This window comes from Carex rostrata, chromosome 3 (genome assembly GCF_964058835.1).
Source record: "Carex rostrata chromosome 3, lpCarRost1.2, whole genome shotgun sequence".
Lineage (NCBI taxonomy): Eukaryota > Viridiplantae > Streptophyta > Magnoliopsida > Poales > Cyperaceae > Carex > Carex rostrata.
In genome coordinates, this window is record NC_135920.1 from 8,292,673 (window position 1) to 8,364,761 (window position 72,089).

The window sequence follows — 72,089 nt, forward strand, 5'->3', positions numbered from 1 at the left end:
TATCCGCTCCGTTTTCACCCCTATACAAGAGTCATCATCTGATACACTTTAAATTTTGTATGCACATATTTCAGAATAGAACCGTACGAATGTTAAAATGCAACAGACGACTATGTTGCCAGATTGAACCTACACTTTTTTCATTATTAATTGCTATTCTCGTAAAAGTAGGTTTTAATAATCTACGTATGTATCAAACCAATTATATTTTTTTTGTTTCAATAAAAGAATGTCCAGAGAAACAAAAAAGAAAAAAAAAACTTTACAATTTATTTCAGATGCAAGTAAAATAAACAATTACAATAAAAGGCGGGCCCATATAGCTCTGGGATGAACAATTGCCATATCCTTGATTCTGAAGATTAATTTTTGAGTATTGGTTATTGGGCTCTTGCTCTATTCTGGAAAAACATCGCTTTAATTCATCCCATTTTCTCGACACAACACAGATTCATTCAAATATTTTTTTTTTTGCACAACCTATTAAACTTTGTCCTGATTTCTATTTTTTGGTGCAACCCAATGAAAAAAAATTGCACATCTCAAGAAGCTTTGTCTAATTCATTGTTCATGTGATTTCTCTGCATTTGTTGAAGAACACAACTCAGATTTCTCTGTCCAAAGAGCTCAAGGCCGCGCGCACGCTCTCGACGCCCCCTCCCCGCTGTGACGCATGCACTCCTCGACAATGCTATGGGTGCTTGCTCCTCTTTTCGACTGGTGCTCTTGGACCAGTTAGAACTTAAAAAATTTAATTGTTTTCTTGTATGTGAAAGTTTGATTTTTTTTTTTTTTTTGAATAAGTACTTGTGATTGGTTAACTTGGTGCTTAACATTGAAATTAATTATGATTATATTAGCTAATGAGTTTAAATCTGATTACTCTTTTTCTAACCTAATCAAAATGATGAATCCACTCCTCACCACAATTCCGTTCAACGCTAACAACATTTTCAGCGGAAGAGGTTTTGTAAATTCCCTACCTTTTAAAATTTTTAATAAAAATATTCAACTTCTAAAATTATTATAAAAAATATTCCTAAGATTTGTGAGACCTTTATTTCTCTCTCCTTATCTCTTTTTTTTCTAAAGTCTAGCTTCTTGCTTCATTTACAACTCAAATAATTTTTTTTTTCAAATTTGCAATAATTATATTTCAATTTTTTCTTAGTTAATGAAAAAAATAAAGCAGAAGAAGATAAAACGAGCTTGAAATAGCGGTAATATTTAAATAAGCGTGCCAAGTATTTAATATTTGAATAATAGCGTGCCTATCTCCTGTGATTTATAATGGAGAGTAACTAACTCTACAGTCGCAACAGTGGATTTTTTTTTTCTGAGGAAAAGCCCGTACTACAACAGTGGTTACAGTAGACCCACCCACGAGGCCAACGCCGACCTTTGTCGTCAAGCGCAAGCCCTTTTTCGTAATTCCATCTCTCTCTTTCCCAGTCTAACAACCTCTCAATTCTTTCTTCTTCACACCACTTACCAGTTACCTCCCCTGTCTCTTCCTCCTTCCTCTCAAACCCAGCCATGGTTTCCCTCTCCAACTCTCCGATTCCATCTTCCCACAGCCCCTGCACCTCCTCCATTCCAATCAACCACTCGCTCGTTCGGTCCGTGCGAACCGTCCGTTCTAACATACCCCATCCCGAACCCGATCACCCCTCATCCGAACCCGAATGCGATTTGGGTACGAGCCTGACCGACTCCTTTATTGACACATGCCTCTGTGAGCTGGCCGCGACAGTTGCTCCCTCCGCCAGCAAATCTCATGGACTTGACAACTCCATTACCTCGGGGATTCTGGAATTATCTCGCGATTTCTCCGATTATTCCAGCTTTAATTCTGATATTTCAGGGGAGCTTGAACGGCTAGCTTCGGTGACCCGCTCGGAGTCACCTAACAGCCCCTCCCCAGATCTGCCTGATCTAGACTTAACCTCGTCGGAACTACTGGAGACGATGCCACTGGAGAGCTTGGAGCCAGTCGTTAAATTATGCATTGAGAAACTTTCGACTTCTCTGGAAGAAGAGAAAAGAAGAGCAGCAGCGCGAATCAGATTACTCGCAAAACACCGCTCAGACCTTCGCGAATTGATAGGCGCCTCCGGAGCAATCCCAGTACTGATCCCATTGCTAAAGAGCACCGACCCGGCTACCCAGGAGAGTGCCGTGACTGCTCTCCTCAATCTTTCCTTAGAAGAGACCAACAAGGCAGCTATAACCACTGCCGGGGCAATCAAACCTCTTGTCTATGCCTTACGTACCGGTACAGGGATTGCAAAGCAGAATGCTGCTTGCGCGCTGTTAAGCCTTTCCATGATCGAAGATAACCGTGCAACAATTGGGGCATGCGGGGCGATCCCTCCATTGGTTTCTCTTCTAGTTCACGGCTCGACACGCGGCAAGAAGGATGCTTTGACGACACTGTACAAGTTGTGTTCGATCAAACGCAACAAAGAGAGAGCAGTGGATGCTGGGGCTGTTGGATGGCTTGTCAGATTAGTTGCGGAAGGGGGGTTATCAGAGAAGGCAATGGTGGTATTGGGAAGTCTGGCAGGGGTGCCTGAGGGGAAGGAGGCGATTGTCGAGGAAGGTGGTATACAGGCATTCGTTGAGGCAATAGAAGATGGGCCCGCAAAAGGAAAGGAATTTGCCGTGGCAGTATTGCTGCAGCTTTGTGCTGATAGTGGGCTTAACCGGGCCCTGCTTGTCAGAGAAGGAGCGATACCGCCACTTGTCGCATTATCACAGGCCGGGTCAGCACGTGCCAAGCAGAAGGTTTTCTATTTGTTTTGATCTTGTTATTCAGGAGTAAAAATTGTGAAACAACCTTCAAATAACCGAGCTTTTGAACCCTTTTTTCAGGCTGAGACACTTCTTGGGTATTTACGGGAGCAGCGGCAAGACGGTGGCGGGGCCGCTCAGACAAGCTTGGCCAGGTAAAAGGAAAAAATTACTTGGCAAATTATGGTAAAATGGTGCTGGTGTACTATACAAGTTTTTGCTGGTAGTATAGGAGAGGTGTGGCTGTGTAAATAAGAGGTGTTCAGATTGTATGCTTGGTTTTTTTTTTTTTTTGCCTTTCTAATTTTCGGTGTGAATAGTCGTTTTTGTGATGGATTATGCGTGTTACTGACATGAGAGGAGGTTTTTTGTTTCTCTGTTTGTCGATTTAGTCGATGTGTTGTATAGAGTTAGATTATATCTCTTGCTATATTATGTTATGAGTTGTTTGTTTGAAACCAGGAACTGCGATGTATTCGTTCTGTACATTTCACGTGTCTAATCTCATTTGTATGTCACTTGTCTTTTGGATCAGATTTACATAAAATTACTTCCTTAAAAATGCAAATCGGATCATTAGTCCGTTCGATTTAAATTGTTCAGCTTGAATTGGATTAGTACAACCCTACTTTGTCATAAAAACAAGAGAAAATTATGTATGAGGTCAATAAACTATGGAGTAATGTTGAATAATTAAGAGGTATCATTTAATGTTTTCCCAAGACACTTATCTTACACAGTTACATGAAAAGAACAGAGTGACATAGACAGGGGCCGAGGTAAGAAGGGACAATCGGTGAATTGCTCTCTATTTTAAAAAAAATGTATTTATGTATGGTTTTTTTATATAAATTAGATTAAAATACTATAGTACTATAAAATTTATTTCATTTTCCGCAAAAAAGAGTTCATACAATTAACTCTTAATAGTTTGGAAGTCCGTCTCCGGACATAAACAGCATTACAAGTCGAAATGTGACCTACTGAGTAAAAGAATGACGCTATTTTTATATATTTTCCTTGATTAGATTTTAATTTCAAGTATTGGGATTGAAAAGTAATCTTTAGCCCTTCAGTAGAGATTCAATATATTGAGGTAAATATTTTAACAAAACAGTTTTGGCTTCATACATCACAAATACTATAGAATCAAAACAGCACCCCATATGATTCGAGCGCTAGATGAATCTAAAACTGTTCCGTTAAAATCGTTCGTTACCCTATATTTGCTACCTAATTTCTCATATAAATAGATTCACTTTTTTTTTTTTTGAGGTGAATAATTAGATTCACTCAATGCACCTGAATGCGCATAATATAAACTAGATGTTTCGTTGCTTAAATCTTTCTCTGTGTAGATGACCTAAAGTACACGCTTGAACAGAAAGAAAGAAAGAAAGAAAGAAAGAAAAAGATGTTTCAGTCATTGATTATGTGCATCAGTACATGCTATTATATCAATGATTAATCAAACATTGATATTATGTCAAGACTGGGCATATTGGAAGGCAAGCATTACACCAGCCACATGCATTGGCAAATTGGTCCCGAAATTTTTTTGCAAAATGAAATGGTAGTGCAAGACATAAGTGCACTGACAAACATCCGCCTGGAGACCGAATTAGATAGGATTCATTTCAAGTTAGAAAATAGTACTTTGTTTTTCCAATTTAGGGATGTAGCTTTCAGTTTCAAGTTATTTTTTAATTCCAGGTTAAAGGAGTAATTTCTATTTTTCAATTTATATTCCAAATGTAACAGTAGGAACTAGCAACCAGGTGGATGTGATGTTAGGTGAAGATGTAAAACGCTTTCAGATCAATGAAATTTGCCTATGGGCTTCTAACTAAAAAAAATGATTAACCAAACAAATGATGCTTTAAGCAATAAGCATAGTTTGTCTGTTGAACTGCTCGCTTTAAGGATTTCAAACTGCTCACGCAACCTGACAGCCTGTATCCTCATCATTTGCTTTTCAACATATTTTGCTTATGCGCTATTAATATATGCATGGAAAAAGAATAGATACGTGTACGTACAGATTAGAAATTAGCCATGCTCCAAAGTTGAGGACCCATTATTCAATCATTGATCAATTGCACAGATAATAGGACTTACATCTTGTAAATGTTAAAATATTCCTTAAGTGTAATTTGTTCGGATTATATTTTTTCATTAAAACTTCGATTTTGACTATCGTCGATTCCAAGATAACAAGATTTCACAATTTCTTCGCATATAAATAGTTCCTGAAATGAAATGCCCAAAAATTAAGTAATTTTTCTACACAACATTTATTTTTCTTTTAGAAATTAAACAATTAAATAATCAGAAAAGGGATTGATTGGTTTTTTCTTTGAAAAATAGATGGAACTGTTCATAAGTGCGGTTTCGATATTTTCATGGGCATAGATCATATATTTTCCATATGAACTCCAAATTTTATGATATTAGGCTCCCATAAAACAATACTTCATAAAATATATTTTCATATATAAGTAGTTGAGTTTTGCTAACAACCGTTATCATGCCATCTAATGCTAACAATCTAGATCTTACTTTCTCATGCTCGAACAGGGGATATCTGACTCTCTCAACAAGATCAACATATTAAATTCTTACAAAATACCAAAAGTTACTAAATTTTGAATTTGTTGACATCTTTTGTCGGATATTTGAAAAAAAACCATAAATACTAAAACAATGCAAATATTTGCATATCAAGTAGGACCATCTTTAAATATCCGTAACATATTTAAATCATTCTAAAAATGGAAAAAATGATTTTTACAAGATTTTTCATACGTAGGTTATAGTGAGCAGCTTTGATCAACCGTTTGAATGTGAAAAAAGAAATAAGATCTTACCCAATAGGATATTATTCGAAATACTAACTTTAGTTCATTAGCCTAACTTTAATTAGTTTTGTAATTAAGTTACAAAAAAATTATTATTTTGGGAGTTGATTGATAATGGAATACTTTTGCAAAATATAGGTCAATTTAAAAAAAAAATCATAGAAACTTCACTGTAAATGTATTACAAAATCTAGTCAAATGGAAACGAAAACTTGCCATGTGTTTAGCTTTTTTGGCAACCTGAGATTATAAATAGAGGAGGGATCAAGTTACAACATTTTTTGAGTTACAACAAGTTACAACAAGCATTATTTACATTTTCAAACTCCAAATCGTCGATCCAAACCGTTAGATGTGATCTCTACAATAAAATGTGTTTGGAGACCAAATTTTACATTTTTTGAAATTTTTTTACTATTTATTAAGATGGGTACAAAATTCAATGGTATGAATTTGACTAGTTTTTGTACCCACCTTAATAAATAGTAAAAAAATTGCAAAAAATGTAAAATTTGGTCTCCAAGCATATTTTATTGTAGAGATCACATCTAACGGTTTGGATCGACGATTTGGAGTTTGAAAATGTAAATAATGCTTGTTGTAACTTGTTGTAACTCAAAAAATGTTGTAACTTGATCCCCCCTCTTATAAATATTGTAGTTCAGTTGAACAAAAATATGAACGAGCAATACCGTGAAATAAAAAAACATATTAGATTGTCGGTGTAAAAAATTTAGTAATTTTAAATAAAATTCATTTTTTTTATTAAAGAGCTTGAGCATCTAAAAATATGTTATTTTCGAAAATTAAATTTGCGTTTCTCTACTAGTGCCGCTGCACTATGCTTACGGTTTGAAAGAAAAAAAGAAAGAAAGAGAAAATCATAAAAAAGATGTTTGTAAATTCATTATAGAATATTAGTTAAAATAAAAGCTATCTTTTTTAGAGACATAAATCATCCAAATCACATCCTGATGGAAAATATATGATCCAATCATAGTATCATACACATTGTAAAAAGGATATTGGAATGTTGGGACGTTGAAAATGCCTATATTTTGAAAATCAGCTTACTTTTTCGTACATATATTTTTTCGTTACAACTTTGCCTATTTAAAAAATGGATGGTGAAATGTTCTTATCTATTTAAAAAAATGAATTACAAGTTATATGATTGAGTCTTAAATCAGAAAGCCGGAATCAATGCATATTAAAAACACATGAATGCACTGGTTGAAGCTTTGTGTTAATTTTTCTATTTCATTTTTTTTTCCTATGGTTGAACACAATTCCATTCAAAAAGAATTAATAATAATAAATGGAGTTTTCCTTTGTGATGAGGAGGGTTCCAATGCCTCATTTTTTTTCATACCTCATATTTTATATTTTCGTTTTCAAAGTCCAAATTGTCGATCCGAACCGTTCAACAAAATATTTATACTAAAATATGCATGGAGATGAAATTTTATATTTTTTAGAATTTGTTTGCTATTTTTTAAGATAGGTACAAAATCACTGTTTTTGAACCGTTCAAAAAATAATGATTTTCTACCCATCTTAAAAAATAGTAAAAAAATTTCAAAAATTATAAAATTTCATCCCTAACCATATTTTAGTATGGATATTATGTTGAACGGTTCGGATCGACAATTTAGACTTTGAATATGAAGAAAATGAAGATATAAAATATGAGATATGATTAGATATAAAAAAAAAATGAGGCATTGGAACCCTCATTTAATAAAATGTAAGCAGTATTATTCTAGAATGCTAGCTGTATTCCTTTATTAATTCCCTGACAGCGAGATAATTCCTGTTTTTGGTGCCGGCCCCTTCTATTCTTCCTCTTCATCTCCTTATCCTTTTGCATTTAATACATCAGATCAGAGATCTTATCTCTTTCTTTAATTCCGACAAGGTGATTACCCCGGATATGTATTTCAAAATTTTTTTTTTTTTTCTTATAGTTTCACTGACGCTATATATCATAACCGGTGCAATCAAATAAAAAGTAAATTTATGTCTGTACAAGCTTTGGCGAATTGGTTTGCATCTAAGATTCTAATTACTGGAAGAATATATTTGATGGTTCTAGGCAGGTAGTATCACTGAGTTTATTCAGAATTGTATCATCCCTTGTTTTAACAAAATAGACAATTGGATCGCTGGAAAAAGAAATTTGAACTTTATCATGGTCTAATTTACGAGTGATACACTCCTGTACGGATTTTACGCATGTACGAGTTGGTTTTGTTTTTAGATGGTAAAAAAAAGTTGGAAATTTTTGAGGAATAAATGCATACAAATAAACTTTAATTACAAGGTGAGTTTTCAAAACTCCTAATGATATATGAAACAAACTTCAAAATACAAACATCAAGCGCTTTTTTTTTTTTTTTAAGGTTGGCAGTGCCAACAATATATTGATAAGAAAATCAAAGGTTTATTTACAATACTATGCATATAAGTAAGCTAAAAATGAAAAAGAATAACATGAAAAAAGAAAATATAAGCTCTATACATACATATTTCTATTTCTAGCTCTAGCATGATTATTTTTTCAAATGGTAGATAGAATTGTGAGTTGCATAACGTATGCTCCCGCGTGTTCGATATCATCGCCCCTTCGCTCCACCTTAAATAGTGCACAGCCAATGCATGATAGTGATAGTCGTTTCATTAATTAAGATGTCCACTGGTTTACTTTTGTATGAAAAAAATCTTCTATTCCTTTCTCCTCATGTGTGGTCATAATCAATTGTAATATTAATCAAGAGTGGCACACAGATTACAAATATTGCAACAAAAATAAATGAAAATCCTATAATTTATTTGAAAACCCTCATTTTTCATTCCGAAATGGGTGAAATAGTAATTAATAATTGGTTTAATTAAACTTCCTCCTCATGTGTGGTCCCTAAAATTTTAAATTCTGAAGTGAAGACTGAAGAGAAACAAAACAAGAAAAATTAATTAAATTGTATATTACAAGTACAGACTACCTGGAATTGCACCTTCAAATGAAACATCATTATTGCAAGCAATTAAATATCATTAATAAAAAGCAATAAAACCTAGATCAGTGACATTTTTTTAATATATCGACAGACTTTGTAACTGTTTCCTATTTTCAGACTCAAATTTCTTAAGATAGTTTCAGAGATTTGATACAAAGTCCAGCAATTTTTAATGTGAAATGTGATAATTTCAAAATTTCAGATAAAATAAATATTTAAAATTGGGACTTCCATCTTTATCTAAAAATAAATAAAAGTCAGACGCAAGTATTATAAGATCATAAATTCTAACCTATTGCAACTAAAATTTTGAGAAGAGATGGAGGAAAGAGGTGGAGAAAGACTCAAGGACTAAATGATAAAATCACAAAAGAGGATTTAGATATTGAAAATTTGCAATAAGTTCTCTGGTGAGATGTAGAGGACTTATTGCAAAATCAGAAAATTGAGATTAAAAACGATGTTGAAATGTAGTTCTATTTTATAAACGCTGAAAAGAATTTGCAAAAATTATGAAGTATAAAGAATAAAATTTATAATTTTAATTTGTAGAGGAGGTATTACAAAACATAGAGAAATACAAATGGAATGGTACTGTATTTCCTTAATCTGTTGATTACAACTGGTGCTCTATATAGAGTTTTGTCTAATTATAATTATGTCACTAACAGATTGCACAATGTTTCTGACAGTCTAACAAACTAATTAATAGAATGTTTGTTAACCTAAAGATTAATTTTGATACAACGAATTCTACTGCCTACTGGACATGTCCAGTGTTTGTCTATCAGGAGGTTTAGCTATTCCTATCAATCCTTAAATCCGCCTTGCGGCAAACGTATTATTAACAACTATGAAAAATCGACAATAAACAAAATGTAATATTACATAAAGAAATATTTCATTACAAACGAGAAATAATACTTGTAGTTTCGAGAGCAAGTTTAACAAAATGAAATCTGCTCCTATTCTCAAAGAATATAAGAACTTTTCTCTTTTTATTTTGTGTCTGAGATAGACAAAAATTGAGAAAGGGACCCTCTTCTCAATATGTGTCTATCTCTTTGAAAATAAATAGACATAAATTGAGAAGAGAGGGTCCTCCTATTCTTAAAAATAGGAGCAGACATTGATCCAAGTTTACTGGAGTATATGCATTATACTATAAAATAATAAAAGATGTTGCAAGCTTGCAATAAATAATCATGGGCTGATAGCAGACGCATGAGCAATAAAATAATAAAAGCTGGCCGGTTCATGAGATATGCTTTTGCAGCAGCAAGATCTCTGTTAAAAGGAAGCGTATAAAATCTTCATGAGAAGAGGAAAAAACACCTGGTTATGATCCCATATCCTAGCACCATGCGTCAAAAGCCGAAAGACAACCGTACTGAACATGGGCTAGAGCGTGAACTATCGCTGCTTTACCTATTTTCTGGTTTTTCTTTAGGAAAAAATCATAAAAAAAAATTACAATTTTAATGGTATTTTCATTTAAAATGTTAACAAAAAAAATTAAAGAATGAGTGAAGAAAAATGCAAGACCATGTGCGTAGTCAGGATTTTTATCTGAGATAGACAATATCAATTATTGGTAAAAGTAGCGGATTGTGAAGTGTTGTGAATTAATTAATAGAATAGCTACTATTTGAGAATAGTAGATGAGAATAGTGATTTTTGAAAGAGTGTGAGAATAGTGTTGATATGGTGCTATTCGGAATAGCGAAAATGTTGTTTGGATTAAACATTTAGAATAATGATGGAGGGATTGAACATTTAAGAGAGCACCAATTGTTATTCTAATTTTTTGTAGGAATAGTAGAACAACGCTATTCTCGTTGTTCCGAATAACAATTGAGTATGTTTGGATGGAATGGAACAGCGTTATTCTCGCTATTCTCAGTACATCCAAACATAGTCTTATTGTATAGGTTATTCAGTAGGGATAGACAAAATTTTATATAGAGGTAGATTTCAACCTACTTATATATAGATCTATATTCAGTTGTATATAATCTGTATTTTGCAGTTTAGGCGGCTCACTATAAGTATTCGATGTAAACACCTATTGTGCAAGCGTAAGGCACTCGATTATTCGAATAAATTGTGTTTATAACATAAATAAACAAGAGAGTTGTGAAATAGTTTAAATAAAACGTACAAGTTGTTGATATAATATTGTTTAACTGACATAATGTAAGGCGTTTTGTGAGAGAATATTGATGGCCATGTCAATCTTAAGAGCATTGGAAATTTTCATTTTATTTTTATTTTTATAGATGGTATAAACACTTTTTGCATTTTATATGAACACGTTATACAATATGTAAAAACGTTTTTATTTTCTGAAAATTATGTCTGAGTTGGTTGTCACGAGGTGTTGACTGTCTGGATATTTTACAATTGTATGAAAAAATCTACATTCATCCAATTGGTGACAGAGCCACATTGAATCAGGAATAAGCATATTTTGAATACCGAATATAGGTATATGTATAATCAAGGGTAGATAGATTTTGGCTATCTCTGAACAGCCCACATTATAAAGTAGTTAATTTACGGTAGTCTACAACCGCTAGTCGTACTAATATATATTTTTTATTCGCCTACCCCTGCTAAAACTTCTAACTATAGTCATGCATCCAACCAAATATATTATGAGATGCATCATGCATGCATAGAGTGCATGATTTGAGATGCTATTATCACACCACAAAATTAATCCTAACTTTTCTTTGTTGACAAGGTTGCTTTTTAGTTCTCCTCAACGTGGTTAATCAAAAAAGGAAGAGGGTTCAATAAAAAAAAAAAATCAATAAAGAAACAAAAAGAAAAAGGGCTCGTCTCGTGTCAGAGTTCACACTTTTTGTGCGTGTTGACTGACTGCTCAAATTTTAGTTTGTCTTGGGCTGAATATTTTGTGGGCCCTTTTAAAATATTTGGGCCTAGGGAATTGCTAACAAGTAATAATCGCTTTATAGAAAGGAAACCCAAACACTGCCAAAGCTTCAATCAAGATAGGAAAAAAGGTGTAATGGACCAGAAAAAGAGATATCACAGTATGATATTTCAAGTAAAAGTATCCTCAATAGAAAGGGTGCCTTTTAAAAAGAATTTACATGAGGGCGTATTTGCAGTCTTTTCAAGTCCATTTGGTTTTAAGTGCACTCTGGGGCCCACCTCTCTAATTGAACTTAAATTTGGGTTTAAATAAATATCAGCACCTGAAACATCATTTTCAAGCCCAGCCCAAAACATAACAGCAGCGAGTTTGGGAATTGGGACAAAAATGTAAAATCGGGTAAAGAATTTGACAGAGCAAGTTTGGCTTCATGTAGAGCATAAATTATAGAACTAAAAAAACACTGTATATGATTCGTGCGTTGTATGAAGCTAAAACTGCTATGTTGCAATCTTTGGTCGTAAACCAACCCTACTTGATTTAACTCAAAAAATCTTGTGTGACTCGAACTTAAAACTAATTCGATTACGATCTGATTTGATTCAACACGAAACCTGAGCATAACTTAGTTTGACGACTCTCATGTCATCGAAGCTAGACTGATTCGAACCGACTCAATCTGATTCAACTCATTTGATATCAGTTTGAAAGTGTGCGTGGGGCTTAAATAGTGTACAGAGGACCTTAGAAGGATTAGGACTTTGTAAATATATTTTTTAATCAATATATTTGTTGTCGGCTTTTGCCGTCAACTATAAAAAAAATAAAAGATATCAGTTTCAAAGTAGCAAATCTAACTCGACACAAAAAATCTGCTTGACCCTATCAAATTTAATTGAAATCTACTCGGTTTGTTTTTCTACAAAAGCCTTTAACTTCTTAAAGTTTTCAAATATTCCTTATTTTATTTTGCAAAAGTAAACCTAACTCACTCTACTAAAATCATCTGTAAAAAGGAGAAAATACCCGTCATGGATTGCTGATCTATCGCGATAACTTTATAAGAAATCAAACTGACTTGAACCAACACCGTGATTTTATAATTTCTGAAATTAAACTAACTCGTTCCAATTTGGTCTTGATCCGAATCCGACCCATCAAGTTATCATCTCTAGACCAAGCAAGTATAAGAAAGCTTGACAAGATATATATCAAGAAACTTGTATTCCTTATTTTATTTTTTTTTAATTTAAACAGATAGGTCTTAATCAGGTTATACAAATTATTGCTAACATAGACAAATTATACAAAGCTCTAGGTACTAGCGTTGTGGAAATTACGAAATCATCTGGAAGAAAATTATATTATTTTATTCTTCCTTTCACAAATCAACAAATGATGTCAGTGCTTGCCTCGTTTACAGAAACAATTTGATGGAAGATTGGAAGCTAGCGACTAGCGTCTTCTTTAATCGACAGTTTATTTCACAATCACAATTAGACAGTTGACTTTAAATCCTTCCAAGTAATTTTTCTACGGGTCTTATCTCATCTTAGTCGCAGGTGACATTTGACTATGTGATCCGAATGACAACGCTATGTATAATTACAAAATTCTTTTTTGCGAAAAAAAAAAAGCACTTACCAATACAAGCGATCCAATAGACATTAGAGTCATCCGATTACATATGGATTCACGCAGAAAAATTAAAAATTCGTGCAGATCAAATTTATAAGAATCTTATTCCAGATCGGATAGCTCTCACCGATCCATCTAACAGCCCCCTTCCAAGCTTCTCTTTTTTGCAACGCATCGCTCAATGCGTTACAACGGTGTCACACCGTTGCAAGTTTTGTTGCAGTCATGTTACAGCAATTCATTACTGAGCATCAAATAGTTGTACAACAGATTGATTGCTTGATTGCACGATAACCTCTGCTATCGATCCAATTCAATTCAAGACAGTATAAGCTTATTTGAATTCGATATAAAATATTTGGTATAAATTATTAATTTATATATGGTTAAAGGCTTGGTTGTTGGTAGGTGACTACTACAGTTGTTAGGTTTCATATCTAGCTTATTCTAATTTGTTTGAAACTAAAGCTTTAATTGTTGTTGTTGTTGTTTGTATGTATGGTTATTTAAGTAATGAAATTTGTTGGTAGGTAACTACTAATTTATGAAGATTTTTTTTCTTCTGAGGAATTAATTATTTTATTGTTAAACAACTTAAACATTATCCCTAGACTACTTCTCAATTGCCGAATGGAGGCGGTTCGATGTGCATGGTCAAGTCGTAGCTATTTGATTCGATTTGTATTAAAACTTACATGAACAATTTTGAGATTCATGATGTGCTTACCGATCTTATCATCCATTAAACATATATAGCTGACTAGACATCAGACCAAATCCATCAAACTGTTCCCACTTCCTTTTTTTATTATGCATTTTACAATCTGATTACTATCAAATCTTAGTTAATTAGCAATAGACGACCTAACAAGGAAGGAAAATGTCATTATCTTGAGTCAATTTGAGCGTGTCCAGGTTACCTTAATTTGATGTGAAACTTGAAATTAAGTCAAACTCAAATGTGTGGTGTGTTATAGGCTGTCTAATCAATGCCAGCAGCAATATCAAAGGCAAGGTTTAAATGAGTTAAATGAAATGGCACCATATATTTTGTCAAACATAAAATATACAAAGGGACACCCCAAACACACAAGATGTCAACAAATTTAAACAATCAGAGACAGATGAGCTTTCATAGAGGTTCATTGCATCTTGATGAGTAGCGAAGCAAGAAACTAATTTAATTGGCGGGATTATATTGTCTGGATGCTAGTGTGTATTTATTTAAAATTGTTGGCACGTATTATATTGTTATCTCCGTACATACTATTTTAAAGTGAAATCAGAATTTAATATATCATCATATATAGACAGTGCAACTCTAGCACGCATTCAAACTTGTATAAGACAGAATAATAATTTTCTTCTTCTTCTTTTTTTTTTTTTTGAAAGAACTGACAGCTGCTGTCAGTTATAATATTATAAAAGAAAATTATGGAGGTTAGATCACAGCGATACAGTACTCACTACAAGCAAGAACCATAAAGGTATCCACAGAATAATAATTTTCAATAGTAATAATAATATCAAATTGACCATCTTTATATAAGAAAATACACATCGTATTACAATATTCTTTAATTTTTCTGACGTCCTAAATCCTAATAAATAAATGAACCAAAAATATCCAATGGAATCTATTAAATCTATGTTTTCAATAGATTCCATTGGATATTTTTGGTTCATTTATTAAATCTAATAAATAGGCGCTGAAAATACAGATGGATATATTAATAGAACAGACAAATTTCTTTGGTCACCCAAAGTTCAATTAATTTCGTGTACTGAGCCAAGTTTGACCTGTGCTGCTCTCGTACTTTGACCTGGCAGTGGTTAGGAGAAGCATTATCATTTATTGAAAGCACCTTTCTATTGCACTAGTCATGTATAGTGTTATGTACTTATGGTAAATAATTCCTGAATTATACTCTGAAAATTGTAATATCTTTATTTTACCACCATAAAAGAATTTCTAGAATGCTGCCACTATATATATATTTTTTTTGGTAAACATAACACATTTTTTTTTTTTTTTTGCTTTTTTGCACATCATTGCAACAGCATGGGGTGCACAAAGAACCTGTGTTGGATTTGATTAGATATTATTTGAGGTGTTGGCCTGTTTCATAAATTGTTAGATTCTTCTTTTGACCTTTAAACAGGATAGGAATCCAATGTAACAGCATTTCCTCCTTTTTCAACTAAGTACTTGTGCTTTGAAATAAAGCAAATAAACAAAATTTAGTAGGGATCCAGACCTAAAAGCTAGCAGATATTTTTGTGCATCTACCCTTTCAAATATAATAATCAAGTTCAACCAGGTAAAAGAAAACAATGCAAAAATTCTATCTGGGTGCAATTGTAATTTGAAAGTTAAAAGCGGGCTTGATAGTTACGTCTGCGGGAATTTTTTTTATAAACTATAATTAGAATTTTTTTTAATGAAACCAACTAATTTTTTTTTTTTTAAATCATAAGAACGGAAATGTTATTTTGGTCTTTTTTTTTGGGGGACCGAAATGACATTTCGGTTCCAGCCGTTTTTACAGATTTCAAGAAAAAAAAAAACCTTAAAAAATTGTAAAAATATCCGAGACCGAATTGTCATTTCGGTCCAAAAAAAATAATAATTCTGGACCGAATTGGCATTTTGGTTCTTATGATTTTTGTAAAAAAAAAAGGAGTAATTATGTTGGTTTCATAAGAATCTTTTTTTTAATTATGGTTTATAAAAAAAATTCCATCTGCGGTGCTTTATTGGAAATTCATTGGCAATAATTAGTTTGATATTTTAACAATTATTAAAATCATTTGTATTTTTTAAATTCAACAGGTAAAATATTAGCTATACTTTGTACATATCATATTCATGACAAATAATAAAAATTTATGCAAGTATTACTGTTCATAAACTAAAGTAAAATTTGCCGCGGTTTATGTTTAACAATATTTGATGAAACATTAAATAATATTTAAATTGTACAAATTATACAAACACAGCATCTCATATTTCGTTCACCATCACTGACGGTGGGTCCCATCCAACCTTGGTGTTGGATATTACAACGAGAGCAAGCACAGGTAGGGGTGGCAATGAGAACCGAGCTAGGCTCTAGCTCAGCTTGTTAATTTTTGACCGAGCTATAATCGAGCGAGCTAGATCTAGGACATCCGAGCTAAAATCTCAGCTTGAAATCGTGATAAATCAGTTCGAGCTGATTTGCTGGGTCTGACTATATCTTGTTTTAAGAAGAAAATGAATTCTACAAATTTATTGGATCTAGCTGGACCGAGTTAGACAGTATAAAATGCACACAAATTCATATAAATTCACAAATTGATACATAGTCCAGCTGACGAGCAAGCTATGCCCCAGCTTGAACTCGTTACTGAACTGAGCTAGTGGAGAATTGGCCCGTTAACAACTCGATCCAGTAACGAATGAGCGAATCACGAGCTACGGGCTTTTTTGCCACCCCTTTCCATCACACAGGTATTGTTTCTAGATTTATTAATTTTAGGATATAAAAATGAAGAAATTATTAATGAGAAACTCGTGACCGTGGGACCGACGGACAATTTTTCAGAAAAAAGAGATACTTATAAAATAATAAGTTATGACATTCAAAGTAAAATATACTTTTAAAAAAGAAAAGACACTCAAGTAATATAAGCAATTATGCAAAGAAATAAAACATAAAGAAACTAATCATTATCTTTTGCTAGTAGGATCAAGAATATCCGAAACGAATTGAGAGAAAACCATGTTAAACTGCCGTTTCCTTTTTTTTTCAGATTTAAAAATTGTTCGTTCACGCAGAGATTTTACGAGTGAGATAACATTTGCGCCCTGTGTCTCTATGCACGGTACGTAATTTATCCACGTCAGTCGTAAGCCATATACAGTAAAATTTGTTAGTGCCAATGTTTTTCTTCAAGGACAAAAATTATATTTTAATCACAAAAGTGCCTTTTATTTTCTGGATCTTTAGATGGCCGAATGTGATTGGATACATAGAGTCACGCGCTGCTTCTTGGAGATTCCAGATCTCCTGTGACCTTTAGCTGTGGTCTCAAGCATAATGGGTTTGTTTATGGGTGGTGGCACTATCACACTATTCAAGAATGATGTTATTAATTATGTAATTTTATAATAAAATAGATCTGTATTGACTTTTTTTTATCAAAATAAAGTGTATTCGGTGATATTCCGTGACATTAGTAATGGACCATCTAATTATAATTAGTTTATTATATATAACACACATAATCAATGGCAGAATCAGGAATGATCGGTAGGGACGTCTAATCAGAAATCCACGACGCGGAGAGAGACAGAGTCGGGGGTACCAAGGGGGGCAATACAACAGAATAAATAGGAAAAGGCCAAGGAGGCTCTCTATATTTTTCTGGACCGAGGGGGGGGGGGGGGGGGGGGGGGGGGGGGGGCAAGGGCTCAGGCCTTGGTTCCGCCCCTGCACATAATATTCTTATTACTTTACACTTTTATAAGATTCACCATTTGAATAATATTGAAGTCAACTTTGGCATTTTAATGTTTTACCTCATTTTATTTTTTTCAGTTGTAATTTGCACAATGCTTTTATAACATTAAATTCATGAGCATTACTAAACTAGTGAACTATATAAAACATGAGGAGGGTTCAAATGCCTCCATCATGCCTCCATCTCTCTCTATCATTTTCAAAGTTCAAAGAGTCGATCCGAACCCCTCAACCTAACCTCCATACTAAAATATGTTTGGAGACCAAATTTTATATTTTTAGGAATTTTTTTAGATAGTTACAAAATCAGTAAATCTGAACCATCTAAAAACAATATTTTTGTACCTATCTAAAAAAATAGTAAAACAATTCCTAAAAATATAAAATTTGGTCTCCAAACATATTTTAGTATGGAGGTTAGGTTGAGCGGTTCGGATCGACTGTTTGAACTTTGAAAATAATGGAGAGAGATGGAGGCACAAAAACATGGAGGCATTTGAACCCTCCTCATAGAACATTCTTGTACGTACCTCATCGATAAAATTCACTACACCGACAATTACACAGGAATAGTTGCCAATGATCCGAATAAGCTTGTCGATAGCGCCAAATTTTCAAGTTTTACAGCCAATAGAGGCAGAATCAAAGCTTGACTTTTTGGTTCAAAAAGTGAAGTGACCGAGTTCAGCCTTTCAGCGACCCACTCAACTGTTCTTCTCCCCTCTTTACTAAATTGCTTTCACAACTGCCTTTCTTATATGCCCCTGAAATACCTGCTATTTTATAACCAGTCCCCATGAAACACTGTTCTGCATATGATATGAATTGACTAAAATCATTGTTAATAATTGTCACCAAATTAGACTTAACGTAACATTGCTCAGTGCCAGAAAAGATTTTTAAACTTGCAATGTTATATTCATTTTTCTTTCGCCTTGAATACCTGCAAAGTTCTTGAAAAGTCACTAAAATTCCCATTGCTTTAAGCTATCTCAAGTTCACAATACAAGATATAATTGATAATTTTCAAGAAGGAATTTAATAGAAAAAGTTAATTAAAATTCCCACTATTTTAAGTTATTTCTTACTCTACTCCCTGTAGATATATTACAAAACCACAATTGGAGACCGTTATCAATTGGAGCTTATAACACTAATTTATTTATTATTTTAATCACCAAATTATTTTTCTGTCTTCTAAGAATCAATATATGTCAAGCTATCTCAAATTAGAAAGACAGGGATCTAATTGAAAACTTTCAAGAAGGAATTTAATGAAATAAGTTAATTAAAATTCTCAACATTTTAAGTTCTTCAACAGTTGATATTTAATAAAATAATTTCTTAAGAATACCTCTGTAATATGATTAATTATTTTTTACTCTATCAAATACCCTTGTAATCCGTCTCCCTGGAGATATATTGCAAAACCACAATTGGTGACTGTTATCAATTGTAAGTTCCTTTAATTTATTTATTTACACTGATCTTAATCCTTTTTGGGGACTTTCTCGGGTCGTCCAATTTATGCTCCCCTTTTCTCTGCCCTTTCTGCGTATCATGTTTCCAGTAGTAATGAATTCTCTTCTCTCCATTCGATAAAGAAAGGTGAAATCTTTATTGGCCTTTTCCCCTGTTTTTTGATTGAATCCTTGTCGATTCTTATAATTACCTTCTAGATTTGTTCACTCTCACTCTCTCTCTCTCAACCGCCGTCTTCTTTCTACAAACACACCCCCCGCTATCCCTAAATATCTCTTCCGATCAAAGAATCGAATCGGTAGAAGAAATCAAATCTGAAGAAGAACAAGTCGGTCTCAAACAAACTAGAAACAAGGTGCGTCTCTTCTCTTTCGCCCAAATTCGAAACCCTTTTTGCACAGTAAGTAAGGTTCGGAAAATCGCTCAATAATTGGATCGCGGGCTGCTGATAGGTAGATTTTTTTTATTTTTTTTCAAATTATGGTAGCAACGAAACAATGAACTGTCTATTGCTTGCTGTAGTAGACGGTTGTAAGTTTACGTAAGGTACTTTACGAACAATTGAATAGGTTGTTATAGGTCTTTCTCTGCTTGGTTAGTAGATCAATTGAAGTACTTCCAGGTGCTTTGAAAATTACCCATAAATTATTTTCGTATCAATTTCAGTTTTTCTTTACAAAATTTACGGCAGTTTTTTTAGGTTTCGCTAGCGTCAACATATTTGAGTCTCTTACCTACTCTTAAGATTTTGACTTAGTATCAACTGGGTTGCTAAAAGTTCACACTTTAAGCATACATACTGAAATAGCACATTAACTATTTTTTCTGATCTCTCTTTTATTTTTCTTTTTCTTTTTGAGTTGAATGCCCTTAAGCTGATCTCTCTTTTCTAACTACTACACTGCTGTTTACATGCAGAACCACTTCCTTGAAAACATGGACTCTACCTACGAACAACCCAATTCGCAACCCATTAAACCAAAACCTGCAACCAGTACCACCAATCAAGGAGGAACTGCCATGGATGAAGAAGGCACGCCATTTATCGGCTATTTAGATGTGGTGATCCATCAGGCCAGAGATATACACAATATATGCATCTACCACAAACAAGATGTGTATGCGAAGGTTTCTCTTACTGCTGTAGGTAACAATTCGGACAGTACCACTGTACCTGACTCAGTCTCAACCCGTACTATTAACGGGGGTGGGCGCAACCCAGTGTTCAATGAGTCACTACGTGTTGGGGTCCGTGAGCTGGAATCATCGGTACGTTGTGAGATCTATATGCTCAGCAGAGTGAAGAACTACTTACAGGATCAGCTACTTGGCCTAACCCTGATCCCCTTATCGGATCTCCTAGTTGCACCTGATAATAAACTAAACGGAGAGTTTGCTCTCTCCGCAAACGACCTTTTTGAATCTCCTGCTGGATTTGTGCAGCTGTCTCTCTCATATTCTGGTTCTTCTCCTGAGGTTATTGCAATTCCCTCTCCAGTTAACAAAAAGAGTGTCAAAACAAAGGAAGCTAACGGGTCGTCAGCATCTCCCTCGGAGTCGGTGCCATCTGAGATGGAGAAGATTGAATTTCCTGATCTGGAGTTGGTGAAAGAGAACCAAATCATGGTGTCAGAGTATTTTGGCATACCATGTACTGAAGTGGAGAATGCTCCTTTACCAAGCTCGGAGAGCCTGATAACCACTGAGGGGAGTGAAAACCCTAATTCGCATGAGGTGGGTGTGCGTGTGGTTGAGAGCTTCTCAACGACTCCAGAGAACAGTGTGGACTCAGTCCATGGCGAGCCACTGAGCAGCGTGGCGACAACTGACTCGCCGGCCACTTACACAACCTCAGATAAGGATAACAGCTCCTCAGAGGTAACAGAAACCGAGGCAGATTCATCAGAAACGATAATTAAGCCAATGATTAACATCAAAATCGAGCAGGATCAGACGGTGAATGAGAAAGAGATTGTTGACATGTATATGAAGAGCATGCAACAGTTCACCGATTCTCTGGCGAAGATGAATTTGCCTAATGTGGACTTTGAAAACGGGAGCGCAAGCCCAAGCCCAAGCCCGACCACAAACTCAAATTCCAGTGAGAATGGCAGTTCAACTTCCGGGAGAAGGGATGGAAATGCGAAGGACAAAAATTCTAGGGTTTTCTATGGAAGCCGAGCTTTCTTTTAAAAGAGAGCCAGAGAAAGAAGAAATTATATTTTGTGTGTTGTGAGGTAGAAAGACCGACTTTGAACTTGCTAAATGGTTTTGAGTTTGTGTCTGATAGGTAAAAATTAGGGTCTGTAATCGTAATCGAAGACTTCTTTATGTTGTTGTTTCATCTGGTTTTAAATTTCTGATGATGTACCTGATGCTACTGTTGTGGTCTAGACTCTAATCTACATTTGTCAAATATCTATTTACTTTGAATTATTGATAATTTTGGTTATCAGGAGATAACAGCACCTACTATGTACCTCCAGTGATTTTTGGTACCAGCTAATTAATGATCTTGGTTGTGCACACTATTGATGCTAACCAGTGAGTATTCAGTGGTACAATGCTGCTCTTTAATGTGTATTTATCAGTGAATAGGGTTTTCATAATACTGAAAAGCTGATCTGGGATTCATTTAATTTATGCAAAAACGACAGTTTGCTCATTTCGTTTATATTGTTACAAACTTTTGACACCTTGAAACACGCCAGTTTTAGTACCAGAAAAAAAGTAATTATAAGATCTCAGAATTTATGATTACTGGCCATGAGCTGTTACTGTTGCTTTTATACAGAAAATACGCCGCAATTATAGAATCTAGCAACTACCGTTACATCGGTGGTATTTGCTACTAATTCCAAAATTATCGGATTGACTACAAATGACGGATTTAAACTGTTCAAACCAGTGTTGTAAATAACGATATGCGGTTGTCGGATGGACAGGGTATCGTCAAGTGATTAATCGGAAATAATAAAAAATAATCAGCCATAATTAGAAATAATCGGATGATTAGTCGGAAAAATTTGTAACGGTTTGGTCACCGCCAACGACTAATCGGCCGATTAATCAGTCTAAACAGACGTTTTTACAACACTGGTTCAAACTGATGATGAGTAATGCATTTACGTGTAAAATTTATAATTTTTCAAATTATTTTTGTACCAAGTCAATTTGTAAAAAATAATGAAAAATATATGTATTTAAATTAACTTAAAAAACTTTCACATTTGATGGTTCGATTTGATACTAAATAAATTTTGTGCGTAAATGCACCAATTATAAATTATATGAGTTCAAACGATTTAAATTCGTTATTTAAAATTGATCCGATAGATTTTAAAATTAGTGATATTTAGATTGAAATACCAACAATACAATGTCATCAGCAGCAAAACGCGCAATTATATATAATTAATGGAGTGAGTCTATGGTACTATGCATATCACGGGTTGTTACCGTGCTACGGCTCTATATTCGAGTTTTCAAATCCTAACGGTCGATCTGAACCGTTCATCTTGTTCTCCATATTAATATGTGTTTGGAGACCAAATTTTACATTTTTTGAAATGTTTTTCCTATTTTTTTAGATATTTAGAAAATCACTTGATCTGAAAATTCTGGACCATCCAAAAACAGTGATTTTCAATAAATCTAAAAAAATAGTAAAAAAATTTCAAAAAATGTAAAATTTGGTCTCCAAACACATATTAATATGGAGAACAATATGAACGGTTCAGATCGACCGTTAGAATTTGAAAACTCAAATATAAAGCCGTAGCACAGTAACAAATCGTAATATGCATAGTACCATAGACTCACTCTAATTAATGATATACACCGTAACATCAAAATAGTCCAAGATACAGAAAAGGAATAATGTTAGAAAGTTAGACTTGACTGAAAATTTTGTCTACTAGCGAGGCAGCGAGCGATACATTTGTCTCCTATTTTGGTGGGAAGCTGGAATTGAACGTTTGTAGAAACAATACATCGCATTCTTATCCAGATAACACCTGTACTGATGTACATGCTGAAGCCTTTTTTATGACCTCAAATTATACTACGGAGACTCTATCTACTTTATTGAAAATACCAATTGTACACATATTACATATACCACACGCGTTTCTTTTATTATCCAGAGACGGTGTCAGGTCGGACTCAGTTCCAAATTTGGATTCAATGTGCAGTTATACCTAATCAAGTTTGAAAATAGAAATTCTCATTTCAATTCCAGAGATTAGTTTTGTTAAAAAAAAATTCCACTTTAACATCAAATTTGTATCAAAATTGCGGGATAAAAAACATGACTGGTTCGCGATTCAAGGGCGAAACTGGTGGTCAGATTAAAATCGAACAGCTCGGATTAAATGAACAATTTTTTTTTTAAAAAAAAAACGATCAAAACGATCCATCTGGATGCAATTTAATATTTTTAGTTCTATGGTATTTACTATTTATTGATTCAAATTTGAGTGAATGACTTGCTAATAAACACAAGTGCAAAATAATCAAATGGTTTGCTAGTTCAAACCGTAAGTTATTGCAATATTTTAGAAATGAGTTTATATTTGGATTGAGATCCATTGACAATTGGGTTACGATAATCGCAGAAGTAACTCGCAATTTTTAAAATACGAACTTGAAGATTATTTATTTATTTTTTGATAAAAATGAACTTGAAGATATACAACTTGCATTTAACAGTCTTTGATGACATGGTCAAATTAAACTCAAATTGCACGAAATCTGTTACATAACCAATCCATATAACCAACACACACACACACACACACGTGAATTTGCTTCTATTTTTCAAATTTTATTTAGTTTAATTCTAACAAATTATTATTAAGATTGTCAAGGTAGCCAAATCTCAACTTGTTTAATATTTATGACACAAAATATTAGTTAAGAAATTTATGAGAATTCTTCATTTATTCACAAATATAAAAAGGAGTATCTAACAAAATTTTTTTTTTTCTATAAAGGGGGTTATTTAAACTTTAAAGCGTTCTCAATCTGTTAAATGTATGACACAAAATATTGATGCGGGCCTTGTGAAATTTTTTTTTTTGTTAAAAATGGGGATTATTTAATAGAAAAAGAGGAGATAAAGTAATTTATAAAAGTATACTGTTGAGGCAAAAGTGGAAACCGTATCGTATGGGCAAAGAGATGTCATGATTGAAAAGGAATGTACAAGTTGCAAATTTGCAATTTGCTTGTTTTGTTTTGGGCTAACAATGCTCACCTTTCTCAGTGATATACATATTATATATGCTCAAAAGCCTGATTTTTCTAGGTTAGATACTACGCATGGCTACAAAGTATGGCAATTGGCAACACACCACCGACTTTTGAATTTTGTCCCCCCTCTACGCTGTCATTTTAGTAGGTGTGCTTTCATTTCCTATTTTGTTGTGTGTAGAACTACACTCTCCCATACTGACAAATAAATTATTTGGATTCGGTTTGGCGAGATAAAAAATTTGTGATTTAGGTATAATTCGGGAATGATTCGGAATTATTTGGATCAGAAATCTCACTCCTGCAAGAAAAAAAAATTGTTCTTAGAAAAATTTGAGAAAAATTCGTGAATAATTCATAAAATTCACGAATTATTCGGGTTTAATTCGGTCAAAGTTCGATCAAACGAATAATTCGGCGTTCGGTTTGGCATCACCTCAAAAAAGAATTATTCGGTATCGTGTCACTATGCTGTCTCCTACAAAGACTCGCTACACTGTTTGATACATTCATTGAGGCCACAGAGAAACAAGATTCTAAATTTTTGGTCTAGGATGTCCTTTTGTGCTGTCAATTACTCAATTCTCAGTGCTCCCACTGGTAACTGGTACTTAGGAGGTGAGATTTGATGGGCCGTTGGTGGGCTTATTGATTAGTATTCTTATTTCAAATTTCTTCTCAACGGATCGTTCAAGCATGAAGCCATTTAAAGCTTTTTTGGGCTAAATCTACTTCTATGGGACAGTCATTTGGTAATCTTTCAAGGTATTGTGCAAAGAGTGAGTCTACGGTACTATGCATAGCACAGCTTGTCAAACTGTAATGCGGATTAATGTTTTCGTTTTTAAAATTCTAACGGTTAATTTGAACTGTTTAACATGATTTCCGTATGAATATGTACTTGGGTATCTTTTCAAATTTAAAATTCTAACGGTCGATTTAAAAAAGATTTACTATTTTTTAAGAAAGGTAGAAACTCACTTGATCTGAAAATTCTAGACCGTCCAAAAATTGTGATTTTCTACCTATCTTAAACAATAGTAAAAAAATTCTAAAAATATAAAATGCAGTCTGCAAGTACATATTCATATGAAAATCATGTTGAACGGTTCGGATTGACCGTTAGGTTTTTGAAAACAAAAATATTGATCCGTATTACGGACAAATATGTGGTATGCATAGTACCATAGACCCACTCTTGTGCAAATAACAAGAAAAAAAAATAGATGTGTTTATATGCATAAATTAAATCATATGTCGATTATCCACGCATTGCACTAATTGAAAATTTGTTAATAGTATAGTTTGAATGATTATTTCTTTAGACGATCCAATAAATTTTAATTTGCACCAAAGTTGACGCCAACATAATATTTCATGATTTTAATATAGTTATAATGGTATATAATTATAAATGTGTTCTATTATATAAGATATTTTTAATAAATTTAGTTGGACGTACTTTATCCACACATCAAACTACTTGATAATTTAATGATGTAGTTTAAATGATTTTTGATGGATGGTCGATTACATTTTAATTTGCTCCAGAGTTGATATAAAAATCATATTTAATTCTAATAAGGAGTATATTCCGAAAAGGTGAACAAAAGTATGAAACCTTACAAATGCGTGCATGTATATTTTAAAATCTGAGATTGGAGATTACTCGTGCTTGCACTGTTTTATTTACAAAAGAGATAGAAGTTGTTCGGCGATGGAAAATGAACAATAAATTCCTATTTCGTACTATTTTATCTATTTTTCGACAAGTATGAGCTAAAAAAAGGTGAAATTTATTATATTTTAATTCATAAAAGATAGTAGAGAGCTAAAATGTAAAAGAGAAAAACTCGACTACATATTGGTATTCAATTTCACCCCTATTCGGTTCCTAATATAGCACAATTTTACATTCTTCCACTATTGCAGCTACTGCAAAATGACAATGTTGTGTAGCTCTGTCCGATTTTGTTTCGGAGTGAGATTAAAATCAGAAATAAGATGATAACAATTTAGGTGTGAAATAAAGTGGAAAGATAAAGAAATAACTCATTCTTTAAGTGGACACGATCACACGAGTGCTCTCTCCTTATCTTTACACTTTATTCACCAACCAAATATAGCTTGAGGTAATCAAAATTATCTTCTTATTTCAAATTTTTGTTCCATTATCAATCAATAGGTAGTGGTATTCAACCGGTCGGTTCGATTGAAACCAAAGTAAAATAATCAAACTAAACAAAATTTTAATTTTCAAAAATAGAACCGAACCAAATTGATTAAACCTATTAACCGATTAAGAACCAAATCGAACAAACCGAAGTAATGCTCTTGAACAAGATAAAACTCCTGAATAAAATCAGAACAACTACCAGTAAAGCAAAGTAAGGCAGCAAGCCTTGGTTGCACTAAAAGGTTCCATATCAAAATTGTTTTGCCACACGAATTCAAATCAAGAACGATTAATATCAAATCAAAATTTCTAGAAAAAGGGAAGAAGAGTTGACATTGGATTGGATCTCCTTAGTCCATCTCTCTGTTCGTCTCTACTCTCTCGTTTGTGTAGTAGTATGAAACCAAGAACTATATTCGTCTTAAACTAGTATGGATAAAATATAATCTGTATTAACTAGTAAACTCCTTAACATAATTGTCATCTGCTTAAAAAATAAAAGAAAAAAAAAACTAATTATCATATATAAAATAAGCGTCCGATACATATTGGCTTCCTACATCTTTTTTATATATCGGATGCTATTTTTTATATATATATGATAATTAACTACTTTTCTTTGCTATTCTAAGCAGATAACTGTAGTGATTTTAAATTCAATGATGCTATTGATTTGCATATTTTTATTTCAAAAGTAACTTAAAATAATTATCTGCAAGAACAATTTAGCGTTTTCCTTCCGAAAGGACCGAAACGCCTTCCGACAAAGCTAGCGTTTCAGCGTTCTCGGTATAATTCGATTTTTCCAAAAAGACTGTGTCAGATCTTTATTTCATTATTTTTTAAATGATACAGAAAAAAAAAAAATCCACCCGCCTACAGGCGGTGTCCGATTCCTCATTTATCTACTTCGGGTTAATGACCGCTGGTGCCAAGTCACTGACATGAGTGGGTCCACTGTGTCAGGGACTCGCCATTCACTCTTTAAAGTCTCCCTCTCTCTCGCCCCCTATCCAGTCTTCAATCACAAGTTCATAACTAAAAAGGAAAAAATCAAATATTGGGCCGTCTAAGGTTAGATTTGGTCAGGCCTTGTTTTGGGCCGATCAATCTGGATTTCCAGGACAAATCGTAATCTAAGTGCATCTCTTCCAGCATCCATTTTTGCTTTACAGTTGGAAATAACATGTGCTCAATCATTGAAAAACAAGGACAAATTTTGCTTGAACAATGCAACGAAACAGTTAAGCACTGTTTTAGGCACTGATGGACAGATATGCTAGTCAACTATGAAATATATTGTATGCGGAGGGAAGGAAACCTAACATGGTAAAATAATAAACATAATACTTTTTAAGTAGCATGTGCGACCAAAGAGAGGACCCACATGGCACCACCTATCATACAGCTATGAAAAGCTAAATCTAAACCACAGTGACAATGCTTGCAACTTACAAACAGCATATATTCTCTCTTTGTAAAATCAAATTACAAACCCTCCACCCAGCTTCCCCCATCAAAGAAAAATAAATAAATTAAAAAAATAAAGGCAAACTTTGATACAAGTCAATCAAATCTTTCAATGAACTTTTATTCCTAGGGATCAAGGTGATATCCCTGTAAATTTACCTAACATGTCCAGAATATCTCTATTACAGTAAATATCCCAAAAAAAAATATTAAACAAAATAACAACCTGACAGTACCAAAAGCCTACAAATTACATAACTTTTTTGTATCAAATTTTATACTGTTCAACTCTTCTCACCAAAACAACAAGTACAAAACCTAACAAACTTTAATTAAACTAAACAAAAGAAAAAAAAAAAAAAAAAAGAATCCCAAACCTTGGCAAAATCCCTTATACCAACATTCTCTCTCTCTCCCCCCTCTCTAAAATTTGCAACCCATAAAAACACATCCTCTGGTTAGCTAGGAAAATTAACTAACCTCAGTATATATTTTGATTAGAAATGTTTCGAATTGACAGCTTTGATACCTGTGCAATTGACACTTTTGTAACTATCCAGATTTGCCCAAATAATAACCATCCTACGAACTAATACCTGAAACGTAAAATAATTTAATGAATATTAGAACCAATTCAACTGAAAAGCATAATCCAAGTAACACGCTGCTATGAAAGAAATTTTACAAACATAGCAATAGCAAGGAGTAGACAAGCAAATATGTTTCTCATTTTATTAAAAAATTTCTCATATCAGGACATTTTCTTTGTCTTACTATTTAGTCATGTCAACTTTCTGTAATTTAATCACAACTACAGATACAACAACTAGTATATAACATGTCTAGTATTACACCAACCACATGGGTATGTACAAGTACTATTTCATAATCTGCACTGAGCAAAGGGCATGGAGGTGATAACAGTCACCATACTAGCATCTACAATCCAAATTTGCTAAACTCTTCTACATTATTATCCGGAGTCCAAATCCGAATGACCAATTCAAACCTTTGATCTTGTTTTATGTCACCAGCGATGTGCACACAGAAAATTTGTTAAGTTTTGAAGCCTTTTTTGAAGATCGACAAGGAAAAAAATGAATGCACCATTTTGATTTTGAATTTTGAAATGCCAATGTGGAACGCATGTTGTGCAGCCAATCACACTTGAAAAGAGGCGGTTCATAATTCACCTGAAGAAGTACCTATCAACAAGAGAAAGAGAGAGAGAGATTACCTCTGCTTGTTTCCTTGTAATTCTCCATGTAACTAAATGGACCAGGCGCATCAAGCTCGTTTGCGAAGCTCCAGGTCTTATCTCCATAAATCGGGTCAGACCCACCGTACAACTCGGGGTTGTGGTTCTTCACTTCATAACTATTATTGTCAAAAGACCTGGTACCAATTTCTATTCCATCAGTCCTCCCATAGCCTCCTCCTACAGAGGTGGGACCCCCCACCAGACCAAAGCTACTGCTATTGCTCTCTCCAACTTGGCCCATCCAGTTCAATCCATTATGACCACTACCATTATTGTTATTGCTACTCATGTTGTTATCAAACGGGCCCAAGCTTCTTACTGCTGAGTTAACAAACGAATTAGGGTTTCCAGGGTTAACGGTGGGTCCGCCAATGGCACTGTTGCCCCATAAATTACGTGCAAAAACTGACCTGGTGTCATCATTCACATTGGTATACCCGACTGGGGTATTTAAGCCACTGTACCGGTTTGATGGGTATGGGCTAGAGTTGACCTGCCGTCCATAACCCGGGCTGCTGTTAAAGCTAGACCCTCCACCAAAACCTGGGTTCATGCCCGGAGGCTCAATACCCATCCCAACACCATAGCCACCATGCCCAAATGAAGACAGGCCATTTCGCCCCCCAGAGAGAAGCCCAAATCTACCGTCGACCCGCATCCCATAACTCCCAATGGGGCTGGGGCCAGATCCGTACCCATTAAGGAAGCTATTGACTCGGCCTAAAGGGGAAGCAGGGGCAGGGATGGGGGAGCGGGAGTGGCCAGGGCCATTAGGCCCGGGAGAGAGATCCTTGGGCACAGCGCGTTTGACCTCAACAAGCTTGCCATTGAGTTGGTGAAAGGAGGACTTAGAGAGGACACGGTCAACGGAGTCATCGGAATCGTAGGTGATGAAGCCAAAGCCACGGGGGCGCTGAGTTGTCTGATCGTACATGACAACGACGTCGGAGATGGGGCCAAATTGCTCAAAGTACAGCTTGAAGTCGGAATCAGTGATGGACGAGGGGAGCCCCCCCACAAAGATTTTGCGGGTCCGCCCGGCCCCTGGACTCGGTGAACCAAGAGTGCTTACGTTGGTGCTGGTTTTGCTCCCAGTAATGCTTTGGTCGTCCCGGGGCACCGCTTTCTTCGCTTCTACCTGACATGTAGAAATAAAAAAATTGTTTTTGTATCAGATTCTACAGGTATTTCTGGGTCAAGGCCGAAGTAGTACACTGATTGGCAAATAGCGACTTGAGACAACAGTATTAAATAGTGACCAGATTTGCTTTTGCTTTTATGCTGCCAAAAGTTAAATCTGGGATTTTTGATGCACCTCTCTGTCTATAGTATTTGCAATTAAAACAAATTAAACAAACAAATTTGTTCAAATTGTTATCATATTTGTGAAAAGAAAATTAAATTGATGGTTTTCACTAATGCCATGAATGAAATTCAAGAAGTTCATAGGTTTTACTAAGAGCATCCAAAAAAAATATATAGCACGAAAACATTTAATCATGCTGCCTATTTCTGTCTACCTCCACCAAATATGCAAAGCAAATAAATAAAACAAGTCACACACATATATATAGGAGTAAAATTCAGAGCAGACATGAAACAAATGCATTTGTGTTTACTGGAAACAATCATGTATATTCAAAAATAAAGGGACTCGCTCTTGAAATAAATAAAAGAGAATAGACTTACCATGCGACCATCGATCATGTGCTTCTCCATTGTGACACGCTCAGCCACACCCGGGTCGGCAAAGACAATGAACCCAAATCCACGAGCCCGACCAGTGACCCTATCCCGCATGATCACGGCCTCTGCCACCTCACCATATCGACCGAAATACTCTGTGAGCCGATCTTCATTCGTCTCCCATGAGATCCCACCAATGAATAGCTTACCTGAATCCGCTTCCATTGTAAATTCCTACAATTACACAACCAGATCAATATTTTTACTCAATTTTTATGTTCTGACGATCGAAAGGCCGAGATGAGCTCAAACCAATAAATGCCGGACAAGATTACGAATCTCTTGTATAGAGAACAAGCTGAGAAAATTGAATGCTGTGGAGATAAAAGGCAATAAGTAAACGTAAGACTATGGGCAAATATTCCTATGGCCTTGGAAAGAAAAAAAATAAAACTATATGCACACCCCTACAAAATGAGAAGAAACATCAAAAGGCCTTTTCTTTTAAATGTCAAAAATGTTTCTTGCATGCTATTTTTGTACACATAAATGACCATGCATGGGTGGTGGCTTTTATACTTTCAATTAAGTGAGTCAATACTAATTAGAGTAACAATGGAGTCAAGTAATCAAAGTTTCAAGTATGTAAGTGTGTCATGCACTAACCTGCCATAACAGAATGAAAACAATAAAATCTAAATAAACATGGAAACAAACCATCAGGCAATATGAAATGAAATAATGACCAATATATATGATGATAGTATCTTTTATGGATAACATATGTAAAATTGGATCAAATATACAAGAAAGTGAATCGAAAACTAAATTTGCGCAACAAAGATATCAAAATTCCAATCATTGTGCATGTGGATACATTTTAAGATAATGAATGTGTCTTTAAACAAAGCATACTAAACACAATTGACATTGTATCAGATATACTAAGCTATGGGTAAAAGTTTCCTAATTCAAACTGAAAATATGACACATAAACATGTAAAATAATGCTCATCGGATACACTTCAAATTAGTAGAAAGTAAGGACTGCATGCTCATTGGAGCCTTTGATCAATCAAAACAAGGAGAAGACACAAAGTGGTAGCATAACAGAATTGAGAAATTACCAAATTATCATCATATATATAATGGTATTTAATTGCTTATAATTCAACAAAATGGTCAGGACAGTATCAATCGCAAGAAAAACCAATGCGATAACAAGCAAATTAAATACAATTGAGCTAGTACAAATCCCATATGGGTACTGAATTGGTCTCGGAAAGTACAACTTCACACTTTGGATCTAGTTAGCAACAATAAAAAACCCAGAATTGAGTTATATTTATCAGAAGTGGGGTCGTATCAGATTTGTTTATCAGAAATCAAAGTGTCCTGGTGCATAATGAGGCACAAAGACTCAAATTTACATAATGGTCCTTATTGGATCCATTGCATATGAATCAATGCAATAAAAGGAGGTATTCAGGTGAAGTGTGATTAGTAACTGACTCCTAAAACTACACAATGGAATCAAAAAGTTACAAATTCACAAAATGGGAGCTTGACCGATCCATCTATGGTCAATTAAAACAAAAATTTGGGTCAAAGAGAAAGAAGCTGCTTTACTGAATTCAGATTGTATCAGATTTGAATGCGATTCATGCAAATGCAGAATCGGACTAGAAAATTTAACAATTAAAGCAATGGATGCCGCAGGTCCTGTTGGATCCATGTGTGCTGAGTCAAAGCAAAAAGAAAAGTAAAGAAATTCTCAAAAAAAAAAAAAAACCATCAATCCGAACAAAATTCAGATTGAATCGCATCAGGAAGAGACCATACCGATCGATCTGAGAAGGCTTTTGACTGACGATTGGAAGCGAGAAAGCACAATTCCCACGATTGCCCCTAAAATCTCATTCGGGTCAGCATCAAAATCGCGAAACGCAAAACAGATTATCTATCGTTGCCTCTCTCCCTCGGATGTAAACTCTTTAAATAATATGAATGAACAAATCTATCGATGCAGAGATCGGCGCTTTATTATGCTCCGTTCGTTGCCTCCAAATCCGCGCGGCTGAGTCAGGTCAGGTGAGAGAGAGAGAGGAAGGAGAGAGGAGCGAAACGATATCTTTGCGTGGGTGTATATATATAAAGAAGAGAGAGAAAGGGAGGATGAGTGATCCTGGGCTGTACATGAGGTGGTGGGAAGGTAAGAGAGAAGGGAGATGAGCGATGTGGATTTGGTGCGTTTTTCACTCTTTAGGGGGCTTCAACTAATACTTTCTTTAATCCATTACACATCCCTTCTTTCCTTCATCCTCTCCATTTATTCCTCCTCCTTTTTATTCTTTTTCTGTTTACATCTCATCTCTGATCTCATTGGCTCATTGCTCATTGACATTCACATTATTAATTAGAATAGCTTAGATTTTGTAATTGAATTTAAATATAGTTATTGTTATATTTATATAATTATATGAGTTTTTTTTTTGCATCTTATTCTTGTCTATCTCCCTTGTGCATTCACATTAGCATTATTAATGCACATATTGTTTAGCTCACATTATAGCATTGAAAGTGTACTCTTTGTATAAAATACAAGTTAATTTGATGCAAAACCCTTTATGTGTTTTATTATTATTATTATTATTATTATTATTATTCAATTGTATGGTGTGATAACAACAATAGCAATAATTGGACACCTAAGGTCTGTGTAGAAATGGAGACGATTTGGACTGAGGTTAAAAACAATGGAGTTGATCTGAGAGTTGTGTCTATTTAATGGAGATGTTTTCTTTGTAAGGAAAGAAGGGGTTGGATTGTGGTAGTTAAAAAAGAGATTATTTGTTGCACCGGGTTTATCACAAGAAAATACAAATGCATACAATGCTCTCCATTGCTTTAAAATTGAGGTTATTTTCACCAATTTCAAAATTGTCGTTTTGTTTTTTTTCTTTTACTATATTTTGTCATATCGTTACATCAACAATTCCTTTTGTAAATCATCTTTTATTAATATATTTGTTGATAGTAATTGCTGTCAACCGTCAAAAAAAAAAAAACAATTCTGTTAGGTTTTAAAAATAAAATTATAGATTTTTTTTAATCATTTTGACTGAATCAAAGGTAAATAAAAATCAAACCGTTATTTTTTAGATTATTCGTAGCTATTAACTTTTTATTTTTGATATATATTGGATTATAGTAGTTATCGAATAAATTTATTGGAAGTATAATCTATTAAAATAAAATACGAGCATAAGTTGACTTTCAAACAATGTACAATCTCATCTTCTTCGATCTTGCTTTAAAATATATTCTAAGCAAGTTAAAAAACTGAAAAATATGATTTAGTTGAAGTCAACATTAATATTGTTACAAAACATACGTATATATTTGAGTAGGATTGAGATTACTGATTTTTTGATAGGGAAAAAAAATATATTTTTAAAACATAGAGACCATTCAAAACAGCTATTTTGTAATTATTTAAAACATTAGTAATTTTTTTTTAAAATATAAAATTTAGTATCCAAACACATTTTTAGTATGGCAATCATGTATTCGTGTTGAGCTGTTTGGATTAATTATTTGAACTTTAAAACCGAAAATAAAAATATGAGATGTGATTGGAGTACAAAAAAATAAAGTATTTAAATTCTACTCTATTTATACTGTATCAATATGTGACTAGTTAAAAAATTTCTAAGAGTCGTATTTGTAAATAAAATAAAGTGAGAAAATATGGATATAATTGTTATCATAAAGGCTATTCTTTTTTTTGTTGTGAACCGGGAATTGGAGATCAAGTTATCTAATACATTTTCAAACTAACGTATATATTATAAAGAATTTCTTCATTTTGTGAATTTCGAACGCATAGCTTCTCATATGAAAGCTAGATTCTTTACCACTAAATCAAATATAGGTTCTCCGAAAGTTATCCTCTTAATTATCCTTTTATCCTGTTACTCTCAAATTTCAACCATAACTGAGAGAAATTATAACAACAATCATGATTTGTTTATAAAACACATTCATTGTTTTTTCCCTTCTTTGCTTTCAGATTAGTTTTCATCACCATCATAAGATGCTAAAAAATAAATATGATGAAATTTTATGACTGGCCATGTTACGGTACTATGCATATTACGAATTAATTTGTGTTATGGACTCATATTTCTAAACAACTGATATGAACTTTAAGCATAATCTTAATATGAAAATGTACTTGCAAATCAAAATATATATATATTTTTTTAATTTATTTTACTCTTTTATAAATAGATAGAAAACCAATGCTTTCAAATAGTTCACAAATTAATTTGTGTTATGGACTCGTATCTCTAAACAACCGATCTGAACTATTAAACATAATTTTCATATGAAAATATACTCGCCGATCAAAATTTACATGTTTTTAGAATTTATTTTTACTTTTTTAATAAATAGATAGAAAATCATTGCTTTTAAATAATCCATACTTTTTAGATTAAGTGGTTGTCTATCTAGAGTAGAACTAGGGTGTTTTTAAGCTCACCAAAGTGTTTGGTGAGCTTAACTCCAAAACCTACTAAATCTGTTTCAAATGACAAATTCGAACCGTTGAAACTCGCCTACCTTACGAGTGATGAGTCTACATGTAAAAATTTTAAACATTCGAATTAATTTAGTATAAAGTCAAGCGGTCAAAAATGTTCAAAAAATGAATGCACTAAAATTAATTTATTAACTTTCTAATTTTGACCGATTGACTTTATAATAAAATAATTCGAATGTTTAAAAATTTCAAATGTAGACGCATCACACGTAAGATAAACGAGTTTCGACAGTTTGGATTCTTCATTTGAAACCGATTTGATGAGTTTTGGAGTTAAGAACACTCTAGTTCTACTCGTCTACCGAGTTATCTAAAAAGAAAATAAAATCATTTTAAAAAAAATGTAAAATTTAGTCTACAAGTACAAATTTTATATAAAGCTCAAGTTTGACAACTCACGCTAATTGTTTGAACTTTGAAAATAAAAATATTTAACCACAACACGAGTGATATGTGATATGCGTGTAACCACAACCTCGCTCATTTTATGCATAACTCCATTAATATTCAATATATTATGTTTATTTCAGTGTTATAATAAACATCTGTCTAGACCGATTAGTTACTGGTGGTAATCAAATCATCACAGATTTTCTCAATTAATCGGTCAATTATTTTCAATTATGGCCAATTATTCCTGATTATTCCTGATTAATCGCTTGGTGGTACCCTGTCCGTCCGATAACCGAATATCGTTACTTACAACACTGGTTTATTTATACAAAAAAATATCACATGTAAACAAGGACTATTTTGCAAATTTACTGTATTCTGTATAAACATCATTTTTTTGATGTATATGGATCATTCTAGCATACATCCAACTCTTATAGTACATATATTTAAAATATTATTAAAATTAAATTAAAATATCATAAGTGTTCTCAATTATATTAGATATGGACGCGTATCAAATTTGAGTTAATTTAAAATTTAATTAGTCATTTATTGTAAGCTATTAAAACTCCACGCTAAAATTTAAAATTGATCGATAAAATACTATCCATCTTTTAAATCGATTCAAATTCGATACCACCCAATTTACATAATTAATAAACAGTGTGTCTGTAATTTGACGGACACTTAATGGCATATAATATATGCAACAGTAAATTCTAAAGAAAAATAATGGAAGTATCCAGTTGTCCGAACCGGTGATGATGTTAAGACGGCAGTTTGTTAGGCCCCAGCTGTCAGACAAACTAGTTTGGTCTAAGGCTTTCATGAGTGCAGTTGGGTCCATGCCTTTTTCAGAAATAGGCCTCTAACGCATGATGCTTTCTTCTAAGAGAAAATCGTGCACGTAAACCTGCGCGAATGTTTGCTACTTTAGGAAAGTATTTTTCTCATATCACCCCCATAAACTTGTAATATTAAAAAATCACCCTCCAAGTAGGCCCCCTTGTTCGCAAAATCTATCATGATTAGTTGATCAGTGGATTATTATCCTAGGTCCGTACCTTGATATAATATCAGGTCAGTGTTTTTTTTTTTTTTTTTTCAAATTCAATATATTTTAGTTCTTTTAAATTTCCTGTACTGATTTTGTCACGATCTTTTTAGAATTTACCACGGTGAATAATTTATCGTTTAACTTTTTTGTTTGTTTGGGAAATGGCCCTAGGCACATTAAAAATTCACATAGAAAATTTGTATCGTTATATGTTACTCCAACTTTTCATGGAGTTTCGTTCAAAAAAACAATATTTTTTTTCGTAATAAATTATTTTTTTTACAAATAATAATTATTATAAAAATGTCACAGTAAATAAAAAATTGAACATAAATAAATATGTATGAAAACTAATAATTTACACAATTAAAATAATACGATTAACTGTATAAAAATCATATAGAAAAACAAACACATATTTTTTCTTAAACAAAAAGCGAAAATAAAAGAATATGAGCCATCCGATTATAATAAACAGAGAAAGAGAATATAATCAGATGAATGATTGTGTTGATGAAAAGAGTATAAATTAGTGGAATACTAAATTACTAATAATCCGAGTAATCAAATTTTGAATTTTGGCGTTTTGTGATTGCATAATTACATTTTGGAATTTGAACATTTATATAGATATGTCAACCTTCAAATTAAACTCGCATGGTCAATGGCCAGACTTGACTTCAACATTTATTGTGCAGGTCCAATATTTTTTTTGTATATCAAGAATCACAGTTTCTCTGAAGATTTTCAAAAAATAAGAAAAAGAATCACAGGCATCATTGTTAATCGTTAATGCTTAGTACAATTATAGAAGATCAAAAAGCGGTAATAAAATAAAAACACAGATTAAAAATAACTTATGTTACTCCAATACTTCATATATAATTCTGTATTTATATTCGATTAAGAGTGGATCCAAAATTTCGATAAGGAGTAAGCACAAAATATTAACAACAGTATAATATTTTTCTTCCTAGTGAATCGAAGCAGAGTAGCAATATAGATCTAAAAAGTCACGGTACGATCGAATATATCACAACACATCACAGTTACATCACGGCACGATACGACACACGTGCAGGTCAAGTGTTGTAACTCGTGTGTCTCGTGCCGTGACCATCTTTTAAAAATTTGACACGACACGTCACGCGGAAGATATGGTAAAGACACGACACATGGTCACGTGTAATTAGGACCGTTAGATTTTGATCGAATGACAAATCTTAAATAAACTAACCTAAAATATGAAGAAAAAAAAGTTAAACATGACCGGTCACATTTGAACACGTCACGTGCGGTTAAGACGTGGCTAACATATTGTGATCATTCACTGTCATGGCCATCCTTCATAATTTAGTCACTGCATAACACAACATATATAAATCGGACTTGTCATTGCAAGCACGTGATCCGAATCACAACGTGACTAGTCACACCACGGTACATATTTAGATCCCTAGCAGCGGACCTATTATTTCTCCTGGTGAATCAACAATTCTTCTGAGTGAAGTAACAAATTAGACGGTGTCTTTTTATTTCTTTCTTTTTTTAATGCAAATTAGTCTGGCCTCACTTTCTTTGCCACGCAATTTTCTTCTATTGAGTCATGAATTAAATTTAGGAGTAGACACAAATATAAAATATCACTGGATCTAAAAAAAAAAATCGAATCCAGAAATAGGCAAGTGTCTACCCCTAACCCTTTTTGGATCCGCCGTTGTATCTAATATCTATCATATTTTATAAATAAAAATATTATATGGTTTATATCAACTATCCATACTTTATAAATAAAAATATTGATTCGTCGTACGGACCGATATACACAATATATAGTATCACATATAGTGGGAAAAATAGCACGGCGGAGCTCTGTCGCGGAACGACACGGTTACGGTACGGAACGGCACGACACGTGTGACTGTTCCGTGCCGTGATTCGTGTGTCCCGTACCGTGACCATTTGCGTGTCTAGCTTTTAAAAATTTGGCACGGCACGACACATAATCACGCGAGTCACGTGTAATTAGGACCGTTAGGTCTTAATCAAATGGTGAATCTTGAATAAACTAATTTAAATTATGAAAAAAAAATAGTTAAACGTGAGAAACGTAACTAGTTACGTTTGAACACGGCACACGAGTCACGGTGTGACTCGCGTGCCGTGGCCACCTCTCAACATTTTTGTCACGGCACGATACGGTACGTGTTACTGTTTACTTAATCACGGCACAACATCTCACTCGTAAAGTATTTCTCGGAGGTAAAATACAGATGCCATCCAAGAGCTATTTTAGAACTTTGTATGGTGATTTCTGTAAAAAGAGTATATAATTTATTGGCATAGGTACGTGGTCCGTGTAACTTTGTTGCCGATGACCCCATGTGTCATGGAGCTTTTTATCACAATCTAGCAACCTGCCCAAGTTGAGATCTAACAAAATTGAAAAAGAGTCATTTTTGTGTCTTCTGCTCGTCCTCTTCTTTATTATTGTGCTGTGTTTAGGGAGGAAATTAGACTTTTAAACTATAGAAATAAAATATATACGAAAATTAATTATATAAAAAAAAATTATATAAATTGGAGTCAATTTTACAATATCAAACTATTTCACTCTAAATTATATAGAAAATCATAACTAAATGCAATTTAAAAAAAAAAAAATAGAGATCAATTGATCCCATTTCTTCTTAATCCCTCCGTCCTGACTGTGTTGTGACAGAGCTCGCACTACTGTACGAAGTATGTAGTTCTGTGTTATTGTTAATTAACAAAAGTTACGGGAAGAGATGGATGGTGGTGATTTATTCGTAAGAGTGGTAGATTTATGAAAGTGGAAATGGAGACGACGTTGGTAAGACAAATTTTTGTAAAAATATGTGACTATGGACAAAGCTAAAAGATTGAAATTGAGAACTAAATGAATAAGTATTATTTAAGTTTATTCAGAAGGAGGGCTACAAGTAATAATTTTTTATAAAATAAATAAAGAATAATACAAAATTTCAATTTATAAGCTAGGAATGCTTACTACTTTTTTTTCCCGTCTTCTTCTTTCCAGGGATGGAGATACATGGACATAAATGGTATCAATTGATCATATTTTTTTTTAAAAACTAATAGTTATATATATTTTTCTTATATATTTTATTGCAAAATGCTATGGAAACTCTAAAATGATCCTCATATTTTATGTAAAAAGTTTATATATTAAGTTATTAACCTTCATTTTTTTTCAGTTGTATACCGTGTATAGCATTTCATATTACTAAGAATTACTTCAAAAATTGACTCTCATTAATTAATTTTCTGCCTCTGTCCCTGCTTCTACCCCTGGACAACTATATCTATATATGAAAAAATAAAATAAAAGAAAGTAAAATAAAGAAGAAGAAAAAAATGAAATAGTTTAGAATGGCGGGGAAGGTCTCGCAGCGGAGTCAGGAAATATGATATGCAAGACAAAATTTTCAGGATAAGACATAATTGTAGAATTATACTAATCACAAATTCACAATATCACATACATATTTTTTATGGGAAGAAATGACAAGAGAAGAATATTTTGAAAAAAAATAATTGAATATGGGATAGAGAAATGTCTGGCCCCGATCTCATGCGGCTTCACCACTAAGATCATCAGTGGCTTTTCATGTTGAAAATTAAAATAAAGTTCTAAGTTTCTTTGTGCGTCAGTTAACAGGGAGGATAGTGATTTTAATAGAACAATTTTGGCTTCAAACATAGTACGAATCATATACAACATTTTTTTAAATCTATAATTGATACGTTGCGTGTAGGAGAGACCTCTGATTCAAAATTTCGATCAAAGTAGGCACAAAATACTAATTTAGAGCGAAAAACATATAAAAATCTAAAAAACTCACAATGTGACCATATACGACACGACATGGTTTAGTCACAACACAACACAATTCCATCACAGCATAACATGGCACGTGTGCCGGTCATGTGTTGTGAATCGCGTGTTCCATGCTGCTACTATTCACTCGACGTGATCATCTTTTGAAAAATTGACACGACACGTCACGCGAAAGATTTGATCACGACATGACATATGGTCACGTGAGTCACGTGTAATTAGGACCGTTAGATCTTGATCGAATGGTGGATCTTGAATAAACTAACCTAAATTATGAAAAAAATAGTTAAATATGACCAAACGTTACCGGTCACATTTGAATACGTCACGTGTGGTCACGACATTCCTTGGTCATGGTGTGACTAACGTGTTGTGACAATTCATGTGTCATGACCATCCTTCCAAATTTAGTCATGGCACATCACGTGATTCTAGTCACGGCATGACAAGTTACAACATAATATATATTTAGATCTCTAGTAGCATATCACTTTTTTTACCTAGCGAATTAGCGATTCTTCTGAGTGGAGTAACGAATCAGATTGCGTCTTTTTTCTTTGATTCTTTTACATGAATCAGTCTGGTCTGACTTTATTTTCCACATAATTTTATTCTATTTGACTGTGAATTAAATCTTGGGATAGACATTATTTTCATTTAAGAGAAGACACAAGTATAAAATATCACTGAGTCTAAATAAAATTTTGAATCCAAGAGTAGACAAATGTCTACCTTGATCCACTATAGATCTGCCAATCCGTGTAGCCAAAAGTGAAAAGTGTTATGTTAAAATCTTTACCTAACGAGAGTAATAAGAAAAACCTGGCCAACCTCAGCTAAATGTTTTGAGCGAGAAAATGTGTTTTAATTAAATTACATTACTTTTTATGTTTAAAAATTATCTATTATCAACAAAGTATAAAATTTTAAACAAAATGCGAGACTCTTTGATACACGAGTATTAAGTTTCGCGGAATTCGAATCAGCTGAGGTAACAGAACAATTATATTTGGATCTAGACCGTTCAATTAGAATCCGAACAACTATTAAAGTAGCACTGTACATCCTATCTCTGATCAAATTGACTTGGATTTTGATTGGACGGCTGTGATCCAAACAGAAATATTTTGTTACCTCAGAGGATATAGATTCTTTCGGGGGCTCATAAGAATACAGTAACTTTCACATTTTCTAATAAGATGTCTTTTTTTTTTTTTTTTTTTACAGAATATATCTATGACTCTTCGTAGAAAAATAAGTTTCATCACTACTCGTTGAACCTATAATTAAAGTTGTGTTGTTTATTTTATTAGTTTATGTCAAAATTACTACTCCCGTGTATTGGGTCGATATTTAGTTTGAAAATAGTAATTAATATTGATAACACATGAATTAGATAATAGTAACTGTTATATAAAGTTAATAAAAATATAAAATAATTTAAGAACTAATGTGGTAGTATTAATTTTTCTTTAAGGGTTTTGTTAAATGTTTTATCTAAATTTTTCATATGCTTTTTACTAGGGATGAAAATGGTGTGGATAAAATCCAATTCGTATTTGAGAAATTAGATTTGAATATTTGATATCTGAATATCTTTGTGGATAAGGATACATATATTGTTTTACATTTTAATTATATGTATCCGAATAATAGACAAATACCGTATAGATTAATATATATTACGAAAATATGTTATTTGCCATTATAATTAGATAAATATTATGAACTTTAGTATTTATTAATGATTTTTTTATAAAAATTTTTAAGATATATGTTTCGATCTGTATTTGTCTAATATTCGATATGTATATGTATCCGAAAAATAAAAATAAAATATAAATATGATTTTACCACTATCCGCTCGGTTTTCACCCCTACCTTTTAAGGAAGGTGAAAAAAAATGTAAAATCCATATTCGTCTCTATTCTGTTTGATTGCATGTTTAGTGGTACATAAATTTTCGTTATTCATATTTTATATTTTTTTTCATAAAAATAAAATTTATATTTTTTTTAGTACCATTACATATCCTATACAGCTATACCGTATATTTTTTTACATGATAAAACATAAATACAATTTGGAAATATAATCTAAAACAGGACAATATAAGATGTTATGTTTGCACAACTTTATCTAACCAAATATGAGTTTAAAATTTCAAACTTGTCGTAATAGTTTAGAATTACATTATATGGGCATAGCCAAATAGAATCAGGGGTGAACATTTTTTTTAGAATATGTATATTTTTTAAAATAATAAAATATACTTAAGCTACAAAAACTATGAAATTTTACGTACCCCTGATTTTATTTTTTCAAAATATATTTCTACCGTGACTCAATTTTTTTTAGAATATATATATTTTTTAAATAATAAAATATACTTGAGCTACAAAAAACTATGAAATTTTACGTACCTATATTTCTACTTCTAATATTAAAAATAACTACAAAATTATGCTCCGTCTAAACTTTTTGTCTCACCCTTCTAATTATCATGATTCATGACTACGTTCCTGCATTACATTATATTAAAAGCTAAATTTTATTACTGCTTAAAATATCACTTTAAAGTTTAAAGTACAAGAAGTTGGTACTAGCATAAACTAGGGATGTAGCATAAAATATTTCCAATAGGTTAGAACTATCAAAAGGTCGAATAGCACCGTTTCATTATATTATTTAGGATTAATTTTAAAAATTCTGATTTCATACAGGGTTTGCTTATTGCGTTCAAACATGGCCATCACTCAGGGAATGTGTTTTTGTTTCTCACCTGCGAATTCAATGTTTTCCAGGGATGTTTTTACAAATGTGGAGACTTATTTAATTACCAACCCACCGTTTTTATTTCCTTAAAATCAAGGTACTGGAAAATTTTAAAAATAAAATATATTGATAATTATTAATTTATTAATTGAAATGACTTGGCGGATATTACGAATTCGATCACAAAGGTTTGTGCTTGTAATTTGTGATGAGGCACAATGCACCGACTTGGACTTTTTGAACGTGCATCGGCAAAAACGGAGAGAAATTTAAAAATACAAAAAGAAGAAATAAAACTGAATTGTTTGAGCACAGACAGGAATTTTGTAATGTGAGGCTGATTTGGAAAGGTATCACTAGAAGGCTGGATCTTCTGTGGCGTTGCAAGTTATTAACTCTATAAGCAATGCAAAGTTTAGAAGTATATGGAATATGAATTCCATTGCATATAATAAATGATAGGGGTTTTGAATTAATAATGTACTAGCAAATTTACTGTAAATTTCATATATTTAAAGAACGTTGTTATGGACTTCTTAACCATTATTTGTACCACCTTATTAAAAAAAAATGTGTGTATCTGTGAAAGGTTAGAAGATAAAAAAAATAACTAGACAATAAATTTACTGACTGGCTAGATATTATAATACAATACTATAAATTATTATCACAATGATATAATTTACTACTTAAAGCCTCATATTCATGTGATATTTTATGAATACATATCACATGAAATGGCATGTTAGTCAATGATGGATTATTTGCTGATAGTCTTTTTTTTTTTGGAATTTGGGTATAAGATCCTGATATTTTTCTGAATGATGTGGCGTACACCTTATAAATAACCACATTGATTGGCTCTTTGATATTATTGTACTTGCTTTGTAAAAAAAATAAAAGGTTTTACAAATTTATATAGCTAACTAGATTTTTAAAGCTGTAACTATTGTTTGAAACTTTTTTCGCCAGAAAACAAATCACACTGTTACTAATAATATTAATTTAATTCTTTAATTATATTTGAATCAGAGACAAAAAAAAAAGCTCAATTACATTAAAACCTTGATTGACAAAATGTTTCATTGTGTCTTATTGCCTCTTTCAATAGAATGTAACTTATTCATATTTGATCTCTTGTCAATTACAAATCTGAACCAATTCAATGCAACCTCTGCATTAGGTGGAAATGGATGCATCTATAGGACTCTGGTATGCTACCATAGAAAATCAAATCTCCAAAGTAAAAAACCCACATAAATATGACGAAACAAAACCCAATTAGAGGCCCATGTGCTGGCCCAACAGTGACATGGAATAAGAGCGCGTCAATTTACGGCCATTTTTATTAATATCCTTAAAAAAAAAAAACTTAATTTTAAAAATAACCCTACATTGAATTTTTTATTAAAAATGCATCAACCGCCAGGCCCACGGGCAGCCCAAAACACAAGCGGACCACCCGTGGCTGGGGCGCCCCAAGGGCTTTTTTTTTTTGTTGAGAGATCTTAGTATTTTGATTTGAATAATTTTGTGAAAAAAAAGTTTTCTTATTTAGAGTGTATGTCAAAATAAAATATTTGATATATTTACGAAGTGATGTCGTAACTTTGATTTTTTTTGGTGAACTTTGATTTTATTTGTCAGTTAAATATCACAATTCTAAATATAACACTAATATATACACATACACATACACATACACATACACATATACAAAGCTACATATATACACATACTATTTTAGTAGCTCTAAACTACTATTTTGAATAAAGGCCAAGTCCTTAATTAGTGTTATATTTAGACTTGTGATATCCAACTGACAAATAATATTAGTACACATATACACATATACATATACACGTACACTTTTGCTTTGGTCCATACTACAATTATAATTTGATATTAGTTAGTAACAAAAAAATGTAGAAGATTACAATTCATGCAACATATATATATACAAAGCCTTTTGTACATGCAATCTCATGTAATAAAACATAACATATACTCCTCAGGATCCAATACAATGTTTGTATAAAAGTTATATCCTTACCACTTAGTAACCACATGATCAAGCTTTGGCTTAAATTGCCAAAATGCTTGGTTATGATCTAGTTTGGACCGAAATTTCATACAAACAAAGGCGTATTAGATCCAACATATCAAAAAAAAAGTATGCATGTGATCCATGACATGATGTCTCTTGGTTAAAGATCTCCAACATATTGCATCTCCAAATGACATTCATCAACATATATGTGCATACATAATAAAGAATAAAAATTCTCAGTTAAAATTTTCGTTCAAAATTATAAGAAAATATTTATACATAAAATTACTTGAATCTGTATAACTTTTATACGAACCACTGAAAATCAATTTCGTAAAAAAAAAATTATTGCATATTATATAAATTTACGACATCACTTCATAAATATATTTTTTATGAATGTGCAAGTGTTTTTTTTTTTCATTTTTTAAGTACAATCGTTTTTTTATTTAATAATTTTTTGTAACCAAAATCTATGGTAAAAGTTTTTATTATAGAAATGTATTAAATATTTTGAATTTGATTTCTTTAGACACTTTCTAATTGATTCGATCTTTTTGAGTTTGTATTTGTTAGTTTGTAATAATCTAGAAGTCAATAATACGATAAATTATCATAAAGCTTTGTTCGTGAATTGAATGTTTATTTATATATCATTTTGTTGCCTTGAGTATTATTGAATTTATGGATCATTTTGAGTTCATGACTGAAATTGTGAAACTCCATAATGTAGATGATATATACTCTTAAAAAGTCACTGACCAAGGTAATTAGCAGGAACACTAATTACCGCGATAAGGTTAGTATGTGGATTAAAAGATGGTTAAGTTTTACAAACCACCTGACACGAGATGTCATTTTAATCACATAAATACATGTTATAGGAACATGGTATTTGACAGACCCCGAATAAAACATTAAATAGAATTGTGTTCGTGTCATTTATGTTTTCATTCAGTGTCGGGTTCTACAGTATGAGGTATTTATCGTTCCCACTAAGAAATATGTATGTGTGATTGTTATCTAACGCTGTCCGTAAAAAGCAGTCATAACGGTAGCTTTTCCATATGTATAACTTAGCTGAGGAAGTGATAGTTTACCAAGAATACTATTTGTCCCTCGTATTTTATACGAGCTATAGCATCACTGGGCCCCTTGATAGAGTAAGATTATCTGCTAGCGGTATAATTACAAGAGTAATTATATTTGATAATCTGCTCAAGATTAAGAAAAGATTCAGTTAGCAAGGATGACACACATCTACCTTGAAACTAATCTGATAGCTATGAGACAGAAGAACAGACACAAGTAAATTGTTTACTGGATCGTGATATTGTAATCCGAGAAAGAGAAACCGATAGAGGCATCAGATAGTGTTTCTCTCTTTCTCGATTTCTCTCCGAGAAAGAGAAACCGATAGAGGCATCAGATAGTGTTTCTCTCTTTCTCTCCCAAATAGTGTTTCTCTCTTTCTCGGTTTCTCTCCCAAATAGTGTTTCGGTGGATAACCGATAGAGGCATCAGACGTCTGATGCTCCGAGGAGAATCATTCTCGTGATGTAGCTCTACTCGCTCGGTCTGCATTCCAACTGTGATTTGGAAACAAGGTATAAATATGTTATATTAATCTATTTAATTGGTAAGTAGATTAAAATTTTAGAAATCAATCATGGAGTAGATATGTAAAAATGATTAAATTGGGTTTTGATGCCAAAGGAATACTGAAGGTGGACAGCCTTGGAAAGTTTCCTGACATACTTAATCCTGAGCTTAAGTTGGCCGTAGAAATTTTTGTTCTACGGTCATTCCGCAACTTAAGCCTAAACGGGTTTTGGTTACCCCGAAACCCAACAGTATTGCATATCAACCATTGTCTATGGTTAATGATTTTGGTATGCATATAAATTTTAAGGAATCAAATCAATAACTTAGTTCTTTAAAATTTACTTCAAATCAACTATTGTCTTATTTTTTGGCATACACTCTAAACAAGAAAACTTTTTCTTCACAAAATTATTTAAATCAAAATACTAAGACAATAGTTGATTTAAATAGTTTTGTTATATTAGTGTTATATTTAGAATTTTGTGATATTAGTTGATTCAAAATACCAAGTCCTTAATTAGTGTTATATTTAGAATTGTGATATTCAACTGACAAATAAAATCAAAGTTCACCAAAAAAAAAAAAAAAAAATCAAAGTTCACCAAAAAAAAAAAAAAAAAAAATTCAAAGTTACGACATCACTTCGTAAATATATCAAATATTTTATTTTTTGACATACACTCTAAATAATTTTTTTTTTTCACAAAATACTAAGATCTCTAAAAAAAAAAAAAAAAAAAGCCCTTGGGGCGCCCCAGCCACGGGCGGTTTGGGTGGATTTTTGGGCCGCCCGTGGGCCTGGCGGTCGGGGTAGTTTTGACAAAAAACGGTACAAAATGGCATTTTTAAAATTAAGTTTTTTATTAAGGGTATTGATAAAAATGGCCGGTCAATTTACAAAGAAAATAAAATAACACTGCAGAACCTGTAAGTTATTTTTTTATTTTTTATTAAAAAAAATCAGTATATTCTAAAATCTTTTAGATATTATTTTTAAAAATTGAACCTACATTCTCTTGAAAGAGACAAGGATCTGTATCACTGCAGTACTGCACCAAACTTGCAGGAGAACCCAATAAATTATGTAAGTTGTCAAATATACAAAAATATTAGTATTAATTTTGTTATAATATCTACTACTCGTTTATATATATCTGTATCAATTTTATTTTAAATATAATGCATTTTATAAAAATTAAAGCATGTTTTACTTTCTTATCCGAACTATATTTGTGTCCATGTTCAATTAATATCGAATGTATATTTATATCCGAGTCTATCTATATGAAAATTAAAACGAATATGCATGCGACTAGAGTAGTATCCGATATGTACCAAATTCAAAGATCACCAGGAGTCCGTGATTGATTATCAAGAATATATAAGCATTCAAATTCAGACATAGTTTTGCTAAATTTTGTAAGTCGTTTTGTTAAATAAAAGCGATTTATGTTGTTTATATATTTTTTTTCCTGACATTTATAAACTTTATTTGCTAATTTGGAAAATTCTTTGTTGGCATAGACATTTTTATATTAAAGTGGATACATTCTGTTAAAAATTGTTAAATGTAAGAAGAAAATGAAGTGGCATCATTTAAACCAATGGTTTAAATAGCGTTTATCGCGAAATAGCGTACGGGTTAAAAAAATCGCGCTATGCTCAAATAGCGGCGCTATAGCGCGGAATAGCGCGCTATAACGGCGCTATTTGGGCATAACGCCATAGCTTTTTTGGTCGGAAAACGCTATAGCGGCGCTATAGCGCGCTATTTAAAACACTGATTTAAACAATTAGAAATCAATGAATATTGTTTTTTTTTTTTTTGAAGAAAGTGGATTAATCCACTGTATTTTTTATTAAAGCTCTTTCATATTGCATAAGAGTACCTGAAGCAAGTACCTACATGCAACATGAGAAATACATATCATTAGTCATAATTAACAATTCGAGGAAAATGAATTAAACTAGTGACGCTCGTGACATAATCAGAATTCAATAAAATTTCAAAAAAGTTTGCTCTGAAACCGGACAAAACAGACCCATTGATTCCAATTGGACCAGTTCGAACGGATAAAGAACATTCAAGGAAGACAAATTCCATTATGAACCGATTTTTTTTTTTTTTTGTTGAAAATTTTGACAGAGGCTGTTAAGAGATGGAACGGAGAATTAACAAAGGAATTATATCAATTTTGTCTTTTAAAAAATTAACAACTATAATAATTCCGACAGATTTTTCGCTATTTTTTTTTCTTCTTAAAAACCATCACTAAATCATAAAAAATTCAGAAACCAACTTAATTATAATTTTCTTTTATAAAGCATCAACGCCGAACTTCATCTTCAGCATGAAATATTGAAATATAACATCATAACTCAACATTGAGTGCTGCACAATGGTTACACAAGAACCAATCCGTTCCGATTAAAAAATAAAATAAAAGAGCATACCGAAGATAATCTTCGATTTTCTTCTTTCTCAAACCGAACACGATGTTCGGTTTTCTTTCTGGCATTTCTTTCTCTAAACCAAACGTGGTCTTTACATTTACTAATTGAACACACAAATTAATAATTATTTATTTATCTTACTAAAAGAAATATCAATTTTTTTAAATTAATCGTTATATTAGTTGATATCAAAATAATAACTATTTTTATTTAAAATAAAACTCTTTTTTTTTTCTTTCAACACCAACATATAGTATATTCAATATTATAAATAAAATTTTGTAAACGTAAATAATAATCACTCAATTGTTTTTCGGGATGTTACATTTTTTTTTTATTAATTTCTTATATGCATTCGAATAAAATGAATATTTGCAACATGCAATTTGTACACCTACTAATTTTTTTTTTAATGATATAAACCATTTTCATATAAGTAGTACACACGAGCAAACAGAGTAATGAAAAAAAAATGATATAATAATGTAATATAAATCAAGAGGAGGGTTTAAATGCCTTCATTTTTTGTGCCTCCACTGTATCTCTATTTTTTAAAACTTTAATAATTCAAAATTTAAAACTTAAAAGTAAAAATAAAACCGTTGGATATGATCTACATCATTTTATCTATGTACGTGTAAAAAATTATGGCATTTCAATTTTATTTGGGTTGTCATCAAGAGCGTGTAAAATACGTACTAATGCGGATAATTTCTAAACGTTGATTTTTGAACTTATTGATTCACATAAAAACAAAATTGAAATGTGATAATTTTTTATGAGCACATAGAAAAAATAATATAGATCATATCTAACGGTTTTATTTTAACTTTTAAGTTTTAAATTTTGAATTACTAAATTTTTAAAAAGCTGAGGCATGGTAGAGACAAAAAAAAATAGAAACATTTGAACCCTCTCATCAATAAAATGAACGAAATAAAATATTAAATAATATCTTTACCGCTTACAAATTTCTCTGTATCTAACATTTAACTTGTCACATTCATGAGAAGAAAAATACACAATGTTCGTCAATATAATCGTATGACGCGGAATTTATTCAGAGATATAAGCAGTACAAATTAAAATGTTTATTTTTTACATATTTGATATCAGCAGCAGATTTGTTTCTTGTGTTGTTAACTTGTTATTCGGTGTTTCACACTTTTACACAATCACGTGTAGAGTTGTACAAAATTACTTAAATTTCTAACTCGCTCGTTAACTGCTTGTTTTAACTCTCTCATTTACAACTTGAGTCAGTTTTAATTCGAGTTGGCTGACTCGTTTAATAAATAACCTAAGTTTGAGCATATTCCAACTCACTCATTAACAACTCGAGTTACATAAAATTCTTCACAATAAATTCCATGTCCTTCTAAATAACTCCCAAGATGTTGTTTGAATTTTTTATTTTGTTAGTTGTCTTGTTATTATGTTTGAATTATTTGTTATTAGATAAACTCTTGTTAAATCATTTGATTTATTTTTGTTTAGATAAATTCTTACTAGTATATAATTATAACTATGAAAATTGACTGATTAAACGAATTATAAATGAATTGTGAGCCAACTCGTTATTGACATTCCAACTCAAGTTATCTCTACAACTTATTATTGGTATTCCAACTCGAATTAACTCACTCATTTACTAAATAAGCCGAGTACGAGTTGGAGGTAACTCGCTCAAACTCGACCCATTTACAACACATATCTGCTATCGGAACTATTTGAAATATAACGAGAAAAGGAGTCCAAAAGATTCGTACAAATTAATATCGAACAGCTCAGATTTCATTGTACACGGTATTGCACTGGATTCAGATTCGGAGATTTGAGGGGCAAAATTGTCTGATCATGAAGATGATTACATTTGCTCTGATTAGAGAGCTCTGTGAATCACTGAGAATTGTGAGCGTCGATTCGAACGAGTCTGTATCCCCACAGGTACCTGAGCTGCAATCTGTATAAATGGACGTACCAGATTAATCTAGCCAAGCCAAACCCAATCCAGTGCCTATGGAAACTACAAGAGTATGTTTAGGATTCGTGCCAGGTTAAACAACGGTTCAGATTTAATAATTTCACCTCAGGTACCTGGGGGTATGAAGTCATTTCGAACTGCTGCTCCATGCCTCCATCTTCTCAGTCTCATCCTTTCTGTCCCCGCAGTTGTTCCCTCCAAAGCCCTAAACCCTCCGGACAAATTGACCAAAGTTAATAAATAGGGAGAGAATCGAAATCGCAAAATTCAAATTCGGAATCCAACTACACCAAACCCCCTTTCACATGCGTTGCATTTCAAATATGAGATCTCTTCTCTCTCTTTACCTACCCCCTCCTACTTTTCTCTCTAAACCATCCCTCTTTACCCGGTACTCCGTTTTTCCTCCTCCGATCGGTTCTACACCTCCGATCAAATTCGCAATGGCAAGGTGTAATGGAGGGCCATCTCTTGCTGTCAGACAATTGAGTGGTGGCCGCGCAGACGGTGATGATAGGTCAAAGGATGTCATGGGTTGTTACGGGAATATCCACATCATTGTGGGTCCTATGTTTGCAGGTAAAACCACCGAGCTATTAAGGCGTGTGAAAGCAGAGCTCAGCAATGGAAGGTACTTGTTCACAGCTTTCATGTATTTTGTAGATTCCAGATTTGTAGTCAGGGGCCGTCCCAGGAATTTGGTCATGGATAGGCATGAAATAAGTTGGGATGGGAAGAAATATCGGGTTCCATTTGGGGTAGGCAAATTTGTCAAAATGAAAAATTGAATACTACTGAAAAACCATGAACTAACTTTTTCTATTCAAAATCTACCCTGGGCCTATTTGGGTCTTGCCCTGATGTAGGGGTGTAAATGGTCGTATACGGATCGGATGGTGATCAAACCGTATCCTTATCCATTATAATTTTTTGGATACGGATATGAACGGCGGTTATGGATACGGATCGGATATTGGACGGATAGGGATACGGATATGAATGTAATTTGGATAGTTAAAAATAAATTACTTAATTGTGGAATCATAATCAGTCACTTGATTGTGGAATCAGAATTGAATGAGTCGATCGAAATCGGTTGAGTCAGGTCGCAAACTTGGATATATTTAGCAGAAGCTTATTTTTACGAAATATAAGAAAAAAATAATTTCTCAAAAATAATTGTTAAGAGAAAATATTACTCTTAACTATAAAATAATTATTACAAAACAAGGAAAAAAATGATATTAGTCCAAAAGAGCAAGCAAGATAGTTTAAACCGAATTGTAGTGAGCAGACCATTTGACTAAATTGTGGGACCCCCACATATTTCTAAAGATGGGGTCCATGGCTGAGAGGGTGAATCGAGATAGTTTGGAAAATAGATCTGGTTCATACGGTTATTAATATAAATCTGGTCAATCTGTCAATTGTGCCACTGTGGTTAGTAATGCCAAAAAAAAAGAAAAAAACATAATGGCGATCGGAAGCTCACAACTGTTAGTCCCACAGGGAAATCATAACCAAAGTTTAAGCATTTATATATTATCTCTCTATCTCGGAGTTGTTAGCTTGCTAAGCCCATATAAGATGGGAGATGCAAAAAGTTCGGATATCCGATTTGAGGGAGATGCAAATCCGTATCCGGTTCTAAATCTCAAACCGTATCCGTTCAAAAACATACCCGGATCCGAATCCGCATCCGACAATATCCGTATCCGATAATCCGATTTCATCATTTCCCAGATTCGGATCCAGATTAAATCGGACAATATCCGATTGTTTACACCCCTACCCTGATCGTAGTCTTGAGTTTAAATCAGTGAAAGCTTAAATATTTTGAGGACAACTAGGTACGGAATTTGGGATAATTTACTATATAAACCTACAGGGAGAAGGGAGGGGTTGTGATTTATTGCGCTCTCTATCTGGGTCTGTTTGCCATTTTCAGTACAAAGACCAAAGAGAGAATAAATTGCCAATATATATAGCCAAATAATTTCTTAGCATGGTTAATTTTTTATTTTTTTGGATAAGTTTCTCTAAAAAACTGTTTAATATCACCAGAAATGTGGCAGTTGTGAAATCAGACAAGGACACAAGGTATGGGCTGTCCTCGATTGTGACACATGATGGTGCGAAAATGGCATGTTTGGCCCTCTCCGAACTCTCTACTTTTCGTGATCAATTCGGGCCTGAAGCCTATGACAAGGTTTATTCATTGACTTGTGGATTGTTCTTTTGGTTTTGTACACATCCAGTTCTTTTATTTATTTTTGGTGTGGTGGCAGTTGGATGTAATAGGAATTGATGAGGCACAGTTCTTCGAGGACCTATATGAGTTCTGTTGCAATGCAGCTGACCGTGATGGCAAGACTGTAATTGTTGCAGGGTTAGATGGAGACTACATGAGGTCTGTACTCTATTTGGATGGTATAATATATCGTTATCATTGTTGTACCATAGTAGCAACCTAAACCCTGCATAACATCTCTTATTGAATTGTAAATCTGATTCATTACCCCACTGACATGACTGATACTGCATCCAACAGACTTCTCTTGATCTGGTACCAGCGTATGAAATTGTTATTTCTATCTGGTATAGGCTAGCAATGCATTACTGAAATGGCTTGGTAACTGCTGTTACCAGATCCGGTTGGTGTGGTTCTACGATAAAAGATTGTTACCTTTGACTGGGTAACTGCATGCCTTTGACATTGTACCTACTTTTGCCAGGAAGAAATTTGGCTCGGTACTGGACATAATCCCAATAGCAGAGACGGTTACAAAATTAACTGCGCGTTGTGAGATGTGTGGTCAGCGTGCCTTCTTCACTCTGAGAAAAACAAAGGAGACTCAGACCGAGTTGATCGGTGGGGCTGACAAGTACATGCCAGTCTGTCGACAACATTATGTCGATGGTCAGATAATTGTTGAGGCAACGAGAATTGTTTTGGATATTGAACAATCTGCTGCTGTACATGCCTGACATGGCTTTATGTGGTGGTTGTTTATGACTATGATTTGTATTTGCCTTTATTTTATGTATAGTAGTTTGGCATTATCCATGTCAGCAGATGATTAATCTGTTGATAGCTAGCTAGTAATGTTATTGAACTTAAAGCACTTTTACTGTTTGATTGCTCTATTTTATTCTGCCTTGGCCTTATTTGGATACTTTGAAGAACTGTTGAAAACTTGACCCCAGTGAAATTCCTATATTTATTTTGTATATTGTTGTCAATATGGAAAAATTGCCGGCAGAAAGTATTTTCCGGTAAAAATATCACTGCAGAACAGATTATTAGCATGGGTGATCTGCTTCTAAGTTCTAACAGATGACCAGGACCTGTCAGCTTCTTGCGCCATGAAAAGAACCTGCATGGGGATCATGTACCAGCTATACTGGTACTGGCTGGTACAGCTTCCTGCTATTTTTTAGATGGACCATTTAAATTCCTGGGGGAGAGGGAAGCTGTTTATCTCTTGATTGACGGTGACATGCTCGTAGAATATGGTTTCCACTACTCAAGAGGGGCACAGTGGCACAATGCACAGCAAACAGAAGCAATGGTGGCACTACATGTGGTGATGAGGTTGGAACAGGGGGTGATTGCTAACTGTATTTTTAAAACCGACCCTTGGGTACCACACGGTGGAACTAGCTCTCATCCGAGCCAAAATAGTTTCTGTACCTAATTAGATTATTGGGGCACACTTTAAGATTAGTACTAACTACTAAGTTAAAAAGGATGATGCAGATCTCATTCTACATGGTACGGTACTGCACTGGATCTGAATTCCATCGAAGGTCTAGCAAAATTGTGACGAAGGAACCTTCACTTCAAGTTGATTAGAGGGCATTTTTTGAAATCACGCAACTCTAGGAACTGTTCAGACGTAATGCTGGTTTCAGCTGCTGCTGCAATTATCAATAGGGAAGCTAATACAGGCTCATTTTTTTGCTAATCTAACTATGACTTGAGGGAAAATGTCCTTATTGGTTTTAACTATCCGTTGTTTCCAGGGATGTAATATTGTTACGGTATTTTAAATGTTTTGTATGAGAAATTGAGCAATGAGAAATGGAGAGAATTTGTTAACTATCCGTTATTTCTACGGATCATTTGCATTTTGCAATTGCTACTCTTTTTTTCAGTTTCAAAATTTCATGGGAAATGGAGAGAAATTGTTGAGATGTGGAAGTTTCTACGGCCATTTTTATTAAGAGAAAAGGTTTTTGTCCACAACCTTCTGTCCACCATTTGTCCACAGCGCTATCCACCCCATGTTTAACTAATTTTAACGGACACCGGTCCCCACTTCTAACCACTTACTCCGCCTATTTAACCTTCCTTCCGTGCCTCTATTCCCTTTTGTGAATCTCATTTTCAAAATATTTCTTCTCTGATCAACTTGTTTCCTTTCTGAGGCAATTTCTTTCCGATATTACTTTTTTACTTTACGGAGATAAAAATTTCTGAATCTAAAAATCGATCGATATCTGAAAAAGGATTTCTTCTCCGATATCTTAAATTTCTGAGGCGATTTCTTCTCCGTAAAGCTGAGGCGATTTCCTTTCTGAGGCGATTTCAATTCTGAGGCGATTTCAATCCGTAACTTTTTTCTCCGATCTCTTATTCTTTACTCAAAAAAGGATTGGAACTTTTTTCTTCAAACGAACTCGCTCTTTTTCTATCGGCAAATAAAAAATATTTTTCTCTTCTTCTTTTTTTATTTGACAGAGAGAAACAGATCGGATGTCGGTGCCGCAAGTTCAAGCTTTTTGAGGAGAAGTCTGGTGTGATGGCCGCAATCCCTGCTGAGATCATGGGAAGGATCCGATGCTGCTCCATTTTGAATTTTCGATTCTCAACTCTTCATCTAAATATCACTTTTGTTGATCAGAGAATATATCTTTCGAATCAGGTACGTGATCCATCGTAGGTTTTCATAGGTGTTTCTTGTAAATAATGATTTATTCCTCGTTTGATTTTGATGCGAGGCTTCAACTATGAAATTAAGGAAATTATGGTTTTGTTGTTTTCTCAATTCTCCTGATCGGTAGTTTTTCTTAGCTCATCTCCTATTTATTACCCCGAGAAAGTATTAATTGATCTGTTAATTTTACTGTATTGCCCCGTTAATTTTACAGTATTCATCTTGCCATTTTACAGTATTCATCTTGTGAAAATTTGGAAGAAATAGATGATAGAGAGGCGATATGGAGTATTAATCTGTTAATTTTACAGTATTTCCTTGTTAATTTTACAGTATTCATCTTGTCATTTTACAGTATTCATCTTGTGGAAATCTGGAAGAAAGAGATGATAGAGAGGCGATATGGAGTATTGATATGTTAATTTTATAGTATTGCCCCGTTAATTTTACAGTATTCATCTTGTGGAAATCTGAAGGAAAGAGATGATAGAAAGGCGATATGGAGTATTGATTTGTTAATTTTACAGTATTTATCTTGTAATTTTACAGTATTCATAGTGTAATTTTACAGTATTCATCTTGTGAAAATCTGGAAGAAAAAGATGATAGACATGCTTCTTACTCATCCGAACAATATTCAATTGAAAATTCTACTGTATACAAGATTCAATTTTACAGTTCTGCTGATTCAATTTTACAGTATACAAGATTCAATTGTAAATTTTACTATGTAGAAGATTCAATTTTACAGTATACAAGATTCAATTGAAAATTTTACTGTATACACGATTTAATTTTACAGTATACAATATTCAATTTTACAGTATACAATATTCAATTTTACAGTATACAATATTCAATTTTACAGTATACAAGATTCAACCCAGTGCTAATAACCGCTAATAACTAACTCTAACTGCCAATAACTTCCTATAACTGTAATTTCCGAAAGTACAGTTTGAAAGTACATTTATTTTGTCCTGTTGTGCAAGTTGCAATCTTTTTCTAACTATCATGGGATCACTTCAAATAGTTGCTGGATGTTTTGTGATTAAGTGATATATTTTATGTGATATATTGTATAATTATACAACATGTAGAAGTAATTTTACAGTATTCACGCAAGTCAAAGCTGTGGACAAATGGTGGACAAAAGGCTGTGGACAATTAGATGCCTCCTTTTATTAATACTCCCTCGTGTTTGTTTTTTTTTTCAAAATTGCTCCAACCGCTGGGCCCACGGGCGGTCCAAAACACCAAGCAGATCGCCCCCCTATAGGGGCGGGCCACACCCCTACCAGACCGCCCCCTACAGGGGCGGGCCACACCTCTAGCAGACCACCCGGGCCAGGGGCGGTCCCCTAGGGACCAGACCGCCTGTGGTCTGGGCGGTCCTCTTTTCTTTTTCTTTTTTTATTTTTTTTTAAAGAGATATCTTAATATTTTGATTTAAATAATTTTATGAATAAAAAAATTTCTTATTTAGAGTGTATGCTAAAAAATAAGGCATTTGGTATATTTATGTAGTGATGTCGTAACTCTTTATAACTTTGATTTGATTTGTCAGTTGGATATTACAAGTCTAAAGATAACATTAATTAAGGAATTGATTCTTAATAATTTATTTTTTTCAAATATACATAAGGAAATATAGTTAGATTGCCTCAATGATGCCAACTTATTTTCCTTTTTTTTTAAGAGAATAATTGAATTATTTGATTATTGTCAACATATACCATTTGCTCGAAGATATGCAAACGAACACAATAAATAGTAAATGCATTTTAAAATAATTATATGAATAATTCTTGAATAATCTTAGGCTGAATAATTCTTGAATAATCTTAGGCTTTTGACTAAACAAAATACCGATCGTTGTATGCCTACCGTCGAACGAAAACTTAAACTGAATTTTTGAGGCACTAAATGACGTTTTTTTGAAATTCTGATATTTTAGATGCTCAAAGGCAACTCCCAAGGTAATACTTGGATCTGTCTCGTCCCTCCCTTTCCGAAAAGTGGTCATACGCACAAATCCGGCTTTCCTAGCCAAAGTTATGACTGTTTAAAGTTTTTTTAAAAGCCGAACTTTGAAAATTCATAACTAATTGTAGAAAAATCCAAATAAATTGAAAATTGTGTCAATTTTATGTATTTTTGAATGTTTTACATGCTGGTGTAATCACTTTTGCAGTTTGGTTCTTGTATTAGTTCAAACTTGCTGATTTACTGGAAGATGTTAAATTTGATGTTTTTAGTGCATTGCACTATACCAGTGGCTTTTGTTTAGTGCTTGGCTGCTGAGTTTTGACTTAGTACCATACTAGATGTCAGTCTATGGTGCATTGTTCATGGACAGAGATCTAATTTGAGGTTTATTCATATTTTAGTAGCTCTAAACTACTGTTTTAGTACCAGAAATAAAGAGAAGAAGATTAACAAGCTGTCAGAGCTTGAAATTTTTTGAATCAAGGCAAAATCCTTAATTAGTGTTATCTTTAAATTTGTGATACCCAACTGACAAACCAAATCAAAGTTATAAAGAGTTACGACACCACTGCATAAATATACCAAATGTCTTATTTTTTGGCATACACTCTAAACAAGAAAACTTTTCTTCATAAAATTATTTAAATCAAAATATTAAGATCTCTCTAAAAAAAAAAAAAAGACTGCCCGGACCACAGGCGATCTAGTAGGGGTGTGGCCCGCCCCTGTAGGGGGTGGTCTGCTTGGCGTTTTAGGCCGTCTGTGGGCCCAGCGGTCGGGACAGTTTTGTAAAAAAACTAAACACGGGACAATTTTAAATTTTTTTATTTTTTTGGGTATTAATAAAAATGGCCGAAGTTTCTACCGAGCTTCCAATTTTCTTGGCATTTGTCTTCACCGAAATATGGCTACTCCAGTACTCCAACCGTACGCGGAACTCTTTATTTCCAGTGCAAATGTTATCTAACATTAATGATGTGTGGGGTCCGCTGTCATTCGGTAATTATTTTCTTCGTAATGCAACAGGTCTAGGTAGTCTTTCCTCAATCCCTGGAGAGCTTTTAATTTGGTCTGTTCGTTTCAGATCGGACGGATCAGATTAGATCTTGTAAATTTTGAAAATATTTTCTTTTTTTTTCAAAATTTACAAGATCTGATATGATCTGTCCGATCCTAAACGAACGGACCAGATCAAAAGCTCCGCACAGTCTGCAGGGATTGGCTCCGCAGAGAATACGCTTCCCTTTTCTCACACCATGTATTCCTCCTCTTTTTTTTTTTTTTTTTTGAGAAACTTGGGAGTGGCCGCCAAGGAACCCCGTCTATTTCTCTGCTCCAAGCAACTCTCCCAGCCGCCTGCTTCTCTCTCTTGCTCAAGTGTAAACCCTAGGCTTTGGCAATGGCGACCACTCAAGCCCACGCACCAGTATCCACCATTCGTGCCTCTTTTCAGCGTTTCCACTCTCCCACCAAAACCCAATTGGTACATTTCGCATCCAACCCCTTCATTTTTGCCAAATTCGGCAAGACATCTTTCTCTTACAAACCATCCAAAATCAAACCCTTAACAACACCCCGGGCCACCCCTTCCAGTTCTTCTCCGACCACCTTCCATGGCCAGTGCTATGTCCTAGGTGACAACATAGACACGGATCAGATAATCCCAGCGGAGCACCTAACTCTCGTTCCATCAAAACCCGACGAATACAAAAAGCTAGGGTCTTTCGCCTTTTCGGGTCTTCCCTCTTCTCAGTACCCGATACCATTTATCGAACCCGGTACTGATTCCACCAAGTACTCCATAATCATAGGGGGTGCGAATTTCGGATGTGGGTCGTCTCGTGAGCACGCTCCTGTAGCTCTTGGTGCGGCTGGAGTGCGGACTGTGGTCGCGGAGTCGTATGCGCGAATCTTCTTTAGAAATTCGGTTGCAACCGGAGAGGTTTACCCACTGGAGTTGGAACTGGAGGGTGTGAATAAACAGTGCAGCACTGGAGATGTTGTGACAATTGATTTGGAGAAAAATATGTTGATTAATCATACCAAGGGGAAAGAGTTTGTTCTGAAGCCGATTGGGGATGCTGGGCCTGTTATTGATGCCGGGGGTATTTTCGCATATGCAAGAAAAACAGGAATGATATCTTCGGTTACGTAAGGTGATTTTTTTTTTAAGTATGTGGTATTTGAATTTACCGATTCATACCAATGCAATCACTGTTAGGATTATTTTTCTGGAAACCACGTGCACTGTTATTTCCATTAGCTGATATCCTATTGGAATTCAGATCACCCCATGTACCTGACTCGAGCAAATTACAAATGGACAGTCCAGGACCGTTCTTTTAACTTGGTACAAATCTCAAAGGGGGGTTAGAAAATAGCGAATCGGGTACTAGATAAAAAAAACAATGCTCTAACTTATAATTTCCAATGCTTTGACTTCTAATTTTCAATGTTATTAACTTATAATCCTAATTACCCCAATCATAATTCAAGGAATTTATCCTAATTTTAACCTTAATCGGGTTTAAACCCATTAGGTTACCGGGTACTAGATAAAAAACAATGCTCTAACTTATAATTTGCAATGCTTTTGACTCCTAATTTTCAATGCTTTATATTTATAATACTAGTTGCCCATCATAATTCAAGGAATTTATTCTAATTTTAACTTTAAATTTAATCTGAATTACAAATCAAAATTCCATAGGGGAGGGGGGGAGCAAAAACAAAAATTCCGTGGACAAAGTTGGTTTGGACATATAGATCTCCACCCCCCCGCTCACACACCCACCCTCACTTCCTACTGGGTCCAGCCCTAAGATTCATATTACCCAGTAAAAGAAAATTTGTGACCATGTGTACAATCTTTCTGTTATTGCATGTTTTGTAATCTGTAAACTTGTTAGTATGACCATTTGACACTGTCTCTTTCTTTTTCCTTCTAGGCCAACTTGCCTCTGGAAGATTTTAGCAGTGCCTTTGTAATGCCTAAAATTGTGGTTTTCTTGAATATGGTAAGCAAAATTGATGTTTTTTCTTGTGGAGTAACCTGAGCTCTTTTATTTTGATTTGTGTAGGTGTCTTGGAACTTTTATGTACTTTATTTAGGGTTGAGTAGTTATTTGTAGTTGGTGCTGTTATAAATAAACAAGTTGCACTATGCTTGTGTGGTTGAATGTTTTGAGATAATGAAGTAATGTAAGAAATAAATGTTAGGAAACTGGGAATTAATAAAATCCTGGTTTTGCATGTTATGTCTTTTTATTTCACATCCAAGTAAGAGATACCTTGTATCTGAGATCAGATTTTTGGTTGAAAGAAAATCAATAGCTGCTTCATGAGCTTCACTTTTAATGCTGTATGCACAACAGTTGTCGTTTTCTCAGAAGAAACACACAACAGGTTGTTCAGTGTATTGTTTTTAAATTAATTTTTTATGCATTTTTGTTTCTTCGTTTTACTTCATTCTTCTTTTCTAACAGTACCAATTATTTACAGTATTTGCATCAGAAGACTTCTGCATGGGCCTGCAAAAATCAGTTCATGTACTGATAGCAGCCAAAATTTTTCTGGTGTGCAAAGTTTCTTAGGTTTGTCAATGTATAGAGAGAGTTCAATACCATTTCTGGTCATTTTTGGAAAATGTAGAGGTTAGAAAAGAAACAGGAAATATGGCAAAATTTTGACAAAAGGGAAATCCTTCAGTTACTAACCAAAATCCTTCAGTTACAATCCAACAGCAACAGTAGATTTCATTGCACATTTCATGTTCAGTTTCACATTAATCAGAGCTGTTCATTCGCTGCGTCTATATCCCGATCTCTTTGAAAACAGAATACCACTGACCACTGTACAAGTACATGAAAAGCAATTTCCATATTCCCTAAAAAAACAAAAAACTAAAACTAAACTTGCAAAATAGTTTGTTTCTTAAACTCAGCTCTTGTTGTGTATTGGATTGGAGCCTCGCCGTACCTTCCTTTTGCTCATGCGGGTTGTACCAAGTGGAGGTGGAACTGCGACCGGACCCTTTTTTGCATTCGAGTGTGCAAATTGCACAGATGTACTGACATGGATCTCTTTCATTCTGATTCCATTGTTTATTCTGATACTATGAGCTATAGATGAGTATAGAAATAAAAGGCAAAGAACGAGTAGAACAGGATAAAACCTAGAAGAGTTGGTAGTCATTCTCATTTCAGAAGTTAGAAGAGGAGAGAGGGTTTATTGGTGTCATGCTCTCTTGTTTGGATTTATTTATATATATATATTTGTATATTGATATCAGGTCTAGATTTGGGTCTAAAAGCATTAAAGAGTGATTCTAAGGCTGTTTTAGAAGGTTCGGACTGAATAAAGAGATTGCGGTACAGTTACATACCTTGGAAATCGCAAAATTAAAGCATGATTGGAATGGAATTCATATCACCTGAAGTCAGTCAAATTTTGAGTTTAAATCCAGATCGTCAAATCTGCGCTGTGCATTTTATCTCAGTTCAGATTGATTTGGATTCTGATCGGACGGCCCGGATCTAAACTGAAAATTTGAATTACTTCCGTGGATCCAAACTCATTGGAATGTGGGTCTAATTTCGGAGTGCTAGTTTCTTATGTCCTGTTGTATTTTCAAGCAACCAAAATGCGACTTCAATTTCAAAGTGTTCAAGTTGCGTGTTTGGTCATTTATATGGAATGAAAATTGGGAAATCGGGGTGGTTCATGGATATTGGATCAAATTTGGTACGATATCTAGCCGGAGTTCCAATCTGCATCAAGATCAAATGCATATAAATTTTTATGTAAATCAGACAAGCTATGATTGAATATCAGATCAAATTTAATTTGATGTCTATCAAACTGCCCCCTCCATTCCGAAATTTGGAGGTTAGAAGCAAAATCTTCAATGCAGAGAGCGAATTAAATTTGTTCACCTTTTAATGCCCGCCCTCGAGTTAGTTTTTCCTTTCAATAATTTATTTACCGTGAAAAAGTTAAATTAATCACTAGAGATTCTAAAAACTGGATGTACCATTATGTTACGGTCCTAGTATCAGAACCAAACAAATCGCTTTATTCTCTGATCCAACTATGATAGAGAGATCAGAGACCCCTTAATTTTTTTTGAAATCTGACTTAAAAAATAGCAATAACCACTTAACCAGGCAAGCGAAGCAGCCGAGTAGGTACTTTGCTTTCTCGTTGCCTTTGTTCCCTTTCTCGCATATACAAACGAAAAACATTTTTTCTCACATTTGCAATTGAAATCTCGTATGATACACTATTCTTCCTTATGACGCTTATTACCGAAAATTTTAAAAATACTCCTGTTCAAAAAATGATAAACAAAAAAGCCACTAAATTCTAAAAATTTCATATTTAACACGTCTGCACCATAAAATTACGGACATAAATTGAGTGTTCGCAACTTCACGCCACAGACACAATTTTTCCAAAAAAAAAAATCGCAAACAAATTAGCTGCCGTCAAAGAGAATTAAAATGTGTGTGCCCCAATTTTTTTTTCCCAATCAAGAAGTGTTGAAAATCCAATTTTGATCAAAAGTGCTGAGAAAAAAATATTTGTCTGCAATGTGAAGTAGTGGACACTCAGTTTCTATCCGCAATTTCACGTTACGGTCTTTACGGACGGGTATTTTTAAAAATTTATCAGATTTTATGATTTTATGATTTATCATTTTTTGGACGGGTATTTTAAAAAATTTCAACCCTTATTTGTGCGCCACTTTAATTTACAAAAGGATATGTTATATCGAAAATAAAATTATGTGACAGCTGTAATAATCATTTAAATAATTATCAAAGTACAAATAAAAAATAAAATTATAAATATGCGCGCTTTAAAATCAATCGATCATTCAATGTACGATTTGAAAAATTTGCGAATTATTTCATATCAATACTTGTTGACTGACTAAATTTATATACAAATACATTAAATTAGTATGTAATCTACCGAAAATCAGGCGTCCGGATTATTCATATACATTTCTTTTTATTTCGATAACAATTTTGATTGTTGTTGCATTTATGATGCAAACATAATGTGTGAATGTAGCCCTTAGTTGTTATCATACAATCAAAATGTGCTAATATTTGATTGTTATCGACAACAATATCTTAGTGCCATTATTCAAACATAATGTGTGAATGTAGCCCTTGGTTGTTATCATACAATCAAAATGTGCTAATATTTGATTGTTATCGACAACAATATCTTAGTGCCATTATTCTGCGATTGAATCGTCAAGTTATATGTTTAAATTTTTTTGTAGGTAGAAGAAGATGAAGAAGAAGATGAGCTATTTTGGCTCGAATGCTTCCATGCACATGAGAGACTCTTCTTTAAAAAATAAAAATAAGAAGAAAAAAAGAAAGAAAATAAATAGCATATGGCTTTGAAATAAGTACACATGGTTTCAAAAATTTTTGTTTTTTGTTTTTTTAGTAAAATTGGAGGTCAAGTCACCTAACTATTTAATACATTTGTAATACAATAATAGATTTTTTTCATATGAGTTTCAAATTCATAACCTCTCATATAGAGACCATGTGTCTTTGCCACTAAATCAAATGTTAGTTCTTGTTGGTTTCAAAAGATTTTTTAGCTCTTTTGTCTTATTTTTTAGAAGTATTTTGTAAATAAAGAAGAAGAGAAACGAAAAGGAGCCCAATATTTATTTGATTTGATGGCAATTTGAATTGAGAAATTGGAGGGGTTTTCTTTATTCATGAGTAGGTATGAGAAAATTTGGTTCAAGAGGTAAAAAAATGCATGTATTTTGTCTCAGATGCGAATCTGAAAAAGGAATTGCGATTCAAAGCAAAAGTTAGGGGAATTAGAAATGGGCTTTTGATCTCGGCCCAGAGGAAAATGAAAGTAATGAAATCTATTAAAAATGAAAGAGATCCGTGCGGGATTGAAATCAACCCGTCTCCCTTCGTATTTTGTCTTCTTCGCGACCTTCACAAACGCAATCGTATTTAATAGACATGATTTTCAATTGAATTTTGTTGATCGGAAGGGTATATTTGCTGGAAAAGAATTGATTTCAATTCAATAGTATTCAATAGACATGATTTTCAATTGAATTTTGTTGATCGGAATAAAAATAGAAAAGAATTGAATTCATTTCTAGTTTTTGATTGAAAAGTTGATATAATAGAAGGAAATGATTTCACTTTAAATGAAAATGACATTTTTATCCTTGTTCTTGCTTAAGTGTTTCTTTTGCTGAAATAATTTTATGTTTAATTAAAATATATATACTGATCTTCTCTGCTTTTATTAATCTGTGTACCGGTCACATAAATACTAATACATCCAAACATCTTGTTGCAAATGTTACATGACACCCTTTGTACCAGAAAAGCTGATACAACGAACCAAACACTTTTGTACCGTATTTACAACGGAACTGAAGGGAATTTAGAAATAAATACTTTTATTGAGTAGTTGATGCCAATATCAAAGTTGAGTGTTAATAATATTAATATAGGATCAACAGTTCACACAGCAAAAACCCCGAAATCACAGCATCTTTACAACTTCATAAAATAAAATAAAATTAGAAAAAAAGGCATCCTCCATCCTTCTAGTACAACCTACACCATAACACAGCCTCTTGAACTGCCCAGCCTGCTATCAACTCAGGCCGCAATGACTGTCATTTGAAGATTCTTGAGTTGCGTTGTTTCCATATGGCCCAGCAAACTGCAGTTATAATTGCAGTTTTTTCCCTCACTTGCTGCGACCCCCTGCCATGAGCCCTCTGTCTGGAACGGTCCCAAGTGTTCTGTACTGAAACTCCCCGTACCAGCAGCTCGGTACCTCGAATTCTTTCAGCATGAGACCATACCTGAATTGCGTAGGGGCACTCAAAGAATAGATTCATTGCTGTCTCCATAGTACAAACCTTGCAAAGCACACATTTAAGTTCACAGTTGAAATTTCGCCGCATCATTACATCATGAGTTCCTTCCCTTTAACATCAGGTAAGTGAAAATCTTCACTGTTTCTGGGCATTAGAGTCGCCATGTGAATTGGTTCCTCCCTTTCACTTTCCCTACTCCTGCCAACGTTGCATATATTGATTTTGCGGAATAGCCCCCTGAAAGTTCAAAATTCCAGAAAATGCCTGACAAACCTATAATAGAAATTTTTGGAAGTACAAGAACAAATTAAAATATATTTTTTTGGGATGTAGGAAGCAATACCTGTTTCATTAAAGATGAAACAAAAATTACATATCCCTAATTAACAAAAGCAAGAACTGCTACAGTATCTAAATGAGAAATATAGTTTCAACCTTCCCAAGCTTCATCAGTCTGTCTCTTTTGGCAACAACTTGCAATGTTGAGGTTTTAAATTAAGTTGAGGGTTATTGCTCTGCTGTTGAACATGAGCCATCAACATAGCAAATTAGATTCAGGCTTTCCTCTATTACGAGAAGAGGGGCATTTTGGTCATGTTGGGTATTTTGTACCGGTCCTTACATGCATTTTTCAGATTTCAAGCCTTTAATCAAGCATATAAAAATATGTAGCAGTATACTAAAAAAGAAGTATACCATTAACTTAAATCAATGCCAAACTTAAATAAATAAAAATAAAGTCATCAAAAGTACACAAAGAGTATGCATTATCCAACATCAATACATAATACCAGTAACTAGCATCCATATTGTATTAACAAAATACAATACTCAAAAGTAATTAAGGAGTTTACTACAATTTAATTAAGTATATACCATCTATATAATAACAAAAAGATGACAACACTATCCAAAAAAGTACTATTCTTTATCTGTAATACCATCACTAAATTTGGTACAGGTATAAAATCTGGTACAATTTGCTTCCAACGAACTATCTTTCTCAATCTAAGCATGACCAATTTATGCCTCAACAACCAAATCCAAGTGAACGCAGAAAAGAAACCTAATTTAGGAGATGCCTCAACAATTAAATTCATCCATAAGATTGAACTAACAAGCATAATAACTCCAGATACTTCACACAAAAACAAGAACAAAGAAGGAAAAATTTGAATTGTTAATTAGTGAGATTATTTACCACGAGAAGCTCAGAGTTGATGTGAAGCTGAACCGCACCAGAAGGGCACAATTGTGTGCTTAGAAGTTCTCACGCTGGCCAACCTCGCATGACTTCTCTTTTTCCTTCTTCACTGTTATCGGACTAGTAGTCTAGTAGAAGAAGAACACCTCACTCATAGAAGAACCGCGCGCTTAGATGATATACAGAAGCGAAAAGAGGGTAGCGTTGGAAAAAAAAGTGCCAGTTTTTAGCGGAATGAATTCTCGCCGAATCTCATCAATTTTCACGGAAAAATTTTGGGGCGAAAATTTCTCTCCAAATCGCGGACATTGAAATTATTTCCCGCCGCTGATTGGGTTCCGATCAGAAAATTTCAAACGACGTCAATTATATTTCGTGTTTTAGACGGAAAATTGGCGTTCCGATCAGGGGGTTACTCGTAAATTCAGCAGTGGTGGTGGTGGACAGAGACGAACCAGAATTTGAGTATAACGAGGGCTAAATAATATCTTAAAATTTTTTTAATAAAAAATGCACAACACAATATAACACAAGATTGGATCGGACATTATTTTTATTGGATCGGGTATAATTTTTTATTTATGGGTATGACCCTTCTAAATTGAAAGGGTTCGTTTCCCTTTTTCTCACTACACTTATGATCCACCCCTGGTGGTGGATCTGAACATTAACCTCAGCACACTCCGCTGACTAATGTCAGGTTCTTCTTTGCGGTTCCCCTTCGAAAATAGCTCGAGCTTGAAAACAACTCTCTTGGTGCGCTGAACCCTTGCTCGCCTTCTCGGCAGCAGAGATGTGGTGGATCGAAGGAGCATGGCAGAGACTAGAGGCTCTCGTTGAGATAGGTGATCCTCTAGCTTTCTTTTGTTTCGATCGGTTTACTCTTCTCGGATTTGTAGGCTTATACTGGCGCCATATGATCTTGGAGAGGCAGCTTTACTATACTCGTTGAATTGCACTACATATTTTGAGAGCAAGGGATACCAAGGCCCGAAGAGTACATTTTGATTGATAATCATGAATGGAAATATTTTTAAAACAATTAAAAATCTAAGGCTAGTTTTAATTTAAGAGGAGGGATCGAGTTACAATAATTTTGAGTTATAACAAAGTTACCACAACTATTTTTTATATTTTCAAAGTCTAATTTTTTGAATTTTTTTTTTACTGTTTATTACGTATTTTACAAAAACTAGTCAATTTCAAACCATTGAAATTTGTACCCATCTTGATAAATAATAAAAAAAATTTAAAAAAAATGTAAAATTTGATCTAAAAGCATATTTTATTGTAGAGATCATTTTGAATGGTTTGGATTGACAATTTGGACTTTGAAAATGTAAAAAATGATTGTGGTAACTTTATTGTAACTCGATCCCTCCTCTTAATTTAAACTCAGGTTTAGAAGCAGGGTGAATTCAGGATTTTTATCAAGTAGAGCACTAATTGGATTCTAATAGTTAAATGGGTTCAAATCCATTAATTTGTCGGATACTAAATTAAAAATATTGTCAAAATATGAACTAACCAACTAATTTTAAATCTGAATTTTGATCAATAAAATAAATAATAATTATATTAAAAATATAATCAAGAATATAATTAAAACTTTATTACCCGGAGCTGCAAAATGCGGACCTAAGGCAACTTCCCGTCCTAAGCGCAGGAATAATCGGTTAAGCTTGCCCCAAGTTACGCCGGTATTCCTCTACCTTCGGGCGCAATCGTGGTAGAGGTTGATGTAGCTTCTTTCAACAATGATAGCAGAATAATATGTTTTTATAAAGAAAATATGTATTTGTGGGAGAATGAAAATTGAATTTATGAATTATAGAGCTAATAGGAAGAGCAAGAGAATGTGAATTGTTGAATGGATTATTGGATGATCATTTCTTGAAGTATCATGTGTTATTTATAGGCAAATGACATTAACACAAGATAAATATGTGCATTTATGACAATTAATGTACTCATTCATTCTCTATTTCAGTTTTTTATATATATTAAAGAAATTGAATGGTTAAATTTGAGGAATGAATGGTCATCAAGTACGCTCAAACGGTTACTTGCGCAAAGTGCTGTGCTATACTTTTCAATTAATTAAAATGAATAACAGTATGCCACGCACAGCTCATAGTCAATATCTATTGTATTTGATTTTCTGAGGCAATAGATAATGAACATCTATGTAGAAACTGAATTAAATGAATTAATTCACAATTAGCTCTATAAATCATAAAGTTAAAAACCATTAATATTAAGATAAATATTATTTAAATTTTGAGTTTTAAAATAAATTTCTAACAAAAAACAATTAACATGATACAACATGTAAAAGTCAAAAGAATAAAAAGAAGATTCAACCATACATATAACCAATTCATCAAATAGTGTATAAAATTAAGGAACGAGATACTTTGAGGTCTACGAGAAAAAAAAGATGAATGTCAGTCATCTCTAGAGTTTGTACTGGGCCAAAAATTCAGCTAAGTGGAGCAGTAAAAAAAATTCAACAACCAATAATAGAGGAACGAATTCGTTTTTTTTCCTTCTCTGTCTTCATGTTAATATCTCATAAAAAAACTATATCAAGATTAAGCTTACAACTAACCTGTCCATATATAATTTAAGACTGCAGTAGAATGGCTCAACTATATTGGCCCGAAAGGCAACAATTTACCTTTATTAATGTCCCGTTAGAAGAAGATTGCATAAAATACATAAAGTTAGTTAAGACCAAATCCAAGCCCGTCCCACTCTACTGCCAAGTGAAGCAGCAGCAAAAATTCCAGCGCAACAACATGCCAGCAGGAATAGAGTAGAGCATGGGCCTTGTTATTTTTTTTTAGCTTAAGGGTAGGCACAAGAGAAAAATTGCACTGGATCAATGTTTTTTTTTTTTCAAATTCGGGGGTAGACAATCGCATGGGCCTTTATGGATTCGCCCTTGTTTAGAAAATTAGTTAAATTAATGTATATTATGCTAGTCTACTCTAGAAATGGATGTACACTTTGTATATATCATTAATTATCATTTATATAAATTTTGTTTATTTTAACTGTGACTTTTTTTTTTTTGGAAAAAGGCAAATAATTCATGTTTTATTAACTGAAACATTTAACTACAACAGCAAAAAAAAAATACTCCCTTTGTAACAAATACTAGACATCCCTTTTTCGCCTAACTCCTATATCAAAAATACAAAATTCTATACACACTTTGCCCATTCAGTAAAATATTCTACTAAGCTATGTATAACATTTCTAACTTGTATACCTCTAGCCTGTTGGGGGCATTCATGATATTTAAAACAGCGGAATTTCAAAATTTTGACAATAAAGTATCAAAAGAGATCATCATGTGCAACTAAAATCAAACCAAAAATCAAATTTCCAAATCAATAAACATCATACGTTTCTTGTCTCCAAACAAGAAAGGAAGGTCCTTGAGATGTAGGGTTAAAGATCCTTCACCTCTTGATCGATGCTAATGGTGGTTGATGCCTTGTAGCATTTTGCACCAAGTTGAGACTTCCAGGTAGAAGCCCTCCACGGTATCCACCAAGAAATTAATTAAAAATCAAATATTTCTCTTGCTAAAGAGTACTAACTTGATTGCTCCTTAATCCATATCCTCCAAGAGAACTAGATCTTGATTCTAGGGTTTGTGGATTCTCAGCACATGAGAGATCAAAATGAGAGAGAGACAAAGTTTCAGCTCTCTAAGGAAGAAGACTAATGAATGAGGTGCTTCTCTAGGCATTGGGGGTTCTTTATATAGCCTACATGATGCCTAGAAGAGCCTCCACCGACCTAGACATGTTTCCCACGTTCTGCCATGTTCAACGACTTCTATATTTAGTTATGGGCCAAAATTAGCCGATTCTGGCCCAACAGCGCACTGCGCGATACCGCATGCGACATGGACATACCGTATGCGACCTAGACCTAGGGCTTATTATATATCAAACTGTAGATCTTCTCGCAAGCTTTCCGAAAAGTTATAGAACACTGAAAAAGGAGTTACGGTTGATGATATATGCCCGTTTTAAGTTCTGTTCACAGAAAAAGCTGTGAAAATACATAGCTCTTTTCTGCACACAAAAATTCCTTTTTGTGGCTCATAAAGCTTTTTCCATTTTGATTTTTTCGATATTTGAATTTTATTAAATCATTTAATTAAATTCATAATATCATATAATTATCCCCAT

General features: G+C 33.5%; 5 protein-coding genes across 10 annotated transcripts; 4 read left to right on the top strand and 1 right to left on the bottom strand.

Annotated features, from left to right (window-relative positions):
- The first annotated feature begins 1,356 nt into the window (after positions 1 to 1,356).
- LOC144551274 (ARM repeat superfamily protein) lies at positions 1,357 to 3,236 on the top strand. Its single transcript, XM_078299179.1, has 2 exons — positions 1,357 to 2,787; positions 2,875 to 3,236. Exons 1-2 carry the CDS (start codon positions 1,537 to 1,539, stop codon positions 2,950 to 2,952), a joined length of 1,329 nt encoding a protein of 442 aa, XP_078155305.1. The 5' UTR covers positions 1,357 to 1,536; the 3' UTR covers positions 2,953 to 3,236.
- A 15,993-nt stretch (positions 3,237 to 19,229) lies between these two features.
- On the top strand, positions 19,230 to 21,628 carry LOC144551265 (Calcium-dependent lipid-binding (CaLB domain) family protein). Of its 3 annotated transcripts, none has more exons than XM_078299170.1 (2): positions 19,230 to 19,321; positions 20,114 to 21,628. In XM_078299170.1, exon 2 carries the CDS (start codon positions 20,132 to 20,134, stop codon positions 21,386 to 21,388), a length of 1,257 nt encoding a protein of 418 aa, XP_078155296.1. In that variant the 5' UTR covers positions 19,230 to 19,321; positions 20,114 to 20,131; the 3' UTR covers positions 21,389 to 21,628. The 3 variants fall into 3 exon arrangements, with proteins under 3 accessions (XP_078155296.1, XP_078155294.1, XP_078155295.1); XM_078299168.1 differs by having other exon boundaries at positions 19,267 to 19,550; XM_078299169.1 differs by lacking the exon at positions 19,230 to 19,321 and adding an exon at positions 19,328 to 19,647.
- Positions 21,629 to 28,179: 6,551 nt separating this feature from the next.
- LOC144551275 (heterogeneous nuclear ribonucleoprotein 1-like) lies at positions 28,180 to 33,305 on the bottom strand. The gene is made up of 4 exons (XM_078299180.1): positions 32,884 to 33,305; positions 31,045 to 31,275; positions 29,332 to 30,493; positions 28,180 to 28,690 (listed from the first exon to the last, which is right to left on the bottom strand). Exons 2-4 carry the CDS (start codon positions 31,264 to 31,266, stop codon positions 28,677 to 28,679), a joined length of 1,398 nt encoding a protein of 465 aa, XP_078155306.1. The 5' UTR covers positions 31,267 to 31,275; positions 32,884 to 33,305; the 3' UTR covers positions 28,180 to 28,676.
- Positions 33,306 to 52,035: 18,730 nt separating this feature from the next.
- On the top strand, positions 52,036 to 54,998 carry LOC144551276 (thymidine kinase-like). The gene is made up of 4 exons (XM_078299181.1): positions 52,036 to 52,482; positions 53,916 to 54,060; positions 54,140 to 54,261; positions 54,587 to 54,998. The coding sequence occupies exons 1-4, from the start codon at positions 52,157 to 52,159 to the stop codon at positions 54,837 to 54,839; spliced, it is 846 nt and encodes a 281-aa protein (XP_078155307.1). The 5' UTR covers positions 52,036 to 52,156; the 3' UTR covers positions 54,840 to 54,998.
- A 5,065-nt stretch (positions 54,999 to 60,063) lies between these two features.
- On the top strand, positions 60,064 to 62,037 carry LOC144551277 (3-isopropylmalate dehydratase small subunit 1-like). 4 transcript variants are annotated; one of them, XR_013510793.1, is made up of 3 exons: positions 60,064 to 60,936; positions 61,729 to 61,822; positions 61,861 to 62,037. XR_013510793.1 is itself a non-coding variant. In XM_078299182.1 (2 exons), the coding sequence occupies exon 1, from the start codon at positions 60,180 to 60,182 to the stop codon at positions 60,933 to 60,935; it is 756 nt and encodes a 251-aa protein (XP_078155308.1). In that variant the 5' UTR covers positions 60,064 to 60,179; the 3' UTR covers position 60,936; positions 61,729 to 62,037. The 4 variants fall into 4 exon arrangements, 3 of the variants coding, with proteins under 3 accessions (XP_078155308.1, XP_078155309.1, XP_078155310.1); XM_078299182.1 differs by having other exon boundaries at positions 61,729 to 62,037; XM_078299183.1 differs by having other exon boundaries at positions 61,748 to 62,037.
- Positions 62,038 to 72,089: the final 10,052 nt, after the last annotated feature.

Coding starts and splice junctions, on each gene's coding strand:
- LOC144551274 (XM_078299179.1), top strand. CDS start 1,537: ATGGTTTCCCTCTCCAACTCTCCGATTCCATCTTCCCACAGCCCCTGC. Junction 2,788..2,874: donor CAGCACGTGCCAAGCAGAAG/GTTTTCTATTTG, acceptor CCCTTTTTTCAG/GCTGAGACACTTCTTGGGTA.
- LOC144551265 (XM_078299170.1), top strand. CDS start 20,132: ATGGACTCTACCTACGAACAACCCAATTCGCAACCCATTAAACCAAAA.
- LOC144551275 (XM_078299180.1), bottom strand. CDS start 31,266: ATGGAAGCGGATTCAGGTAAGCTATTCATTGGTGGGATCTCATGGGAG. Junction 30,494..31,044: donor ACATGATCGATGGTCGCATG/GTAAGTCTATTC, acceptor TCTACATGTCAG/GTAGAAGCGAAGAAAGCGGT.
- LOC144551276 (XM_078299181.1), top strand. CDS start 52,157: ATGCGTTGCATTTCAAATATGAGATCTCTTCTCTCTCTTTACCTACCC. Junction 52,483..53,915: donor GCAGAGCTCAGCAATGGAAG/GTACTTGTTCAC, acceptor TAATATCACCAG/AAATGTGGCAGTTGTGAAAT. Junction 54,262..54,586: donor TTAGATGGAGACTACATGAG/GTCTGTACTCTA, acceptor TACTTTTGCCAG/GAAGAAATTTGGCTCGGTAC.
- LOC144551277 (XM_078299182.1), top strand. CDS start 60,180: ATGGCGACCACTCAAGCCCACGCACCAGTATCCACCATTCGTGCCTCT.